The sequence below is a fragment of the Salvia splendens genome, chromosome 4, assembly GCF_004379255.2.
Source record: "Salvia splendens isolate huo1 chromosome 4, SspV2, whole genome shotgun sequence".
NCBI classification, from domain to species: Eukaryota; Viridiplantae; Streptophyta; class Magnoliopsida; order Lamiales; family Lamiaceae; genus Salvia; species Salvia splendens.
The window spans coordinates 19,521,826-19,593,914 of NC_056035.1; the positions used below are offsets into that span (position 1 = coordinate 19,521,826).

Below are 72,089 nucleotides of genomic sequence, written 5' to 3' on the forward strand. Positions count from 1 at the left end.
AGATGAACTTGCGGAAAATAAAGTACAATAAAAGATAAAGTAACGATAAAGGATAAACTGAATTGATATTTCTTGAATGATTGAACTAAAGAACAATGTCCACTATTTATAATAGTGGATACTAACTTAATGAGCAAGACAAAAGATATGCAAAAGATATGCAAATCTATAATTAATTAACTAACTCAACAAGATTCGTAGAAAATGATACTCCACTCCACTCCACTCCACATAGGTTTGAATTTGTGTGACAATTATAAACAGAAATGTATGAGAATCAGGCAGCTGTGAGTCTGATCATCAGCCAGTACACAAAGGCAGCTAAGAAGAAGCTAATGAACCAAGCATTGTTGTAATCAAGCGCAAAGGCTTGAGGAACCGATCTCACCATTCCAAGCTTATTCAAGAAACCAGGAACCACAGGCAAAACCCCAACCACCAGCGCCCCAATTGCCGCCACATTGAACCCACCAGAGTAGTAGTAAGCTATGCGGCACGGATACGGATACGCGTATCAGTATCCGAAGGATACGGATACGCGGATACGGCTCTTTCCCAAACAACCCGATACGCGGATACGTTTTAACTATTTTTTAATAAATAATAATAGTGCATAATAAATTACAAAATAGATATTCTAATGTTATTATACAAATAAAAATAATAAAATTACAAAATATTAAAAGCTAAAGTCAATTTCTTTTGTGGTCGATTACACCACATCGATTTTTTGGTTATACTTATCCATATTACCAATAATATTGATCAAAATATTTATTTATAGTTACAAAATTAGACAAAGTTAATGGAGTAATAAATTGGCCCAAAAAATGAGCCCCAAATATACTCCTTTTCCATCGTGACTACTTCTTGCCCAATTCATTCTCCCATTTCCAATTTTCTTCAATCCCTAGTTGAGGCAATAGCGGCGCCTCCCCTTTCTTCTTCTTCTTCTTCTTCTTCTTCTTCTTCTTCATATCCGATTAACTGTCAATTTTGTTCCCAAATCGGATTGAAGTTCGTAAATTGAAAGTTGCGAAGTTCTTCGACAGAGATGGACGTTGATTTCGAAGAGGAGAACCTCAGATCTTTGCAGATAGAGGAGGATGAAGGCCCAATACGGCCCAGCTCGCGGATACGCCGAAGGATACGTATCGAATCTGAGGTTTCCCGGCCCAATACGGCCAGCTCGCGGATACGCCCAGGATACGTATCGACGGTGTATCCGTCGCGTATCGGTATCGGATACGTATCCGATACGTGATACGGCAACAGGGTGGCGTATCGGTGTTATATAGGTAGTAAGCCCCCTCCGGGCTCATCGTGTACAGATCCCCCACGCTCAGCTCCGTACCCTTGATCAAGTAATAATCCACCAGAATCACCCCCCGCCAGAAAAGCCGAGTACCCCACCAGCCACGTGTACACGAAGCTCTCGCTGGACTGCAGCAGCCTCCACGGCTGGAACGCGATCCCCACCAGCGCCGTCAGCAGGGCCCCCCTCCGGAACGTGAAGGCGGATGGGCTCAGGTTGACGAGCGCGTTTGCGGGGGCGACCACGTTGGCTGCCACGTTGGTTGTGATGATGGCCAGGCTTATGCCTAGTATGGCTAAGATCTTGGTCCAAATCCCACCTATTTTACCCAGAAGCTGTGGATTGGGCTGGAAATGACTTCACCGAATATGACTGTGGTGGATGAAGTCACTGCCAGCCCCACAAATGTGAATGCTCCCATAAACAAGGGGAGACCGGCTTGGCCTATGTTTTGATCACTCTGGCTCTTGGCGTAGCTGAGTGAAGTCCGGGATGTTTAGCGCTACAGTAGCCCAGAAACTGGTGTTTGCTGTCAGAGAAGGGAATAACAGATCCCAGAATTCGGAATTCGAAAGCTTTGATGAGAGGGAGAGCATGTGGCCGAAGCCGCCAGTTCTAACATACGACCACGTGAGGAGGGAGAGCGTGAGCAGGCTCAGGACCGGAGCTGCGTATTTCTCAATCTGTTGGATTCCCTCGATCCCGTTCCAGAATGTTCCGAGCTGCAGCAGCCAGAACACGATGAAGCACGCGAACGCCAGGGGTGAAGTGCCAAGCCAGTTTGCTGACTCTGCAAGGGAAGACGCTCTCTGGATGGAGGAGGAGGATTGCTTCACCCCCGATCCATGACTCGATCCCGTACCAGCCGCACCCAACCAGGGCTCTCAGGAGAGTGGGGATATTGGCGCCGCGAATGCCGAAGGAGGATCTGGCTAGGACTGGGAAGGAGATTCCGTATTTCGTGCCCGGGTGGCCGGTTAGGAGGTGTGGGAATAGGAGGATTACGTTGGCTGCCACCAGGCCATGCCCAGGTCGACTAGGCTGCCGGCTAGGTAGTATGATGGCACCCCCACCACTATCCCTACCCACAGGCTGGCCATATCCACTCCAGACATAGTCCGGTGGGCAGGGGGCGTCGGCTTTAGGTCATCGTTGATGAGGGTGGGGTCCGGCTCTGCTTCTCCAAACTGGGAGATTAATTGAGATTGATTTGATGATGATGATGGTGTCATTGAGGGATTGGGGTAGCATTTTGTGGGGAGGGGGGAGGATTTTCTAGTTAAGTTGGTTGGGAATATTGATGATTTCTTCAAGAGGTAGTTGGGCTTGGGGTTTTGGTTTTGGTGGTGGGGGTGGAGATGGAGATTGAAGCTCAAAATTGTGGACACCATGGGATTCTTGGAGTTGGAGATGTGTGGTATCTCAGAGTTTGACGATGATTTGGTGATGAAATAGGAATGGTGGAATTAAAGTCGCACGTCGCATCAATAACAACTTATTTTATGAAATAGTACTAAGTTTGAATTATTTTTTACAATGTAGAAGCTGACCAGTGAGAGGGGTTTCTCGCTTTAGTATCCTATGTGTGTTACTTTTGACAGATCGGATGATAGCTGGACTAGAATCATATAAGTCTGGCTTAGATCTGATGACTATATTATGAGTGTTTGATTTCACATGCTCCACATGCAATACATATATATTCACATCATAATGAATCTTGGTATTTGGATTACTCAAAGGAAGTGGCAAACTGGCAAATGCAATCAATAACAGAATCTTTTCATTTTTTCTATTCTCCATTTAAAGATGAAAAATAAAAAGAAGAGGACTTAGTACAAGAAAAGCACTTTAAATGGATGATTTTCTATTTACTACTAGTATTATTAGTTTGCTACTTCCCTCCGTTTCATAATAATTGAGTCATTTTATCATTTTAATATGTTCCATAATAGTGAAGTCATTTATCTTTTTAGTAAAAGTCTTAACACATTTCTTTTCACTTATTTTACTCTCTCTTATTTTATTCTCTCTTCATCTCTCTATCTTTTTCATTTTCTACTCTATTCTTTTTTTATTTATCTCATCTTACATAATTTTTCTTAAATCGCATACTGAAAATAAACGCATCTACTATTAATAGCGGGAGTATATAAATAAGGTCATAAGGAGAAAGAGCAGACAATTTCTTCCTTGCATTGGGCTGCCGTAGTCTATTGGGTGTATCCATGTCGGCCTAATACTAAGAGTGTCCACAGTGGGAGAGCCACGGCCCGTGGCTCGGGTGCACGGCCCCCACTGCAGAGAGCCGAGAACAGTGGCTGAGGGCCGAGAGCCGAGAGGGGCTGAGCCGTGGGGTGCGCGGCCCACCACTGCAGCGGGCCGCGTTTCGTGGCTCAGCCACCGAATTTTAATTTTTTTTATTCTTTCTTTTATTAAATACACCACATTTTTCCTCTATTTTTCTACCCCAATTCAAACACCACTCTCTCCAATCTTTCCAGTCTATTTTAATTCAACTTCTGAAATATGGATTCTGACGATGAACGGTACCAAGAAGCGGTAGATCTGGAGTTCCAAAACTTGGTTGCAGCGGTGCAACAGGAAGCTGAAGAGGCGGAGGCAGTGGCGGCGGTAGCAGTCCCTCGGCCGTTCTATCATCGGCGGTATATCGACCGTGACCATGCCGGGGCTGACCGCCGGTTGATGGAAGACTACTTTAGCGAGAACGCCCGTTATCCGCCAGAGATTTTCCGTCGGCGTTTCAGAATGTCGCAACAACTCTTTGTCCATATAGCGACGTGTTTGGCGCAGCAGTTCAAGTGCTTCAACTTGCGATATGATGCTGACCCGGCTTGTCGACATATCAGAAGTGTACGGTGGCAATTAGGCAGCTTGCCTATGCCGGGCCCGCTGGCATGTTTGACGAATACTTACAGATGGGCGAAACGACTGTCGTACAGACGTCGAGACAGTTTTGTAGGGGCATTAAGGATATCTTCAAAGGAGTATCTACGGAAGCCAACGGCCGATGATTGCCAGAGTCTGATTGATATGCACGTGACTGTACATCATTTTCCAGGGATGTTGGGAAGCATCGATTGCATGCACTGGGAGTGGAGGAACTGCTCGGTGGCTTGGAAGGGGCAGTTCACTTCTGGTTTCAAAGGCCGACATCCCACGATGATCCTGGAAGCCATTGCTGACTACCGCTTGCGAATCTGGCATGTGTATTTTGGGGTCGCCTGGGTCGAACAACGACATCAACGTTCTACGATCATCCCACCTGTTCAATGACGAGAGCCGGGGTGAGGGTCCGCAAGTTAGATTCATGGCCAACGGCACGCAGTACAACATGGGATACTATTTGGCCGATGGGATATACCCTCGCTGGCCCGTGTTTGTGAAGTCGATCTGACAACCCGTTGGGCAGAAGCAAACCTACTTCGCGAAAAAATAAGAGGGTGCTAGGAAGGATGTAGAGCGAGCTTTTGGTGTCCTCCAAGCGCGATGGACCATTATACGGTGCCCGGTTCGACAATGGCACGAAAATGATGTCTTAGACATCATGACTGCATGTATCATATTGCACAATATGATAATAGCTGACGAAGGATTTGCTGCAGAGCGATGGACACCGGAAGATGGTACTAGTTCGAGCTCGGGTATTGCCATGGAGCCCCTGCAGATGGGTGTACCACGTACTAATGAATACTTGATCCAGCGGTACACCGATATACGGAGCCAAATATCGCATACATCACTGCAAGCTGATATGGTTGAAGAGGTCTGGAACAGTAGAAGGAGCGCCGTAGAGTGATATGGGTTTTCGGGTTGTTGTTTTTAAAGTATAAAACTTTCGTTGTATAATTTTTCTATTTTATTAATATAATACAACGAAGTTCTTGTAACACTTTTTTTTGGTTAGGTTGTGAAATTTTTTTTATTTACAATCCAAATTATTTTATTTTAATTAAAATTATAAATATCATAAATTATAGTCTAATAAAATTTATTGTACTTAAATTAAAAATATCATTAAAAAAGCAAACAAAATTAATTTTAATTTTGGAGAGGGCCACATTTCGTGGCCCTTGTTATTTTTGGGTTTTACCATTGTGGAGAGCCACATTTGGTGGCCGGGCCAACTTTGGTGACCTTCAAGGGCCACCATTGTGGACACTGAAAATCTTTTGAAAAAGGATATGATGATGATTAACCCAATTTTCAATTAACAGCTATTGAAATAGTGGCAGCCCATTTGTTTTGTATATTTCCACTGTCTGTCTCTAAAGATAAACTAAGTTCGAATTCGATGATCTGCAATCTATTTTAGAAAATAAACAAGTATAACCCATTGGTGCTTATGTATAAAGAACGTAAAATGGTATACCAATCCCATGTACTCGAATTAATTATTCCAAACAAAATTATTTTTAATCATTAATGATTTTTTAAGTTCCACAATGATTGAAGGAAAAATCTTCATTTATTTAGAATTCCGAAATGCCAACCATGCATGGCAGATTAGCACAAACCACTCCCCGTTAAATGTTCTTTTTTTCTTTTTACTCCCGTCCATTAATAAATATCTCATTTCACTTTTAATATCATTTTTAATATATTTAGTAAGTGGATCATACATTTCTCTAACTCATTTCACTCACATTTTATTATAAAACCAATATATAAAAATAGGTCTCACCTTCCATTAACTTTTTTACACACTTTACTGCATAAAGTCAAACAATTTTTTAAACACATGTGTCAATCAAGTATGGGAGGACGGAGTGAGTATTAGAGCATCCACAACCGTGCTCTTGTCAGCGGCACGGTTGTGGGTCCGGCCCCACTTTTTCTGCCTGCTCTCTGGCAAGAGCACAACACTCACAGTTGTGCTCTTCCGCAAGGACGAGCACAATTAATTTAAAATTCAATTAAACAAAAACATTTCCATAATACTAAAATTCATTAAAAAAACCTAAATAATATTACAAATGACAAATAAAATAAAACGACATAATTAAAATCCTAAAAATTAAAAATTACATAATTAAAATACTAAAAATTAAAAAAACCACTACTCGTTGCCGAATTTCGCCCACATGTGTTTGATTAGGTCTTCTTGTAGCTGAATGTGGGTTCGAGTATCGCGCATTGTGTGCCTTGTCTCGATCCTCTGGCCAACCGTCGTATGCTCACCTCGGCGTGGGGGAGACCTCGCTGTTGAGCTTCCGGCTTCATCCTCGTAGTAGAAGCTAGCCGTCCTCGGCCCTTCGTCAGCTATAATCATGTTGTGTAAGATAATACACGTGAACATGATGTCGGCGATATTATTCACGTACCACAGCCGAGCCGGGGCCTTCACAATGTTGAATCGGGCTTGAAGGACCCCGAAGGCTCTTTCGACGTCTTTCCGCGCGGACTCTTGACGCTGCGCAAAAAGAACCCGTCTCGGGTCGTGCGGGTTGCTGAGCGTCTTCACGAAAGTCGACCACCTTGGGTAGATACCATCGGCGAGATAGTAACCCATGTGGTATGTAGTTCCGTTGACGGTGAAGTCGATCGCCGGTGCTACACCATTCATCACATCATTGAAGAGGGGTGACGAATAGAGCACGTTCAAGTCATTGTTGGCTCAGGCAACGCCGAAATATGCATGTCAAATCCATAGACGGTGGTCGGCGACCGCCTCAAGGATAAGTGTTGGGCCGCCGCCTTTGTGACTGCTTAAGTGTTGCTCCCTCCAAGCAGTGGGGCAATTCTTCCACCTCTAATGCATGCAGTCAATGCTGCCAAGCAATCCGGGAAAGCCATGGACTGATTCGTGAAGACGAAGCAACCGTTGGCAATCATCGGTGGTGGGTACCAGAAGGAATTCATCCCCGAAGGCTGAACGAACGCCCTCGCAAAAATTCTTTAGACAAAGGATTCCAGTGGACTCACAGATATGCAAATACTCGTCGAAGATGTCGGTCGTTTGCCCAGTAGCGAGTTGTCGGATGACACACGTACACTTCTGCAACGGCGTGATACTTTGCCGGCCGGCTGCATCTGGACCTGTTTGGAAGAATTCAACACGTGAGGACAATGTGTTGACAATTCGCATAAACAAGCGCTTTGACATGCGAAAGCGGCGCCTGAAGTAATCTGCCGAAAACCGCGGCTGGTCGGCAAAGTAGTCGACAACGAGCCTTTCGTGGGCTCCCTCCCGGTCCCGATAAATGTAGCAGCGAGTTGATCTAGTTCGTTGAGGAGGAGGAGCGGGGGTATTCGCCGCGACATATGCTTTGTAAGCGGCACGATGTTGTTCGTAGTATTCTTGTTCTTCGCGCTCCGCTTCTGCCATGAGATGGGTGAAATCCATTTGAGGTTTTGAGTGATGGATGAATGTGTTGATAGTTTGAACTCATTTTCTTTAATTCATTATTTTTTATAGCGGTGGAGGCACTCCATAAGGATGGCAAAGTGACGTGGCCATTGGACGGTGCAGAATTGGGAGAATTGGAAAGAACTCATTCAAGTGATCATGATGAAAGTTAAATTTATCGTGCATTTGGTTTGGAATTTGAACTTTGAACTTTGAATTGGGAGGTTTTTTTTAATATTTGAACTTTGAATAGTTGTTGAATTGAATAGGTGCTAAACATTGATGGATTGACCTTTTAGTACTAAATGTCTTTGGGTAATACTACTATCTATATATTGTTCCAAGCATGTAGTTTTCTAATCAATAATAAATACAGTATCCATTTTACATAGGATTATGTCATGACTATTTCATTAGTGAGATCCCTTCTTGTTTTCCTATACAGTATAGGAGCATGTCGTTTCATTGGATTAAGCATTTATAAATAGGTTGTTTTTATTTTTGTAATTTCTAATACAAAAGTACCTACATAATATTTTCTACAAATTTAAACACTAAAACTGCAATGCAGTGCAAGTGGTTGCCAAGGTGGGAATTTCTCATGTGCAACATCCAAGGATCAATACCTGTGAACTACAAAAAAAAATTTATTCGGTTCCGGTTCGGTTAACCGGAACGAAACCGACCCTATTCGGTTAGGAACCGAACCGAACCGAGGCCAATTCGGTTTCGGTTCCGGTGCTTCAATTTCGGTTCTTTTTTATTTCGGTTAACCGGGTATTCGGTTCGGTTAGAACCGAACCGACCGAATACCCTGCACTAGAGCTCACTCTCCACCAACACTATTTACACTGTCATTTGTCACTTTCTCTTTTACTTTACCAATTATGCATTAAAACTCGTGTCAAACCAAATTTTCATACTTTTCAAATGCAGATGAGTATATATTTACTCATAAGATACTTATAATTTTACAAATCGAACAAGCCCTTTAAAAAAACCAAAATCAAAATTAGTGATTATTGTCTATTTACATTGATTTGTCGACCAATGACCTAGTACAATTGATCTACATTTGGATTTCTATCATATAGGGGCGAATAATTTTGAAATCATATACTCCCTCCACCTGCCGTTACATATCACTAGTTTCAATTTTTTATCTATCCACCAATACTTATTACACTTACATTTTAACATTTGAGTAATGGACCCAACATTTCACTAACTCGTTCTTCTCATATTTATTATAAAACTAATATTACCTCCGTCACTGAAAAATATGAACTATTTCATTATTAGTCTATCCCTGAAAAAAATGAACTTTCCAATTTTTGAATAGTTAAACAACACATTAACATATACATCATTTTATTTACAACGTATACCATTACACTACACACTAATGATGTGGAGCTCACTCTCCACTAACAGTATTTACACTACCATTTATCTCTATCTCTCTTTGTTTACCAATCAAATTGTGTCAAACCAAATGTTTATATTTTTTAGGGAAAAGGATATGAGTAATATATTGAAATAATTTTACATAAAGATATACATATATTTTCATGGGATGGAAAGAGTAGTTGAAAACACCATGGCTCCACATCATCAAGACTAATATACTATTCTGACTTTCCAAGTCAAGAGTCAATAAGTTGTATACTAAACCACTAGATTGACGGAGTTACAAGTCTTGACTCAGCCGTCGTCTGTTATACTCAACTTTGGCCATAAATTCCGGCGCCTTCAACGTTGATTTGCTGTCCAGACTTGAAATTAGTAAATTTGTTATTAGCTACTTTAATTAACTTGTCCATTCACCAACGTGTACTAAATAATTACACAAAATGCGTGCCCCTGCATTTTTTTGTCAACGTGTTTACTGTTTACAAACACTTTTATATTTTCTTTTAATTTTTCAATAAAATTATATTTTTTTGCCTTACTAATTTTGTATAACAACTATTAAATCATCCTATAAATTATTGAATTATTAATTTGTTCTGACTTTGCAATTAAACAATTGATTTACTTTGATTTTACAATCGTTCAAGATTTCAGCACAGATATATATAGTTCAATAACTTACTTACATGGCATGTTGGACATTAACTAAAACAACGTCTAAATATGACGTCACATTTTTTACTGTAAAAGATACCGTATTTTACCAAATCAAATAATTCCAAATTGTTTTTTTATGTTTATACTTTTTTCAACATTGTCGATTAACTATGCATTGTGCTTTTGTCGTATCATGTTGGTAGTTTACTATGACATGTCTTTGAAATGAGGAGTAAAATATTATGCCTAAAGGATTTAGTGCGTGAAGCTCCTTGAATCCACTTTAATATACTAACTAGAAGACACAAACGCATATAGAAGTACACATAGCATAAAATAGACTAATATGTGATGAACACATTTTGTATCTCATAATTACAGAATAAATACATGGGATACGTAGTCAAGCCTTGTAGTAATAATATTTGAATCGCGTCAACAATAGCGCGCATAAGAAACAATAATTTTTAGATATAATTATATAAATGATGCTACAAAAGTGAAAAGGCAAAGAAGGTGCATATCCTAGCTTAAAACAATGCTCCTGGTGTGAAGGAAATTCTTATTTTTGGAGTCAGAAGATTTGATATAGTCTAGGAAAGTAGCAAAATCGGTGTCTTTATAGCGCCTAGGATTGGTCGGAGTAATGAGGGCCACGGCCGGCCTCACCGTGGAGGTGAAGGGGAAACTCAGCAATGAAGCCACTGAAATCCTGCAGTTTGTCGAATTCACCAACACTCTATGCAACACGCTCTTGTACCGCCCGTTGCTAAATATCTGCATATATCATATCCAACAAATTTCTAAATGATTGTACGTGGATTCAATGGGGTCCTGTTAAGTTGCTAACCATCTTAAATTGGCTAACTATGTCAACAGTAGTCAGCAGTTAGCAATTAACAAATAGTTAGCAATTTATTACACATGTACAATTAAGCACCATATATACATTAACATACCTCGAGGTGGTCGCCGACGTTGACAACGAAGGATCCGGGGATGGGACGAACGGTGAGCCAACGATGCTTGTGTAGAATCTGCAAGCCCTCCACGTCATCCTGGAGTAGGAGGGTGAGGAACCCGTAGTCCGAGTGAGGTGGCATTCCGACTGTCAAATCGGGTTGCGGGCAAGGCGGGTAGCAGTTCACCACCATCAGTTGGCTTCCATCTTCCATCTCTTTCATAATTGTCTCCTCTCTCTTGTTCAGACCTAGGCTTTCCACAATCGCCTCCACGATCACCATATACAATGCTCTTGTTTCTTCCGCATAATTCGCTGCTGACTCCCTGTTTACATCATAGATACCCGAATTAGTAGAATATGGGGTCCACTTTTTATATTATTTTTATAATAGAATGTGAGTGAAGTAAGTTAGTAGAATGCGTGATACCTATTTATCATTTATGGTAAAACGTGAAATGTGACTCTTATTGTGAGACGACAGAAATGACAAAATGTGACTCTTATTATGGGAAGGGGGTAACATTCGAATCAATTACACAAAACAAATAACTAATGACATTCAATTAGAATTTAGATGTACCTCAAGTCGATTGGGGAAGATGGCCAATGAGGGAGGAGTTGGGGCAGCGGGTGGCAAATTAGCTTCAGAAAGTCCCTCCAGCAAAACACGCCGTCGCGATTCTGATTGAAGCTGGTGCCGTAACGCACCGGCGCGTTCATATCTGCCGTCATGTACTTCTCCCTCTCCGACAACGGCATCTCGAAGAATCTCTTGCCGACATTCACCATCTTTTCCGTCACCTCCTCCGCAATTCCATGATTCACAAGCTGATATAGATATATATGTTATGACATAATAGCGTAATCGTGTGATCGAAACAAACAGAACTTTAAAGAGACATAGATTTACGTGTTGTGTTGGCTTTAGATTGTGTTTTCTGATTAGTGAGTTATGTGCCCTACTTATATATAAATAGGCCCAATAAAATAATTACATAGCTTAGCGTGTTTGGCTAGCGGGAAACAGTACAGGCTGAAGTTTTCTCAATTTCCATTATTTAAAATAAAGGAACACACACATAGAGAAAGAGGGAGAATTTAACAAGGAACCTGAAAAAAGCCAAAGTGCTCGCAGGCGTGGGCGAGGGAGTGAAGGGCCTGGCGGCGGTTGGGGCCTTGCAAGTGAGCAAAATCGATAACGGGAAGGTGAAGATCGGGAAGCTCAGCCTCAGGGCTTGATACATTCGGACGCTCGGAAGGTGGAAGCACGTACTTGCTAGGAACATGCTCGATCCCGTTCTCGTACATGGTTTTGACTCCTTTCTGATACAAATTTTCCGATGAGTCGTCGTTCCCCGTCGATATTTCAATTGCTGGAGACATTAATTTACTGATTTTTCTGCTTGTCAACCAACACATTAATTAAAAGTGTTAATGAGAAGATTTGGAGAGTGATGGAGTGGAGATGAATATATATGTATATTCTCACCTGAATAAAAAAGTCTCACGTGAAGGATATGAAAAGGGAGAGTTGTAATGGCGGAAATCATGGAGAAGGGGGAAGGGTTTTTATATCACACCAGTGCAAAAATAAGATAAAATAATAAGCTGAAACGGTAGCTAGTTTTGGGAGCTACTGGTTTCCATGCAAATGCAATTATCAAAACAGTTGACAATTATTGTATGACCTACTTGTTCATATAAATATATACATCATCGGCCCCATTTGCTTCCACTCTATTTCTAGCCAATTCAACTCAATTTTATATTATTTGTTCCAATTTTAGGTAAATTTTAAAGGATAATTTCCATTTCAATCGTAATTTTTCCTTGGTTTTTTGTCAGTCTTTTAATCTTTAATTTTTTTTTTGCAATTATACTATGTTTGTCAAAATCAAAACTAATGCTGTAGTATGAAAATATATGCGGTTTCGATATATCACAACCCTCAAAATATAATGATATCGATTTGTCAAAAACGAACATTATTTTATTTTTATATCATATTTTTATTTTTTTTATAGTTGTTTCAGTTTGGCATTTGTATGGTAATTGAGAATAATTAAAAGGTTATAATTTTATATTTTGCTTTTAAAAATTTTTATATTGATAAGAAATCAACAAAAATAATGATTTAAATGATACTTATTCTAAATTTTAATTGTGAGATTTGTATATTCTAATTAAAGTGACTGCCAATATGATCAAAGGTATAAAAATGTATACTCCCCTCGTCCAATAAAAATAGACACCTTTTCTTTTTTAGTTCGTTCCATTAAACTAGTTCTTTTTTATTTTTGATTATTTTCTTTCGTTAATGAGATGATACTCATTATCCACTAATAATATTTAGTGAATGTGCATAACTTTAAGATTTTAAATTTGCATGTTTAAGATAATGCGCTTCTTTTCTTAATTGTGGCTTGTGGGAGAGTTTGCGTATGTGTATATATAAATATATAAATAGATGGAGTAGTATATTGTTTGATGAGAGGCTAGAATTGATACACAACATGAGACCTTCTAATCTACTATTTAATATGTTTCATTTTGTATTTGTTATTGAATTTATTAGTTGTTAATTTTTGCTTCGAAATACAGGGTTTTTAAAAATTACTAAAACCTCGATATGTATTAGCACTATATAGATTCGAATGATTTTGTCACGTAATACATATACTCGTAACCTTAGAGTTTTTATTAGATTAAATTAGCCCTAAGCACATCAATTAAATTTTGCAATTATAAAAAATGTTTTAGAACTTGATATTTTATATAGAATATTAGAATCAATCTTAGCAATATTTTTGTATGATAAAATACATCTTAATTAATCAAACTTATCATGATTTATCTCACGAGCGGTACATGATACATCTTAATTAATCAAACCTCATATTATATCTCACGTTACCAATATATATATTACATGCATATATCGTGGTATATTTAGAAACACAGTTAAGCATCCTTAACTACATTAAAAAATGTCCGTAATGATTTTTTTTATTGCATTGAAAATTAGGATCTTATTTTATTGAGTATTATTTTATTCTTTGTCACGTAAAAACAAAGACTTTGAAGAAGAGAGAGTCAATAGAAAAAATGATATAACATAACAGAAAGAAAGAGATAAAAATAGTAGACAGTAAAACTCACATAATTATAATTATAATGTTTGTAATAAAAACTCTCCAAAAATAGAAGTAGAATATTTTTTGTTGGATAGCTTAAAATGACAAAAAGAACTAATTTTGGGAGCGGAGAGAGTGCTTTTTATTATCTTAGTAGTATTAAACTAATAATGTAAATATTTGTGCTAATGTAAAATATGAAGAAGAAGACTTAAGAAAATATTTGGGAGAATTAATCATCGATCGCATGCAGCGGTCTGGGCAGGTTTGGTATTCCGTTATTTCGTAGGAAGGTCCATTTCAATTTGACGCAGTCGTCTCTTTACACAATACAATGTAAACCCATTATTTTATTGAAAGTCAATAATGGCGTGACAATTCTATCAACCAATCAGATCACTCATTTCTACATTAATATACTACTACTAAAATATATGAAAGTCCATTCCTAGATTAATGTTAAAAAAAGAATGAGAAAATGTCAAGAATATATTCAAATGTAATGACTCTTAATTAGATTGTTGATGAGAGACTAGCTAGAGGCAGTCCCAATTAAGAATTAAGTATAAGAAATCGATTTCAACAAATTAAAATCAGACATACACTAGTATTGTGTGTTTTTTACATTAAAAACATTGAATCGTGAGTTGCGTCTCGGTATCTGAAGGCGCTTGTTAGGATGGACCAGTTGGGATATCCTAACTTCCGCTTCCGACGCAAAGATGTGGACTAATTATGTTATTATAGGAGTTTTTGTTATTTCACTTTTATTTTTTCCTCTTGTCCATTGTAATTATAGTTCTAGTTTAGTTTTGAGAGCATGAAGTTCCGTGACTTGTGATCTCTAATTTATTTGTTTTTGTTTTAGTTCTTGTTCTTGAGTTGGATCCTAGTAACTTTTGGACTTGGATCATGTTTTGGACCGATATATTTTGATTCTATACACGGGTTGGGGGTCTACTCTAAACCCCGCCCACACTAGTGTTTTTTGATTAAAAAAATGAATCTGAGTTTTGGGCAAACAAACGTATACATTTTCATTAGTTTGTTTTTTCTCTATGTCATAGTCATCCCCACCCCATGTTTTGTTCTTTTTTGTTTGCTAAAATTGAAAATGAAACTTGCGATGCTAAATTTTCTTTGCGTGCTTGGATTTATGAATGTGTACACGCTGCCATAAATTTCATAAATTTCGTTTCATTATGTGTTTGTTTTGGGAATTACTTAGTCCGGCTTTCGACCTACACCAAATTTCCAAATTAGATATCAATTAATATGAAATGGAAAAACAACCTTGCATGTTTTTTTCCAAAATATACGTACAAACTACAAAGCATCATAAAACACTACAAAAAAACCGCTAGATAGTGACGGAAAGTAGTGATGGCGGCGGCTAGCTCAACAACTAGTGACGGAAAAAGCGTCAATCACGAAATAGTGACAGATTATTCCGTCACTAAAGCGAAGCAGCCATCTATATTTTCCGTCATTTGGTGTGATTGATAGCTTCACTAATATTTTTTATTGACAAATTTTTTAGTGACATAGTAAGTTTGGCGGATCCGTCATTAAAAATCTTGTCAATAAAAAATATTAGTGATGGATTTGTCCGTCACTATATCTATTAATCCCACCAAATAACCGAAAATATAGACGACTGCTTCGCTTTAGTGACAAAATATTCTGTCACTATTTAGCGACTGACACTTTTCAGTCATTTTCCGTCACTAATTGTTGAGCTAGCAGCCGTCGTCACTAATTTCCTTTACTATCCAGCACTTTTTTTGTAGTGAAATCAATCAATATATACATATACTGATGCCAGTTTTGTTATTGTGTCGAATCGTTACCTGCATGGTTTGACTACATCTCCAAAAGATATTTGAGAAAAGTTTATTATTCAAAACCCGGTTTGGATTTATTCCAAGAATAATAGGAAAACCTATAGTTTAAATATACATCTCAAACTAGAAAAAACTCTTGACAATAAAAACAAAGATATTAATTAATTTAAAAATTCATAAAAGACTATAAATCAATTAATGGATATAGTTGTCTTAGACATGGAAAATAATTTATTAAAGAGGTAACACAGAATGCTTGTAACCAAGGATTGGACGAGCGATCAATATTTCTTCTATAGGGATCCAAGAAATATTCCTTTGGCCTTGTATTAAATTATTGTTTATAATTTAATTAATAAAGAATGTCTAATAAAGGAAGCCCAATCCAAGCTCCATAGATTTCTAACCTAGCACATCAAAAACTCTATAAATAGAAGATGAAGGAGTGGACAAAATACACTTGATAAAAGTCTATCCTAGCCATCATACAGTAAATTTTTTGCCTTCTTTAATAAAGGTGATCGAAAACTACACCTTTGTGCAATTGGTCCTTTTTTATTTCTTCTTCAAGATTTCTACAATTTCTGACAAGTCCCTCTCAGTAAGAAGTTAGATTAGAGTTGAGACATAGATTAAAACATCTGTGGTCTAGAATCAAGACTCTACACGTAGAGACGTAGTGAGCCATTTTGTGTATTTATTTAATTTACTATTTCCAATGTGCAAACCCCAACAATAATATGGGTTGATACAACACGATAATAACATGAACCTGATATTACACGATTAAACCTGATTTACTAGTTTACACGATTTATCTAAAAGAAATAAAAGAAATTAAAGTAAGCATAACTTTTAAAAAAAATATAAATATAATAATAATAATTTTTTTTAATGGGTTATCTGTATCCAATCCGCATCTAATCCGAACCTAACCCAAAATTATCGGATTCTTAACAGGTCAACCCGATAAGGACATGAACCTAATTAGCGTTGACTCAAACCCATTAATTTCGTGGGGACATAAAACAAATCATACTCCCTACGTCCAAAAAAATAGGCTCTAAAATGGACGACACGGATTTTAGTGAGAAACTGATAAAGCTAGAAAGAAGGATAAAAAAAGTGAGTAAAATATGAGAGATAAATTTTCTATTTTTAGAATGAAACTATTGGATAATTAGTTATTAAACTAATCGACTCATAATTAATCCGATTCAACCAGTAATAGAATCGATTTGACATAATCATGAACTAAAATATTAACTAGAAGTAAAAGTAATCACTAGTGTAAGTCAACACTAACTAAAAACATAATCATATATTGATTCCCGCGTAATACCGTATTCTAATATAGTAGAGTATATTATTGTGGCCGCAAAAGTGATAAACAATTTAATTTCTTTTAACATGTGAGAGGAGTCTGGTGAGTGGTGACCTATAAAAACAAAATTACTAATGATGAAAATATATTAAGTATATATGGTTAGCCAAACATTTTTAGCATGGAAATTATAGCAAAGTCGTGAAACTAAACAAATTCAATTAGAGCAGAAATGACCTGAACGGAATGAGTTAATTAACAATGTCAACGGTTTCGGATAATATGAATAAATAGAAGATCCATATCTGCAAATTGCATAAAAATATTATATGCCTTCTCTTGTTCGCTGCAACTATCCTAGTGGATCAATAAGAAAATAATTTTAATATTTTAAATAAGAAAATAATTTTAATATTTTAAATTTTATCTTTTGGCCAAAACTTTACTTCCTTCCGTCCACTAAATGTTTGTCCACTTTTGACTCAGCACAGATCCAACTTTTATATATTAATTTTATGACTATGAGTATAATAAGTTTATGAAAAGTGAAGCCCACTAACCAAAAAAAGGAAAAAAAAAAAGGCAAAGTGGAGAATATTTTCTTGACGAACCGAAATTACAAAAGTGGACACTATTTGGTGGACGGAGGAAGTAATATCTACGCGATATTAAGAAGATGTTTCAAATTATTTATTAATCACTCCATAGAATATTAACTTTAAAAGGGCAAATTTGATATGGCTAAAGTGCATAATTTCAAAATTTGTTGAAATTTGGATAGCTGGGCGAGCCATTGGGTATGGCCATCTTCTTGAAAATGGTTAAATGCAAACAAAATGAAAATAAATTCATCTTTTAGAAATGAGTCACTCACCTCTTAAAAGGCCTTATAAGGGGGAGGGTTATCCACACTTATATAGATGGGGAGGGTTATCCACACTTATATAGATTAGAAGGGATCTTCACCAAGTCGATGTGGGACATAATTTAGAGAATTTAACACGCCCCCTCACATGTGGGCCGGAAAGGACATCGGTCTTCCATCACGTGGGTAGGCAATGCAAGAGAAACCATCATCGATGTGGGCCGGAAATGACATCGGTCTTTCACTCGTGAGGTAGATAAGAGATAAAGAGAAAACCATCATCGACTTGGCCCGACTCTGATACCATATTAGAAATGGGTCACTCACCCCTTAAAAAGCCTCATAAGGGGGAGGGTTATCCACACTTATATAGATTAGAAGGGATCTTCACTAAGTCGATGTGGGACAGAATTTAGAGAATTTAACATGCTTTTAACTTGAAAACAATAATAAAATTGATCAGTTCCACAAAATCACTTGAAAGTTGAAACCTCATTATATTTCATGTGATCAACTGGAACGACATACAGTTATGAGTTACGTATATATAATACACAATGATGACATATAATTTTAAAGTATATATATAGTTCAGGGCATGATAATATCCATGTATATATATGATACCCTGAAAAAAAAAAAGTCAACCTAGACCAATTTAATTTTGGTGGTTTAATACTGATCTAGCTCAACTAAATTAATAAGCTAAGTACTATAAACCTAACAAGTGATTCCCAACTAATATCCGAGTATTGATTGATATCCAATATATCGTTTATTTAAATAACTGTCTTTGTAATGTTGCAAGAAAATGGTTACATTCCATGAACTGAAAATAAAAAATCGTTTATAAGAGGCACGAGAAACAAATTAGATACCGCCACATTCAATTATTTTATTTGAAAAGAAAAGCTCAAAGTCAACCAATTAATAAGAGAGTAATGGAGATATCGCCCCATAGTGATTAAATTGAGAACTATGAAAACTAGATAATTTATTAATTGATAGTAGTATAAAATAGTATTTCCTTTGTATGTGATTTTGTACTAGTCTTATTTTTCTATTTTGATTTGTTTGTAAATAAGAGTCTCAATTTAATTTTACTATAAATATTAAGTAGGTTCCATTAATTTTTTCTATTTACATTTAATTATAAAATTAATGTATAAAAGTGATACACATATTGTACTATCTTTTTATCCTTGTTTTTCTTTATATTTATTAAAATCCGCATCGATCTCAAATGTGACTCTTATTCGTAGATGGAGGGGTATAAATTATTGATGCTCTACCTATATAGTAATACTCACTTAAGATGTCTACATTTTCTTTTTAGCTTGTCTCACTCAAGATTTTCACTTTTTATATTTGGATATAAATCCATCTTTCCTCTATTATCATTAAAATAATCAACTATTTTTTATTCTCTACTTATTCCACCTAACAACTCTTCCTTAAATCTCGTGCCACTAAAAAATGTGGATATCTTAAATGAAACGGATGAAGTAGTATATTTGTCAAGGTAATATTACAAAGTTATCTCACATGTCAACCATAAATAACCCTAATTAACAAGATATCTATCATGCCAACCAAAAATAGCCCTAATTAATTAATCAGTGGTCTTTTTGAAGTGTCTTAGATCACTATTCCCATTATTAAAGAAAGTGAGGGAAACCTCTCTTTGAACTATTACTATTACTATATCTATTTATTCCATATTCACACACATGAGTTCGTAAGCACGCAGCTAAGTCAAATCTAAAACTCGTAGAGCACAGATACCTAAATTAATTATATGAATGAAAGCCAATAAATTTAAAGAAATTTATGAGAGTGATGTGTAGCATGTGTTGATGGGGTAGAATAGGTGTTTGCTGATGCATTATTTTGTTTGTTCTTCTCAATACCTTGCATCTTTACTGCCTACCTCTTTTTCCTAATATTCAATTTTTAGCCTTAGGTAACCACCTATTTTGTTTCCAAGGATATTTCCAGGCTATCAAGATATAGAATTGATCAGATTCATTTTCCATATACTGTTAGAACTTAGAGCACTCAATGAGGACCATGAAAAGGGGTCGGACTGCAAGCAGCCAAGCACGGACCAAATAAGATGCAGTTGAAAATTTTAAATAATAATAATAATAGTAATAATACTAAAATTTGAAATAATAATTATAATTATAATAATAATAATAATTTAAAAGTATTCAAATTTTACATATAATCGAACAATATAGAATGGAATTAATTTGCATAAAACGAACATGAATTTCATTAACCGTAAAGAGCATAGAAAAGTATATAGAAAAGGTATATCGTCTATTTATCTTTTCAACAAGGGAAAAGACATGGAGAAAGGTAAATTATTTTTCTATTATAAAAAAATAGTACAAGATTAATTTCAAACATAAAGGTATAATACTTTCTCAAATATCTTCCAATTTGGAGAATGATTTTTCATGAAAAGAAGGTAAATATGGTAGTTATAAGATTTTACTTCTTCACTGTTGAAGAGTTAAAGATACCTCTTCAAAATGGGAAAACGTGTTAAAACTATTAAATCTTGTCCCACATTGACTTGATGATAATCCTAGCCTATCTATATAAGTATGGATAACCCTCCTATAAGGCCTTTTAAGGGGTGAGTGACCCATTTCTAATATGGTATCAGAGCAGGCCCAAGTCGATGATGAATTTTATCTCTTGATTTCTTCTCTAGCCAACCCACGTGATGGAAGTCTGATGTGCCATTCCGGCCCACACGTGAGGGGGCGTGTTAAAACTATTAAATCTTGTCTCACATCGACTTGATGATGATCCTAACCTATCTATATAAGTATGGATAACCCTCCCCTTTACAAGACATTTTAAGGGTGATTGACTCATTTCTAATAAAAATGTATAATACATTCTCAAATACCTTTCTTCTTGGAGAATGATTTCTCATAAAAGAGTAAACTACATAAATGGTATTTTATCTTTCACTTTCGCACATAAATGGTACCTGATCTTTATTTTATATAATTTTTAGTACCTATAAATCACATTTTTGGTACCTGATGTGATTTTCACCCCAAAATGCCCTCTAAACAAATACATTGTTCCATTTGTGTCATAGATGATATATTGGGCATACACAAAAATAGTACCAAAAGTGATATTATAATATCTTCTCTCATTGTCCTCACTCTTTATACTATTATTATTAATCAATATTAATATTATTATATTAATTTTATAAATTAGTAATTAATTTATTTTTTAATATCATTTAAATATACTTAATTATTATTATTATTATTATTATTATTATAATTATTTTATATTAAATTAATAACTAATCAATGTAGTCCTAATAAAAATTTAAAGTTGTGAATTGTATTCATAATGATATTAAGAGTTGAATATTTTTAGTTAGATGTTTCAACCCTAAAATGAGTATAAAATAATTTAATAAAAAATATTCAATTGATTTAATTACTTTAAATAATTGCTTTAATTAGGTGTTTTGTTCTTGATTTATATTATGAATGCAATTAGATATATGAATAAAACACTAAAAAGAAAGAAGAAAAAGAAGAGAAAAGAAAAAAGAGGAAACATAAACTAAGGAGAAAAAGAAAGAAGGAAGGAAGATAAAATACTAAAAAAAAGAAGAGAATGAAGAAAAAAGAAATAGAAAGGAAGAAAAAAAATTACATCTTTGGTACTATTTAATTAAACTTCCAAAAATATCCTCCATAACTAAAATATCACATGTTTGGTACCTAGGGTTATTTTTGTCATGATGTACCAAAAACGATATAAAATAAAGATCAAGTACTATTTATGTGCGAAAGTGAAAGATCAAGTACCATTTATGTAATTCACTCCTCATAAAAAGAAGGAAAATATGATAGTTATAAGACTTTACCTCTCCCTTGGAGATGCTCTAAGACGTTGTATTTGTAAAACCTACTATTACAAATTAGGAGTAGCCAACATGTCTAACATGACAACCTAAAAATAAAATACTCCACTTATTGTGGATGTTGAAAATGGAGAAACAAATTTAAGAAGAAACATTGGAGAAGATGAATTGAAAGAGAAAGAAGAAACTAGCATTGATATGTGAAAATTGAGAAAACCGTCGCATAAGAGAAAGATGGGAGTAAAAGGGGAAAAATCTTTATTGACTACATTTTGAAAATTGTTGACTGTAATTTACAATAAAATGCCTTATATATAAGCTGGAAAAATGCTAAACTAATTAATTAAAAGCCTCCCTAAGATGGAAGCATAACAAATGCAACCATCTTGACAAAAACATCAAACATTGACGCACTTTTTATTAACACTATAAATACCTGCAAGTATACAGAGTATGAATAGTATAGCTAAAGGTTAGTACCGGATATCGATCACAGGGAAAACAAACACAGACTGTCTATCTTGTACTAAAACTCAATTACTATGTGGAAGAACCGAAAGTTTTGGAGATTTTTTAAAACAAAGAACAATTAAAAGCAAAGAAACAACTAATTGTAAATAAATACGGAGATAAAAGTATAGAGATAAGAGAATTCCGGGGATGTGCGTTCACAGTTATGGTTATACAAATTCCAACTACAACACCCTAGCACAGTTCTTACTTTGATAGAACGAGTCACCTAGGTTATGCTCATGCGATGCAAACTTTGATTACAAACATTAGCGTTGTCAATCCTAAATACGTAACTCCTAAAAGCTCATAAGATCCTTGAAAAGTCTCCACTCTCAATTAACAGTGTCATTTTAAAGAAAGCTAATTATAGTATCTATTAAGTGGATCTAACTCGCCAACCTCCTCTCACGATTGTGTAGCAAGTTATATTAATTCATCACTGAATGTGTCACTCAAACGTGAAGCATTATCCATTAACTTAAGGAAGAAACAAAGTATGAACAAAACGGATGTTAAATAGAAAAAGGAATTGTATAATCAAAGTCGTTACTAACACATCCCTAGAGTCCTATGAGTTTAGTTACATATGATAGAATAAACTAAAAACATAGATTGAAGGGAAGACAATGAAAACATAAGACTAAAGCAAATAAAACCCAAAGGTAGAATCCTTGTAGTCTTGATGATCTTGAATCCTTCTCCAACCTCTTGCGCAATGAAGCACTCTAACTTTTAAGCTCTAGAAATATTTGACAAAGAGAAGATCTATCTTTGATGAAGCTTTGGGGGGTATTTATAGGGGAAAATTGCCCCATCTCAAATAAGGAAAAGGGTTGCTAAATATGGTAAATCTTGGAGAGAAAGTATGGCAAATTCTGCTCGCCGCTATTTCCCAGCGGTCGCTGTGGGTTGGTTTGAGGCTTCTATCTCTTGGCTGGCGGGCCGCTGCACTTGTTTCAGAGGTCGCTAGCCATCATCTCGTAACTCTCTGGACTCTAGGTAGTGGTTGCCACGCATCCTCCAGTGGTCGCTGGGCGTGTCTTGACCTTCATGAACAACTTTCCCGGAGCGGGCCGGTACTGCTTAGCGGTCGCTGGCAGTGTTGCAACGGATCGCTAGACATGCAGAATAGCTCCAGATTTCTAACATCGCATTTTGACTCCCTTTTTAGGCTCAAATATGCACATTTCTCACAAAACATGTCAAAATACCAAAATAGATAAAATATGCAAATAATGGACATGTAATGCAACTTTGACATTGAAAACGAACCAAAAGATGGCCTTAAAACAGTGCAAAATCCGAGCGTATCAAACATCAAGTTTTATTCTAACTTCCTCTTAGAATATCATCTTCAACACTTGTAAATCATCCACTTGCTGGAATTGGAGTTTTTGCCCTCAACAAATGCAACCTTTATCTCAAGCTAGTTTGATGTTCTTAGGCCAACAATTGCTTACAAGCTTTCAAATATTGATCTCAACTCCCCTTAGCAGAAGGAATCAGAGAGAGTTCAACTTCTTCCCAATGCAGATTGTTCATCACAATATCAATCCTTGAGTAGGCTCATCACTCTCTCCAAGTGACCAAATCAATCTCTACACAGAAAACCAATTCCCAATGCTAACTCTTGAAAAATTCACCTTGAACACAAACAAATATCCTTCCAAAACACCAATAGAGAGGCATCAAACAGAGCCTTTGAGTATCACTCCTTACAAGCACATAAACCCTACATCTCAATCTCATAGGCAAACAGTGACTCGATACACAAGGCGGCAACGGCGCCGTGAAATGATGACATTGCCGCCTACGAAAGTTCAATTGGTTGCGCCTAATTAAAACCTCTCCTGGGATGAGCTGTATATAGCGAGGGGGACAAACAAAACCAAAGAAAATTCATCCGATATAATCAGAAAACAACGATGGATTTGAAAACATATTCAGAAAATCAACAACAAATTTGAGAAACATATCTCAAACAGAAACATTCAAGCGATTAATCGGTGACTAAAACGAGAGAAACTTGGATCATACAAATCCAATAAACAAAGGATGCAAACTTGGATTATACAAATCCAAAAACAGGATACAAACTTGGATCATACAAATCCAGAAACAAATGATACAAATTTGGATTATACAATCCAATGAGCAAAGTTAAAAAAATGAGAGAGAAAACAGAGAATGAGATTGAGATTGAGGAACAAATTTGAGATTTCAAATCGACGGAAATTTCAAAGCCGAAGAGAGAGAATTGAAGAACCTGGAGCACCGGTGGAAAGACGGAATTCGGTGAGAGACTTGGCAGAAAATTCTCACGAATCAAAATCACAAACCCTAGCTATATGAAAAAAAAAACAAAAAAACAAGGATAGAAGAGATAGAGGTAATTAGAGGCGCGCAACGGATTTGTGCTCTAATACCATGTTGAAAATGGAGAAACAAATTGATGAAGAACCATTGGAGAAGATGAATTGAAAGAGAAAGAAGAAAGAGAAACTACCATTGATATGTGAAAATTGAGAAAACCATCGCATAAGAGAAAGATGGGAGTAAAAGGGAGAAAATCTTTATTGACTACCTTGTGAAAATTGTTGACTGCAATTTACAATAAAATGCCTTTTATATATAGGCTGGAAAAATGCTAGACTAACTAATTAAAAGTTACTAATTACATTTTACTTTTTTCTATTTCAATGGACAACTTTTTGGGTACAATTACAATTAATCCTGTTATTGCCGTGAAAATTGTTTATATTCTCATTAATTTCCTCGCATCTATTTCAATCAGTGGACAACTTTTTGGGTACAAATTACAATTAATCCTGTTATTGCCGTGAAAAATGTTTATATTCTCACTAATTTCCTCTCCAAGAGGCATGATGCCTTAAATATGAGACATGTCCTTTTGGCTTTTAATAGCTTAAGATTGATTAAACAAAAAAATTACCATAAAAACCCAACATCTCGCGACTGTCGCTACTGAATAGCTTATGAATAGACGAACATTTTCGCGTCAATAATCATCTATACACTTTCAATTTATCATGATTTTACCGCGAAACCTTACTTCTCCAAATTTGATGCTGACGTGGATGTCGGAGTTTACATAAATTCCTCAAATCCATTTGAGATTATAGATTTCATCACTAATTCATAACGAACTGAAATAGGCAGAAATAAGTGGGCTTTACAAATCACGATCCAAACTTGAAAGCCAGCAAAATTGGAGTTCTACAAGAGTTAGGCCCAATATATCTTAGACATTTGCTATCCCAATTCCCAACCATTTTACGAGCAATAACAGAATTTACTCAATAATAAAAAAACTCTTCTAATTATATTCTGCAAGCAGCATAAATTAAGTTTTACTATTGATTTTCCTGCACAATTATATGTATGCCATGATTTTTAAGTAAAACAATCACATTTTTCTTGTTATCTTTAAATAGATTCTTTATCAATTTTTAATAGTAGTATTGAAATAACTATAATTAGAAGCAGATTTGATACGAGGGTACTCGTATCGGTTCCGGCAGCGCGAAGTCGCCGGAGAAGGGTTAGGTTCGTTCGCGGGATCCTCCCGTCGAGCAGCCTAGGGTTCTCGGTCAATTAGGGTTTGACGAGATGAACTTGCGGAAAATAAAGTACAATAAAAGATAAAGTAACGATAAAGGATAAACTGAATTGATATTTCTTGAATGATTGAACTAAAGAACAATGTCCACTATTTATAATAGTGGATACTAACTTAATGAGCAAGACAAAAGATATGCAAAAGATATGCAAATCTATAATTAATTAACTAACTCAACAAGATTCGTAGAAAAATGATACTCCACTCCACTCCACTCCACATAGGTTTGAATTTGTGTGACAATTATAAACAGAAATGTATGAGAATCAGGCAGCTGTGAGTCTGATCATCAGCCAGTACACAAAGGCAGCTAAGAAGAAGCTAATGAACCAAGCATTGTTGTAATCAAGCGCAAAGGCTTGAGGAACCGATCTCACCATTCCAAGCTTATTCAAGAAACCAGGAACCACAGGCAAAACCCCAACCACCAGCGCCCCAATTGCCGCCACATTGAACCCACCAGAGTAGTAGTAAGCTATGCGGCACGGATACGGATACGCGTATCAGTATCCGAAGGATACGGATACGCGGATACGGCTCTTTCCCAAACAACCCGATACGCGGATACGTTTTAACTATTTTTTTAATAAATAATAATAGTGCATAATAAATTACAAAATAGATATTCTAATGTTATTATACAAATAAAAATAATAAAATTACAAAATATTAAAAGCTAAAGTCAATTTCTTTTGTGGTCGATTACACCACATCGATTTTTTGGTTATACTTATCCATATTACCAATAATATTGATCAAAATATTTATTTATAGTTACAAAATTAGACAAAGTTAATGGAGTAATAAATTGGCCCAAAAAATGAGCCCCAAATATACTCCTTTTCCATCGTGACTACTTCTTGCCCAATTCATTCTCCCATTTCCAATTTTCTTCAATCCCTAGTTGAGGCAATAGCGGCGCCTCCCCTTTCTTCTTCTTCTTCTTCTTCTTCTTCTTCTTCTTCATATCCGATTAACTGTCAATTTTGTTCCCAAATCGGATTGAAGTTCGTAAATTGAAAGTTGCGAAGTTCTTCGACAGAGATGGACGTTGATTTCGAAGAGGAGAACCTCAGATCTTTGCAGATAGAGGAGGATGAAGGCCCAATACGGCCCAGCTCGCGGATACGCCGAAGGATACGTATCGAATCTGAGGTTTCCCGGCCCAATACGGCCCAGCTCGCGGATACGCCCAGGATACGTATCGACGGTGTATCCGTCGCGTATCGGTATCGGATACGTATCCGATACGTGATACGGCAACAGGGTGGCGTATCGGTGTTATATAGGTAGTAAGCCCCCTCCGGGCTCATCGTGTACAGATCCCCCACGCTCAGCTCCGTACCCTTGATCAAGTAATAATCCACCAGAATCACCCCCCGCCAGAAAAGCCGAGTACCCCACCAGCCACGTGTACACGAAGCTCTCGCTGGACTGCAGCAGCCTCCACGGCTGGAACGCGATCCCCACCAGCGCCGTCAGCAGGGCCCCCCTCCGGAACGTGAAGGCGGATGGGCTCAGGTTGACGAGCGCGTTTGCGGGGGCGACCACGTTGGCTGCCACGTTGGTTGTGATGATGGCCAGGCTTATGCCTAGTATGGCTAAGATCTTGGTCCAAATCCCACCTATTTTACCCAGAAGCTGTGGATTGGGCTGGAAATGACTTCACCGAATATGACTGTGGTGGATGAAGTCACTGCCAGCCCCACAAATGTGAATGCTCCCATAAACAAGGGGAGACCGGCTTGGCCTATGTTTTGATCACTCTGGCTCTTGGCGTAGCTGAGTGAAGTCCGGGATGTTTAGCGCTACAGTAGCCCAGAAACTGGTGTTTGCTGTCAGAGAAGGGAATAACAGATCCCAGAATTCGGAATTCGAAAGCTTTGATGAGAGGGAGAGCATGTGGCCGAAGCCGCCAGTTCTAACATACGACCACGTGAGGAGGGAGAGCGTGAGCAGGCTCAGGACCGGAGCTGCGTATTTCTCAATCTGTTGGATTCCCTCGATCCCGTTCCAGAATGTTCCGAGCTGCAGCAGCCAGAACACGATGAAGCACGCGAACGCCAGGGGTGAAGTGCCAAGCCAGTTTGCTGACTCTGCAAGGGAAGACGCTCTCTGGATGGAGGAGGAGGATTGCTTCACCCCCGATCCATGACTCGATCCCGTACCAGCCGCACCCAACCAGGGCTCTCAGGAGAGTGGGGATATTGGCGCCGCGAATGCCGAAGGAGGATCTGGCTAGGACTGGGAAGGAGATTCCGTATTTCGTGCCCGGGTGGCCGGTTAGGAGGTGTGGGAATAGGAGGATTACGTTGGCTGCCACCAGGCCATGCCCAGGTCGACTAGGCTGCCGGCTAGGTAGTATGATGGCACCCCCACCACTATCCCTACCCACAGGCTGGCCATATCCACTCCAGACATAGTCCGGTGGGCAGGGGGCGTCGGCTTTAGGTCATCGTTGATGAGGGTGGGGTCCGGCTCTGCTTCTCCAAACTGGGAGATTAATTGAGATTGATTTGATGATGATGATGGTGTCATTGAGGGATTGGGGTAGCATTTTGTGGGGAGGGGGGAGGATTTTCTAGTTAAGTTGGTTGGGAATATTGATGATTTCTTCAAGAGGTAGTTGGGCTTGGGGTTTTGGTTTTGGTGGTGGGGGTGGAGATGGAGATTGAAGCTCAAAATTGTGGACACCATGGGATTCTTGGAGTTGGAGATGTGTGGTATCTCAGAGTTTGACGATGATTTGGTGATGAAATAGGAATGGTGGAATTAAAGTCGCACGTCGCATCAATAACAACTTATTTTATGAAATAGTACTAAGTTTGAATTATTTTTTACAATGTAGAAGCTGACCAGTGAGAGGGGTTTCTCGCTTTAGTATCCTATGTGTGTTACTTTTGACAGATCGGATGATAGCTGGACTAGAATCATATAAGTCTGGCTTAGATCTGATGACTATATTATGAGTGTTTGATTTCACATGCTCCACATGCAATACATATATATTCACATCATAATGAATCTTGGTATTTGGATTACTCAAAGGAAGTGGCAAACTGGCAAATGCAATCAATAACAGAATCTTTTCATTTTTTCTATTCTCCATTTAAAGATGAAAAATAAAAAGAAGAGGACTTAGTACAAGAAAAGCACTTTAAATGGATGATTTTCTATTTACTACTAGTATTATTAGTTTGCTACTTCCCTCCGTTTCATAATAATTGAGTCATTTTATCATTTTAATATGTTCCATAATAGTGAAGTCATTTATCTTTTTAGTAAAAGTCTTAACACATTTCTTTTCACTTATTTTACTCTCTCTTATTTTATTCTCTCTTCATCTCTCTATCTTTTTCATTTTCTACTCTATTCTTTTTTTATTTATCTCATCTTACATAATTTTTCTTAAATCGCATACTGAAAATAAACGCATCTACTATTAATAGCGGGAGTATATAAATAAGGTCATAAGGAGAAAGAGCAGACAATTTCTTCCTTGCATTGGGCTGCCGTAGTCTATTGGGTGTATCCATGTCGGCCTAATACTAAGAGTGTCCACAGTGGGAGAGCCACGGCCCGTGGCTCGGGTGCACGGCCCCCACTGCAGAGAGCCGAGAACAGTGGCTGAGGGCCGAGAGCCGAGAGGGGCTGAGCCGTGGGGTGCGCGGCCCACCACTGCAGCGGGCCGCGTTTCGTGGCTCAGCCACCGAATTTTAATTTTTTTTTATTCTTTCTTTTATTAAATACACCACATTTTTCCTCTATTTTTCTACCCCAATTCAAACACCACTCTCTCCAATCTTTCCAGTCTATTTTAATTCAACTTCTGAAATATGGATTCTGACGATGAACGGTACCAAGAAGCGGTAGATCTGGAGTTCCAAAACTTGGTTGCAGCGGTGCAACAGGAAGCTGAAGAGGCGGAGGCAGTGGCGGCGGTAGCAGTCCCTCGGCCGTTCTATCATCGGCGGTATATCGACCGTGACCATGCCGGGGCTGACCGCCGGTTGATGGAAGACTACTTTAGCGAGAACGCCCGTTATCCGCCAGAGATTTTCCGTCGGCGTTTCAGAATGTCGCAACAACTCTTTGTCCATATAGCGACGTGTTTGGCGCAGCAGTTCAAGTGCTTCAACTTGCGATATGATGCTGACCCGGCTTGTCGACATATCAGAAGTGTACGGTGGCAATTAGGCAGCTTGCCTATGCCGGGCCCGCTGGCATGTTTGACGAATACTTACAGATGGGCGAAACGACTGTCGTACAGACGTCGAGACAGTTTTGTAGGGGCATTAAGGATATCTTCAAAGGAGTATCTACGGAAGCCAACGGCCGATGATTGCCAGAGTCTGATTGATATGCACGTGACTGTACATCATTTTCCAGGGATGTTGGGAAGCATCGATTGCATGCACTGGGAGTGGAGGAACTGCTCGGTGGCTTGGAAGGGGCAGTTCACTTCTGGTTTCAAAGGCCGACATCCCACGATGATCCTGGAAGCCATTGCTGACTACCGCTTGCGAATCTGGCATGTGTATTTTGGGGTCGCTGGGTCGAACAACGACATCAACGTTCTACGATCATCCCACCTGTTCAATGACGAGAGCCGGGGTGAGGGTCCGCAAGTTAGATTCATGGCCAACGGCACGCAGTACAACATGGGATACTATTTGGCCGATGGGATATACCCTCGCTGGCCCGTGTTTGTGAAGTCGATCTGACAACCCGTTGGGCAGAAGCAAACCTACTTCGCGAAAAAATAAGAGGGTGCTAGGAAGGATGTAGAGCGAGCTTTTGGTGTCCTCCAAGCGCGATGGACCATTATACGGTGCCCGGTTCGACAATGGCACGAAAATGATGTCTTAGACATCATGACTGCATGTATCATATTGCACAATATGATAATAGCTGACGAAGGATTTGCTGCAGAGCGATGGACACCGGAAGATGGTACTAGTTCGAGCTCGGGTATTGCCATGGAGCCCCTGCAGATGGGTGTACCACGTACTAATGAATACTTGATCCAGCGGTACACCGATATACGGAGCCAAATATCGCATACATCACTGCAAGCTGATATGGTTGAAGAGGTCTGGAACAGTAGAAGGAGCGCCGTAGAGTGATATGGGTTTTCGGGTTGTTGTTTTTAAAGTATAAAACTTTCGTTGTATAATTTTTCTATTTTATTAATATAATACAACGAAGTTCTTGTAACACTTTTTTTTGGTTAGGTTGTGAAATTTTTTTTATTTACAATCCAAATTATTTTATTTTAATTAAAATTATAAATATCATAAATTATAGTCTAATAAAATTTATTGTACTTAAATTAAAAATATCATTAAAAAAAGCAAACAAAATTAATTTTAATTTTGGAGAGGGCCACATTTCGTGGCCCTTGTTATTTTTGGGTTTTACCATTGTGGAGAGCCACATTTGGTGGCCGGGCCAACTTTGGTGACCTTCAAGGGCCACCATTGTGGACACTGAAAATCTTTTGAAAAAGGATATGATGATGATTAACCCAATTTTCAATTAACAGCTATTGAAATAGTGGCAGCCCATTTGTTTTGTATATTTCCACTGTCTGTCTCTAAAGATAAACTAAGTTCGAATTCGATGATCTGCAATCTATTTTAGAAAATAAACAAGTATAACCCATTGGTGCTTATGTATAAAGAACGTAAAATGGTATACCAATCCCATGTACTCGAATTAATTATTCCAAACAAAATTATTTTTAATCATTAATGATTTTTTAAGTTCCACAATGATTGAAGGAAAAATCTTCATTTATTTAGAATTCCGAAATGCCAACCATGCATGGCAGATTAGCACAAACCACTCCCCGTTAAATGTTCTTTTTTTCTTTTTACTCCCGTCCATTAATAAATATCTCATTTCACTTTTAATATCATTTTTAATATATTTAGTAAGTGGATCATACATTTCTCTAACTCATTTCACTCACATTTTATTATAAAACCAATATATAAAAATAGGTCTCACCTTCCATTAACTTTTTTACACACTTTACTGCATAAAGTCAAACAATTTTTTAAACACATGTGTCAATCAAGTATGGGAGGACGGAGTGAGTATTAGAGCATCCACAACCGTGCTCTTGTCAGCGGCACGGTTGTGGGTCCGGCCCCACTTTTTCTGCCTGCTCTCTGGCAAGAGCACAACACTCACAGTTGTGCTCTTCCGCAAGGACGAGCACAATTAATTTAAAATTCAATTAAACAAAAACATTTCCATAATACTAAAATTCATTAAAAAAACCTAAATAATATTACAAATGACAAATAAAATAAAACGACATAATTAAAATCCTAAAAATTAAAAATTACATAATTAAAATACTAAAAATTAAAAAAACCACTACTCGTTGCCGAATTTCGCCCACATGTGTTTGATTAGGTCTTCTTGTAGCTGAATGTGGGTTCGAGTATCGCGCATTGTGTGCCTTGTCTCGATCCTCTGGCCAACCGTCGTATGCTCACCTCGGCGTGGGGGAGACCTCGCTGTTGAGCTTCCGGCTTCATCCTCGTAGTAGAAGCTAGCCGTCCTCGGCCCTTCGTCAGCTATAATCATGTTGTGTAAGATAATACACGTGAACATGATGTCGGCGATATTATTCACGTACCACAGCCGAGCCGGGGCCTTCACAATGTTGAATCGGGCTTGAAGGACCCCGAAGGCTCTTTCGACGTCTTTCCGCGCGGACTCTTGACGCTGCGCAAAAAGAACCCGTCTCGGGTCGTGCGGGTTGCTGAGCGTCTTCACGAAAGTCGACCACCTTGGGTAGATACCATCGGCGAGATAGTAACCCATGTGGTATGTAGTTCCGTTGACGGTGAAGTCGATCGCCGGTGCTACACCATTCATCACATCATTGAAGAGGGGTGACGAATAGAGCACGTTCAAGTCATTGTTGGCTCAGGCAACGCCGAAATATGCATGTCAAATCCATAGACGGTGGTCGGCGACCGCCTCAAGGATAAGTGTTGGGCCGCCGCCTTTGTGACTGCTTAAGTGTTGCTCCCTCCAAGCAGTGGGGCAATTCTTCCACCTCTAATGCATGCAGTCAATGCTGCCAAGCAATCCGGGAAAGCCATGGACTGATTCGTGAAGACGAAGCAACCGTTGGCAATCATCGGTGGTGGGTACCAGAAGGAATTCATCCCCGAAGGCTGAACGAACGCCCTCGCAAAAATTCTTTAGACAAAGGATTCCAGTGGACTCACAGATATGCAAATACTCGTCGAAGATGTCGGTCGTTTGCCCAGTAGCGAGTTGTCGGATGGCACACGTACACTTCTGCAACGGCGTGATACTTTGCCGGCCGGCTGCATCTGGACCTGTTTGGAAGAATTCAACACGTGAGGACAATGTGTTGACAATTCGCATAAACAAGCGCTTTGACATGCGAAAGCGGCGCCTGAAGTAATCTGCCGAAAACCGCGGCTGGTCGGCAAAGTAGTCGACAACGAGCCTTTCGTGGGCTCCCTCCCGGTCCCGATAAATGTAGCAGCGAGTTGATCTAGTTCGTTGAGGAGGAGGAGCGGGGGTATTCGCCGCGACATATGCTTTGTAAGCGGCACGATGTTGTTCGTAGTATTCTTGTTCTTCGCGCTCCGCTTCTGCCATGAGATGGGTGAAATCCATTTGAGGTTTTGAGTGATGGATGAATGTGTTGATAGTTTGTATGAGAATTATGAATGAGAGATGATTTGATGTGATAAATGGATGATGAATGTGTGTATTTATAGATGATTTTGGGGGGAAAAATAAAAAAAAATTCCAAAAAATTCAGAAAAATGGGCAAAAAAACGGCAATATTTTTGGATTTGGAAAATAAATTTTTTTTATCATTATTTATAATTAAATAACGAATTTTAAATAAAAAATATATATTCAAAGGCAACGGCTATGCTGTTGCCCAATCGCGTGCCGCCACGTCACCTGCTCGCTGGCACGGCGCTGCTCGATGCATCGAGCAGCGCCGTGACAGCGGCGCGAGCGCAGCGGCGGCGAGACACGTCCGTGCCAGCGGCGCGGACGGACGCGGGTTACGGCGCCATCGTTGCGGATGCTCGTCGTTCGGGACTAGTTCAAGTCTACGATATGTAACGAATAGTATAATCAACTATTCCCTCCGTATCTTGGCGCATGAGTTTTAAGAAATATTAAAAAAAGTAGGTGGAGAAAAGTTAGTGGAATAGAGGTCTCCTTGTATATATTAGTTTTAAGAGCATCCACAATGGCGACGAGCCCACCGGCTAGCCGATCCCTGGCGCTCGCTGGTCCGCTTGCCGAACCATTGCAGCCGGCGAGCGCCAAATCGGCGAAAAAAACGGCGAGCGCACGCCGATTCCCTAGCGCTGGCCGATGCGCTCGCCGATCGGCTGGCCGCCATTGCAGGCTCCCGATCAGCAAGCGGAAATTTTTTTATTTATTTAATTTTCGAAACACTATATATACGCGATTTGCACGTCATTTTCATTTGCACCACTTGTTTTAACGAGTATTCTCTCTATCTTAATTTCTGTACAAGAACAACAACGCGAAATGGAGCACAAACGAGCCTACTCTAGGGACGAGCGGGTCTCAAACTCCCACGGTACCCGTGGGAGGTGGATGGGGTCCGATGGCCGGGTACTACAACATGTACCCTTGGCAGCTGATGATGCCCGGGATGGCAGGGGATGCCAGGGGGGCGGCGATGCAGGGCGGGTCGACGATGCCAGGCGGGCAAGGGGTACCGGGGATGCAACCCGGGATGCAGATGATGCTGGGGTGGGCACCCGGGATGCAGATGATGCTGGGGTGGGCACCCGGGATGCAGATGATGCAGGGGTACCCGAGGATGCAGGGGACGCCGGGGGGGGGACAACGTCTATCGCTCCAGTTTTGATTTTGTGACTGCTTCTTCGCACACATCGACCCCAGCAGAGACACAGTTCACTGTGTGTGATACTTTCTCCTTAGAGGAGTTGGGGATAGATCTCGGGGATGCGGACACTCCCGTTCTAACGGGGGGAGTAGGGCGGGGGCGCGCCAAAGAAGAAGAAGGGGAAGAGGGTGGTCGGTGAGTCGTCGCAGCCGGCTGGTGATGACAGCCCGGCACGGATGAAGTAGACGGACGCGGAGAACGTCGCGCTGTCCAAGGCGTAGGTCAGTGTTTGCGATGATCCCATCGCCTCGAACAATCAGAGGATCGTCAACTTGTGGGCTAAATAGCAGCAGCCTACAAGGCATTTTGCCCGGAGGGGAGGCCATGCAGCGGGGAGGAGTGCCGGAAGGGGTGGGACCGAATCCGGGCTGGGGTCTCCCGATTTTCGGGCTTGTACACCAACACCCTCCGAATGCAGACCAGTGGCCAAACTGACGAGGACTACAGGAGGATAGCGGAGAAAGCCTTCCCCGTGCCCGGGCTTTACAAGGAGTTCACCTACTGGAACTGCTATGAGGTGCTGATGGACTCCGAGAAGTTTCGGGCAAGTGTCGATGCTGGCTGGCCGAAGAAGCAGCGCCTGAACTATACCGGTGATTACAGCGGCGGCAGCAGCGGCGGTTCCCACGACCTCCCCGAGGATGTACAGGAGTTCCCGTCCCCTCCCACGTTTGCTCGCAGCACTAGCCCGATTGGTTAAAGGCGGGCGCAACAGGCTCGCCAGGCCTCCCAGGAGGTCCAGTCGGCATCTCCCCTGTTGGCCAGTCGACAGCCGACCTCGCCTTCTTCGCGCGTCAACAAACGCGCTCTCAGATGTGGAAGGTCTTAGCTGAATGGAGGGCGGCAACCGACCCCGAGGAGAAGAGTTTTCTCCACGCGATGCTCGTGAGTATGCGGGCCGATTTAATCTCCGCCGCGGCACAGGTGGGGGCCTCAGACGCGGGCTCAGATGCCTCAGATTTGGGGGTCCCGGATAGCGGCGACAACGGCGATGACGGCGAGGAGTGAGGCGGGGGGCTCGTGTGTGGATGAGGAATTTTTTTATTTATGTTATTTTTTTAAAATTAATGTACTTTTTTTAATTAATGTACTTTTTAAATTTTTAATATTATTATTGAGTATTCCCGTATCTGTGTCGAAAATTTAATTCCGTATTTTGTGTGATTGTTAATTATTTGTTTTTATAATTTTGTTTATTGTGGCTAGGCTATGGTTGGGGTATTGTTTGTCTAGTTGCTTGTCCTGATAATGTTGCATGAGGAGTTTTTAGGGTTGCTGATGTGGCAGGAGGAGTTTATGGCTAGGCTATGGCTGGACTATTGTTTGTCCAAAACCATTGTGGATGCTCTAAATGAAATGTGAGTTGAATGAGTTAGTAGAAGGTTGGACCCTATTACCATTTATGGTAAAAATGAACCGAGCTCTTATTTATGGACGAACTAAAATGGAAAAACAAGGACTGCTATTCGCGAACGGAGGGAGTAATTTAGAGCAGCAAGCAACATCACATGACAAATCATCCCTCCACGATCATAAATTGCACCAAATTCTCAACAACTTAATCGCCTAATCACCCGACATATTCAACTTTTTAAACATACTTTTTCGATTAAATTAGTGAATCAACGCCGTAGCCCAATTTCTCCTCCCACTTGTCGCACTCCCACCCTTCCTCTCTGGCCCTTCCTCTATTCTTCTAACACGTGCGCACAAACATTTGCCCCTTTCAAAGATCTCTAAAATTCCCAAAATGTAGGTGATCGAAGATACATTATTTTTTCATTTGGATAATATTACTAGCACATTATATATACACATTGATTAATTGATTGAGTAGCTAGTAGTAGACTAGCAGCATCTGCTTCTTCCAAATACACAAATCCTGTTAATCCACAGAAGAGAAAAGCATACCAGGACTGGAAATTTCCGTACAGTACATGTGATGAACGATGGATGGTTTGAGCTCACCGCCGACGGTACAAAGCGGCACTAACGCTTCCTTCTTCAGTCCGTTACTCATATCGATGCTCGGCATAGTTGCCACAGTCATCGCTATAATGGCCTACCACCTCTTACTCGCCAACTACTGCATAAAGCGCCGCGCCGCAAATGCCGACGCGGCACAACCGCCGCCTTCGACCGGCGTCGACGAGAAATTCGTCAAATCGATTCCGATCCTCGCCTTCTCCGTATGGAAGCGCCGCCGCGGCGTGGATCAGGGAGGAGAATGCGCGGTGTGCTTGGGGGAATTCGAGGACGAGGACTCTGTGCGTCTGCTGCCTAATTGCACTCACGCCTTCCACGTTTCCTGCATCGACCAGTGGTTCGCGGCGCACACCAGCTGTCCGCTCTGCCGGATGCCGGTGCTCAGCCGGAAAACAGATTCCGCAGCGGCATCTCCAGATCTAGCCGTGGATCCAATTAATCATGGCGAGAGCAGTAGCGTTGAGCCTTCATCGATGGGGCAATCGGTTGGATTGCTCCGTAATTGCGCGTCGTTGATGACACCGATGGAGGGGAGGTCGGCGGCGGCGCGGCTGAAGCGGTCGCTGTCGATGGATCCGTCGGTGTTGGTGATTGATCTGCAGAGGACTAATTGTCCAGGTGCGACGTCGTTTTCGTCTTCTTCCTCCAGAGATATTACTATAAGGAGGAGTGGGTCGTTGAGCCACTTCGATCACAAGTGGCTCAGGTCCATCTCGTGGTTGCGGACTTCTAATCACTCAAATTCAATTCTGCCTTTCTAAATTAATTATTTATTAATAGTAATCATTAGTATGAGGAAAGCATAGGATGATGTTCATTATCTTCGAATTCACGTTTATGATCCAAACTTTAGTAAGTCTGTTGGATTTTTAAGAAAAAAAAACACTACTGTATTTCAAATTTGGACCATAAATAATTGCATTTTGCACCTTTTTAGATCTTCGAATTCGAAAGAATATCAATATAGATATCTGAAAAAATATTGAATATTATTTGAACTCATTTATTCGATAATAATGAGAAAAGTGAATCACTAAAAATGGAAGTTTGAACTTTCAAGATTGATAGTCAATAAGTATTGTTAATTTTATAACTCAGTATAGTGACCATAATATAATTTAGAGGGAAGATCTTTTTTTGTCCACGAACTTTACCAAAGTATCATTTTAGGTCCGTGAACTTTAAAAATATCATTTAAGGTCCACCAACTATGAGTTAATATCATTTGAAGTACTTTTTACTATTTCCAAGTTTTTTTGGACGAAAATACCCTCAATACCTTGTGATCAAATTTGGAATTAATATAACACACTTCTCTGGGCCTCAAAAATTGAAAAATAAATTTGACATTATCATTAAGCCTGCTAACAATGGGCCTACATTTGATATGTCTTACTATAGACTGGCGAATTGATCCAAAATTGGGCCTATATAACCAATTTATCACTACCCTTCTTCACAATTCAAATATTATGACAGCAAATTAACTAACCTTTCAATTTTCCAGTCAAATCAGCTGTTTGAAAAATATATAAAATGATTGATGGCGCTATGCAGCTACAAAATCTATACCTATATAAAAGATGAGTTTTGGCCTTAATTTGAATATTTATAAATTTTGGGCATGAATTTAAATATTTATAAATTTTGGGGAAGATTTTCAATAATTTAGATATTATGTTGATTTGTAATGGGTATCATTAAGCGATTTTTGGTTGGACATTAAATTTCAAATGTTAAATGTGGCCATTAAATTTTCAAATACTGAATAAGGCCATGCACAAAGCTGTACTTTTTCACTCCATCTCTTAATTAAGGGACGAAACCTGCAACCATCCGTCCCTTAACCGTCCCTTAAATTACTATTAATTCAATTTTATTTTTTTCCAACAAATTCAATTAATAAAAACACACTTCATTAGCAATAAAATAACATTACAGCATAAAATTCGTAAAAAATTTAAAAAAATATAAATAAAAATCCTAAAAAAATTAAAACTACATAATTTAATTTCCTCCGCCAAAGTTTTCCCAAATATGCTCAATTAGATCCTCTTGGAGTTGGACGTGAGTGCTAGAGTCACGTGTCCTTCCCCGAATAGATAACCGTTCTTGTATAGACGGATGCACTCCATTTCGCGGCGGACTACTTGCGGTTGAGCTTCCGGGGGATTCGGGGTCGAACCAATTTCCCGCCTCGGGTCCTTCATCTTGGACATTCATGTTGTGCAAGATTATGCACGTATACATGATGTCGAGCATGCTCTTCATCAACCACGTACGAGCAGGGGCTTTGATGATGTTGAAGCGCGCTTGGAGAACCCCGAACGCCCTCTCCACATCCTTGAGAGCATCCTCCTGCTTCTGCACAAAAAGAGCCTGCTTTGGGTTCACAGGCCTGCTGCACGTCTTCACGAAGGTTGGCCACTTCGGGTAGATGCTGTCAGCTAGATAGTACCCCATTTTGTAAAGGCGGTTGTTGGCGACGAAGTTGATGGCCAGCGCTTTACCATCCAAAACTTCGGTGAAGAGGTCAGATTGGTGGAGCACGTTTACGTCGTTGTTCGACCCGGGGACCCTGAAGTACGCGTACCAGATCCATAGCCGGTAGTCGGCAACGGCCTCGAGTATAACGGTTGGGTGGGTGCCTTTGTGGCCGCTCGTGTAGGACCCCCTCCACGCCGCCGGACAATTCTTCCATTGCCAGTGCATGCAATCGACGCTGCCAAGCATCCCAGGGAACCCGTGCACTTGTTCGTGCAGGTCGAGCAGGAACTGGCAATCTGTCGTGCTTGCCTTCCGGAGAAATTCGTCGGTGAAGACTACTCGGACGCTTTTGCAGAATTGGAGCAAGCACATTCACCCAGTGTTGTCTCCAATGTGGAGGTATTCGTCGAACATGTCGACCGTCTGTCCAGTTGCAAGCTGACGGATTGCTGCAGTACATTTCTACAGCGTCGTGTGACTGGGATGGCCGACCGCATCGAACCCTTCCCGGAAGAACTCTTCCCGAGTTGCCAAAGTATTCGCGATGTGGAGAAATAGCGGTTTCCCCATGCGGAAACGGCGACGAAAGTAGGTATCTCCCCAAATCGGGTTATCGCAGAAGTAGTCGCGTACTAACCTTGCGGCGACTTCCTCCCAGTTACGATGGATGTACGTCCGGGAGAGTCATTTGGGCGGCGCGGCTTCCTCCGCCGTCGATCTTCTTCAAGTGATTGTTCCATTATTTGACGCATTTGCTCAAAAGGATCTATTAGTTTGATTAAATTTGGGAGAAGAAAAACAGAGTTGGTTTGAGATGAAAATTGGAGTGGAAATAGAGAGGATTTGAGAGGAATAAATGTGTGTTTGTGTGTGAAATGAGTATGAAATAGGAGTATTTATAGAGTAAAAAAATAAAAAATAAATAAATAAAATTGAAAAACGGCTATAAAACGGTAACATTACCGTTTGGATTAAAAAAATTTTTATATTTAAATTCGAATTAAAAAAATAAATTATTGCATCAGCATGACGAATCCCACTCGCGGGCCAGCGAGTGGGCGTCACGCATGGCCTGGGAGCTCGCCACGTCGCCTCGGCGCGTGGCGAGACGTCGAGGCGATGTGGCGAGACGTCGCGTTATGCGTCTCGGAGGGACGGAACGCGGGACGGGATAGCGACGGGCTGGGGACGGGACGGAGCGCTGCAACGCGTCTCGCCGCCGTCCCGTTCCTCCCTGACGGAACGCGGGACACCCGCGTGACGCGTTGTGGGTGCCCTAACGTTAATTTTGACTGGACATTAAAGATATAAATAAATTATGCACCTGCCATTAGGCCACATTACATTAATGTGATTAAGGGTGCATACGGGAGAATGTTTAACGACTTTTAAATATTCTCTTACTAAGGGATGTTGTATGATTGTATCAACAAATTAGAAGAGCGTTATATTATCAATTAAGAAATTAATGCCCATCATTCTTTTACAGTTGCTTTTTTCCTATCATGAATACTTTACGAGAATAGAGAAAAAAATTAAAATATTAAATTCATCTTATAACGAAAAAATGTGTCCCCCTGTATAGTTTCCACCCTCCAATCAATTTTTAAATTATTTATTCAGTTTTTTAAGCTTAGTATTCATATTTTGATTTGGAGAAGATGGTTATTTTTTTACCTATAAATATGACATTTGATCCCCGCATTCCTACTTAACTTACAAAAAGTCAAGTTTGATATTTTTGTTCATACCTTAGGAAGAAAGGTTAACATCATGGAACTATTTCACACATTGCTCATTGATCTGGAGCCTTCCACAATTTATTCGGTTATCAAAGTTCGTTGCATTCAAGTTTTTGAAGCTACCGATCATGTAGCCAAAACCAATGTCATCAGTTAATAGTGTAGTTTTTCGTTGCTGTGTGGTATGTTTAATGTGTTGTTTTATGTTTGTATGCAAATTATATAAAATTATTAATTATAGACTTTTTTTTCTCAGGGCGTAAATAATCAAGCAACTTTTCTGTGAAGTTTACACGAGAGGTTTGATGCAATACTTAAAAGTGAGGATTTTTTGTACAATTTCTCTTCAAATGTATATCGGACATAGTTAGGAAAATAGAGGAGAATAGGAGTGTTTATTGAGTATTCCTTGATGATTTTGTCCCAACATAGACTGCCCCCTTTTATAGGTATTACACAAGGTACATGCATGGAATATTATCAATAGTATCAATCTAATTTAATGCTATCAATCTATCCCTCTAATTGTGTTCAACTATTTCTGGAGTATCATTGTGATTGATCCTCTTCAATCTTCCTTTGTTTAATACTCCCCCTCAAGTTGAGTGGTGGGATCTCCTAAACCCAACTTGCACAACACATTCATGAGACTTCTCGAGTTAACAGCCTTAGTGAGAATATCAGCCAGTTGTTCTTCAGATCGAACAAAGGGTAGCTCTACTACTCCACTTTCAATGTTTTCCTTGATGAAGTGTCTATCGACTTCGACATGTTTCGTCCTATCCTGCTGTATTGGATTTTCGGATATGCTGATGGCTGCTTTGTTTTTTTTTTTTTTTTTTTTCTGCTTTGTTATCACAGAAGAGTTGACTCTTTTCTAAAATGAGTCCAATCTCCTTCATTAGTCTTCTTAGCCACAATATTTCCATTAGCCCACTTTTGATCCCTCTGAATTCTGCTTCGGCCCTGGATAATGCTACTACTTTTTGTTTCTTGCTTCTCCAAGTGACTAAATTACCTTCAACAAAGGTAAAATAGCCCGCTGTAGATCTTCTATCAATCGGGTTGCTTGCCCAATCAACATCCGTGTATCCATGCACTCCTCGGAGTTCATTCTTCTTGAACATTATTCCATGTCCAACTGTTCCCTTGAGGTACTTAACTATTCTCAATGCGGCTTCATAGTGATCCTTCTGTGGTCGATGCATGAACTGACTCACGACTCCGACGGCGTAGGCAATGTCAGGTCTAGTGTGGGATAGATAGATGAGCTTCCCAACCAGACGTTGATATTGGCCTTGGTGTGCTAGCTCCGCCCCCTCAGAGATTCGCAGTCCATGATTAACTAGGATTGGTGTATCCGCAGGTTTGCAATCTAGAAGTCCTGTCTCAGCCAGGATGTCCAGTATATATTTCTTCTGCCTCAGAAAGATCCCTCCTTTAGATCTTAGTACCTCTATTCCCAAGAAGTACTTAAGATTTCCTAAGTCCTTCATCTCGAATTCTTGAGACAGACTTCCCTTGAGTCTTTCGATTTCCTCTGCATCGTCTCCAGTTATGATCATATCATCTACATAGATGATCAAGCATGTAATCCGGCCTTCTCACTTCTTCAGGAATAATGTATGATCAGAGTGGCTTTGTTTGTACCCATACTTTGTCATTGCCTCAGTGAATCTTCCGAACCAAATTCTGGGGGACTGCTTAAGTCCATACAAAGTTTTCTTCAGTCTACATCCTTCTCCTTTCTTGTACCCCTGTGAGAATCCTGGTGGTGCTTCCATGTATACTTCTCTCTTTAGTTCCCCATGTAGGAAAGCATTTGTGACGTCAAATTGATGTAGCGGCCAGTCTCTGTTCGCAGCAACGGATAATAGCACTCGAATCGTGTTCATCTTCGCTACTGGAGAGAATGTCTCATCATAGTCTACTCCATAGGTTTGGGTATACCCCTTTGCTACTAACCGCGCCTTGTACCTTTCTATGGAACCGTCTGGTCGACGTTTGATAGTGAACACCCATTTACACCCGACTGCCTTCTTCCCGTCTGGTATCATGCACTTTTCCCAAGTGTTGTTCCTTTCTAGTGCACCCATTTCCTTTAGCATTGCCTCTCTCCAATGTCTGTGTCTCCAAGCCTCTTCCACCGTGTAGGGAATTTCTTCTTCCTCATAAAGTGCTGCTTCAAATGCATGCGCCATTTCAGAGAGTTGCCCTTTAGCCATGTTGGCAATTGAGTACTTAGCCTTCTTGCCTAAGGTTTCAGGGCTGTATCTTTTTGGTGGAATTCCTCGGTTAGATCTCGGTGGAAGTAGTTTATATCCTCCGACTCCTTCATTCATCTGTTCTTCCAATAGGTCGCAGATTTCTGGTTCAGTTCCGTTGTCTGGTTCAGACTCAATATCTGTTTCAGGGTCAGTCTCACACAATGTAGGAACATTATCACCAATAGTCTGAGTATTCTCACATACACCAGGAGTATCGGGAGTACTTACATCGTATATCAGTAAAGGGTTCTCCTGGGCGATGTCACTGATCGGTGGTGCGGGCTGTATTTCAGGGGACTGTGTTGTTCTGTTGATGACTTCCTTTGGTGGGTCTGCTGCTGCCGCCTCTGGATTTAACCGCCTAAGTAGGTCATGGTCACTCTCCCCCTGAACGCTAAGGTGGTTAAAGAAGTAGTCTGTTTCAAGGAAATCACAGTTCATGGTGGTGAACATGCATCTAGATTTAGGATCAAAGCATCGGTATCCTTTCTGGGAAGCCCCATATCCCACAAAAACACACTTTACGGCACAAGGCGATAGTTTGGTACGTTCATGCTTAGGGATGTGGACAAAAACTGAGCATCCAAACACTCGAGGCTGAAGAGTTAAGGGTAAAGGGATTTGGGCTTGTGTGGAAAGGACTTCTAGTGGTGTTTTTAGATTTAGCGTGCTAGAGGGAAGTCGGTTTGTGAGATAGACAGATGAGGCAATAGCTTCGGGCCAGAAATTTCTGGGGGTGTTGGATTCGATTAGCATAGCACGCGCCATTTCTAGAAGGGTACGGTTCTTTCTCTCAGACACACCGTTTTGTTCCGGGGTGTATGGGCATGTAGTTTGGTGGACTAGACCTTTATCGTGACAAAAGGTCTTCATGCTCAAGTTTACAAATTCTCCCCCGTTGTCGGATCTAAGTGTCTGTATGGCTTTCTGAAATTGGGTTTGTACCAGGGTGTGAAAGTGTTTAAAATGTTCAAAGACTTCATTTTTGCGTTTCATAAAGTAGACCCATGTCATGCGAGTGCAATCATCTATAAAGAGAAGAAAGTATTTAAACCCTTGTCCCCTATAACCGGAGATGGACCCCACACATCAGGGTGAACTAGAGAAAACAACGAATCAACTCGGGTATTATTGGGTTTATAAGAGTGTCTATGGCTTTTGGCCAGCACACAAGTCTCACAATACATTTCTTGACTAAATTTAGGAAAGAGAATTTTTAAATAACCCGAGGATGGATGTCCTAAACGACGATGCCAGAGCTAAGCTTCCCTTTCGGACGATCCACGAGTTAGCAAGACAGTTCCCTGTTGATCTATTTCGTCCACATAATACAGCCCGTTCCTCTCAGTGCCACGTCCGATGATTACCCCTGTTCTGATATCCTGCAAAAGGCAAAAGTTGGGTAACGTCAGGAGAGTACAGTTTAACTCTTTTGTCACATGGCTGATTGATAATAGTTTGTGTGACATGGAAGGAACATATAAGCAGTTGGATAAAGTCACAGCGGATGAAATTCTGACAGTTCCTGCTCCTTCCACAGAGGTACACTCTCCACTGGCCGTTTGGATATGAGTTTTTGGTGCCCTATGCACGTTAGAAATATCATAAGTAATCGTGTCGGTGGCTCCACAGTCAAAAATCCATTTGTCATTTTTATTTCCAGAGGAAGCTGATAGGGCGTAAGATGTGGGCAATTGTTCAAGGATCTGAAATCTATTTTCACAAGGTATATGGGCTGTTTGGGAATATCTGGAAGTTTTAGGATCAGATTTGGCAATTCCCAAATTCTAGACTCGATTTGGGGTCTTTTAAGAGTCTGAGGTCTCTTTTGCAATTTTCCAGGATCATGGGGGGGGGGGGGGGGGGGGGGGGGTTTCGCAATATTTTGTGTGTGGGGCTCCTGGTGTAGGAAATTAGAAGGTTGAGGGCTTGGGAATAAATTCCCACCCCTAGAATTACCTCCGTCTAGGTTTGGCGCCTCCACTTCTGGATCGGTCTCTCCTCTGGCGATCGACGCCGTCCCGACCGCCGCTCCCTCCGTTCCGTTTCGGTTGGTAGTAGCGGCGGCGGCTGGGACCCCTTCTCCTCCGGCCACTGCTGCAGCCGCCCGACCCCCTTTGAACGGTGTCGGAGACGAGTTACTCTTTGATTTCCTCTCCTGCCACCATTCTGGGTAGCCGTGTAGCTCGAAACACGTCTCTCGTGTGTGCTTTCACTTCCCACAGTGAGACCATAGCATCTTCGATTTGTCTTCCTCCGGTCGTCTGTTCCAATTTCCGCTATTCTCGCCGCTTCGTTGTGGGGGGTTGCGGTGTGCTACCGGGATTTTCCACGGCTGGGTTACTGCCAATCCGGCCCCAATTCCTTGTGCGCCGGAGTCTCCAATTTGTAGGACGGCGGATCTGGTGTCTTCTCGCCGGAGTGCTGCGTATGCGGCCTCCACCGAGGGAAGTGGTTCTTGCCTCAATATCTCCCTTTTTATGCCCTAATACTTGTTGTTTATGGCTACGAGTAATTGGAACAACCTTTGTTCTTGTTTCTCTTGTTGGTATATTTCAATATCTTCGGTATACTTCATTCGATTCGGTTGTCTCCGGTCAATGGAGATCCATAGATCATTCAACGTCGTCCATATGTCCTCCAGAGATTCTTCTTTCTATTTTAACGTTATTGCCTTTGCGTACAGGTCGTACACTTGAATCTTGTCTCCTCCGCTTGCATATGTGATCTCCAAACTAGTCCATATGTCCTTGGCCGTTGGATACTGAGTCAGACGGCTGACTAGCTTTTGTTCGACATTTTGAATCAACCACGTAAACACACAGTGGTCTGCCTAATGCCATCTCTCGAAGGCTTGGTCGGTCCTTGCGGGGGCAATTGGGACTCCCGTAAGGTGAGATATCAATCCCCTTCCGCTGACTGCCGCCTTCATGACGACGGCCCAAGTGGAGTAGTTTTCGCCGTTTAGTTTCTCTCCGATAACTAACGGTGATGAATCGATTCTGTGAGGTTCAATCTTTTGGTTTGGTGAGGCATCTGTGGTAACTATTTCTTTCTGGCTATGCGCAATACTTGTGCGCATGAATTCGGCAAACATTCGAGCAAATTGCTCTGTTTCCGATGGTTTTGGTGGTTCATTGTTTTCTGACATGTTTTATGGTTTTGGCGGGATCTGCCGGATTTTAGTCAAGGGGTTCGGGATTGGTCCGAGACAGTGATGAGACTACTCTGAGTCTCACCCCTGCTCTGATACCATCTTCAAATGTATATCGGACATAGTTAGGAAAATAGAGGAGAATAGGAGTGTTTATTGAGTATTCCTTGATGATTTTGTTCTACATAGACTGCCCCCTTTATAGGTATTACACAAGGTACATGTATGGAATATTATCAATAGTATCAATCTAATTTAATGCAATCAATCTATCCCTCTAATTGTGTTCAACTATTTCTGGTGTATCATTGTGATTGATCCTCTTCAATCTTCTTTTGTTTAACAATTTCAAGTTTATCATTTGTTGTATTTTCGTTGCGATTGTGTGTTTTTTTTCCTCTAGATGACAAATTGTATTAAAGAATGAGGTAGATGGGCATGATATGTGGACGAAGACCGATGATGTGGTCATATTTCTGTGTAGCAACACTACTGGCATACTCTTGTCCAATTTGCATATCTAGGTTTAGTCTTTTCAATATTAATGTTGTTATTAGTTCGATTAGTCGTATATTAGATTTATTTGGGATGAACTATTAGACTATTTTCAAGTTTAGGCTTCCCTCTATTATTGGCCCTGTATATTTTTGGTCTAATCTTCGTTAATATTTATATTATTATTAGTTTGATTAATTTTAGTTTATTCTTTTAGTTATAAGAATGAGCTATTAGGCTATTCAACATGTTTAAGCTTGTCTATATTGGCCCGTTATATATTTGGTTATGTGATAGCCCTCACTAATTTATTACGTTTTGGATCACTTAAACAAGAAATTACTACTATATTCTACTATATTAGCTATCTCACTAATTTATATTACTTTCATTTTGGATCACTTAAATATGACATTACTACTATATTCTACTATATTACTCTAATATATTACCAGTAATTTTCTTTATTTTATACTCCCTCCGTCCCGGACTACTTGCACTTATTTCCTTTCTGGGCGTCCCAAGTTATTTGCACTATTTCAATTTTTAGTAAAAATTATCACCTACAGCCGCAATTGTTGACTTTGCTATACACTCATTCCTTAATCTCTGTGCCGAAAAGGAAATGTGCGAGTAGTCCGGGACGGAGGGAGTATAATCATAATTATAACTTTTCTTTCGAATACAAATCATTAAAATCTTTTAGTCTTTTTATTAGAACAATGACCATTAGTAATTTTTCTACATGTCATTTAGCTATTATTTTTATTGTTTCTTACTCCCTCCATCTGCCATTAGAAGTCTTATTTTTGGGCGGCACGAGTTTTAATAAATGCTTAAAAAAAGAGTTGATACATAATAAATAGGATCACGATGGGCACATGGGCATCATTGCCAAAATAACTGGTTCTAATTAAATACGATAACATGATATTGATAAAAAGAAATTTACACTAACATGATTCAAACAGTTATGGAAAAACCAAACTACCATCATGCATCACAAACCTTAATTATTCACCTAATTCAATCAAATTTGGTATATATTCTAGTCAAAACACATTTTCCCCTTTAAGGTGTCTCTCTCAAAATCAAATATTTCTAAAACAATTCTAATTTTAGACAAGGTTGTATAAAATCTTGTAAAATGTTTTTGTTTTGAGTGAAATTGAATAGATCATATAGTTTATAAATTAATAAAATGGGTTGTTAGATGAATAATGTATTCTTATATATACTAGCAAGCAAATGCGCCAGAAGTGATTGCCTCCTAAAATTAGTAAATTCGATTTCAGCACAAATGAGTTGTAAAATCAAAAGTTATAGTAAATGATAGTTTTAATTAAGTACCATTCAATTGACAACTAAAGCCAAGAGAAGTGCATTTGGCCATTAAATACTATACTACTCTCTACGCATGTCTAATAAACGCACTATTTACGGCCTATTTTGCACAAATTCATTATCAAATTAACCGTAAAAATTCAACCACCTATTCCAATTTAGGACCATACATGTTGCTGGCCTATGTATATAGTATTTATATTCATAGAGTGGCCCTAGTGAGATTAATACGTTTGAATTTTTCAATGCTACTTAAAGGATTAATTAGTTAGCTTAATCATAATTGCTACTAATTGATTGGTTGAAGGGTGTATCCATTGCTTCAAACCACGATAAAACGAACCTTCTCCCTACCTGTTAAATTAATAATTTAATCCTTCAAAACTCTTTTTAAATTAACAATAATCTGTCGGATGAATAAAACAATTGCTCTCTTCGTCTAAAAAGACTAAACATCAAATTAAACCTCGATTTCTTCGAATAGAACTTTCCTTACTTCAGATTGTTGAAATATAAAGACTAAAATTTTGCTTAGATTTATAGATAAAATTAGAGATTAAGTAAAGGGGAGCATTAAACAAAGGAGGGAAAATATCCAAATCGAGTAACAATAAAAAAAAGGCGATTTGCCTCATTGCATGTTATAATGTTAATAAGCAGAAAATAAAAAGGTGTTTTTCTTTATGTAAATGAAGCATGTGGGTTGATGGCCCCATGAAAACTATAGTATATGAATTTTAAGTGGGCAGCTTTACTTTTATAAATAAATTTCTTTGTTAATTACAATAATGTACATACACAACAAATTTCAATAACAATTCTTTTCTTCAATATCATCAACCGATTTTGTTTTTTATTTTGTGTGAAGAAAGAAAGGATGGAAAGAATCCCTGGATTTGAATTAAATATTGGTACCTACAATTGCTTTTTTATGGAGGGGGACAGTGACCCCAAAATGTGAGTTGTATAAAGTAGTTTCGGAGTAATTTTCTTAATTAAATTTAATTAGGAAAAAAAAGAAAGAATTATGACCTAAAAGGTGCCCTTTGAGGAATGCCTTTTCTTCTTGATCTTGGAGGTGGAGGGGGCGTGGGCGGGTATATGTCTTGTTGTGACCCCTCACGCAACTCCTCTTCCTCTTGATTTGATGATGATGATGCCGATATTCCTTGGATGATAAAGCTTCCATCCCCATTTCCCTTTATTCCTACAAGCTAACATTCATATAACATAATATTATTCCAATGCCAATTTTGAATTAGGAAAACAATAAATTAATTAGTTGAAATTGCGAATTAATTGAGTAATTAAGTAGAGAGAGGGGGAGAAGATGGTGACCTTGCATCCGAGGGAACAGAAGCGGAATGTATCCAAGAGGCTTCTCCCGCAGATTTCGCAGAGATGAGAGACGGCTTTCCCTCCTTTAGGCTGAGGCCGCTCGTTGAGGAACAAAACCCTTGCGCTGTTAATCACATACGTCTGGACTCCGGTTATGTCCAGAACCTTCTGAATCTCCGAAACCCTCACCACATCGTGATACGAAGATCTCCGTATCTGCAACTCGAAATTCGCAATGCCGTCGCGATTAATCGGTGGAGGAAACAAGGAGCCTCTCAATCGAGGTAACGCCCAATCTCAATTGACGTAACGTACGCTGCAATCAACCAATCGAATTGAAAAAATTGAAAAACCTGAATAACTTGATGATCCTTGTGTTTGGAGGAGCGGCAGTAGAAGCAGAAGGCGTCGGCATTGCAATCCAGGCAGAACATGTTGCATTCGCTCCGGGCGGCGTCGCCGTGGCTGCGGCAGATGTTGAAGAAAGAGGTGCTCAGAAGCCTCTCCAGCCATGGCGGAACCAGCATTATTCACTGTATCTAATTTAGAGAGAGAGAATACACATTTACCATTCTCGAATTTGGATTCAGAGAGAGAGAGAGAGAGGGGAGAGGCCTAACCTAAACAACCAGCAACTTAAAAATCAACAACAAAGCTACACCGAAGCGAAGGAAGGGACAAAAGCCTAATGTTATGAAGAATCAAGGGCCAGGATTGAAATAGGTGGCTCAGGATTTCCGTGGGCCGTTGGATGTGAGGAGGGATGGGTTTGGCGCTTACGCTAACAATATTTTGGATCTTCTTTGCGTTTGTACGTACGAGTTCGGCCACCGCGCCACGCTACAGCTTACGACGTCGTTTCGTTCGCTTGAGTTAACTACTCTAAATCACGATTTGTCCAAAATACCCTCGAGATTTCACATTATTCAAGCGTGAGATTTAGGCAGGATGTCACGTCCGGAATAATCAAACATAAGCTACGGAATTCTTTTTTTATTATTATTATTTTTATTTCACGATGTCACGATTTTGATATCTGACTCCTTTTTTATGGATAAATTTCGTTAAAGATAACCACTTCAATATTATAATATCTTATATTTAAACAGTACGAATTTTAATAAAATTATTAAACTTTGTAAAGAATCAATTATGAGATCAATATGGAGCAGTCCAAATAAGGAAATATGTTCGATTATGTACAGTGATTCTTGATTTACAAAAAAAATATTTCAATTATTCGGATAATGATCACATCCTCTTACGAAATACTGTAAATTTAATTAATGTTGACAACTGAGATATGGACGTAATTTCGCCATAGTATTTTAAAAAATACAACATCAATATTTTAACGAATATGATACCGAATTTTTGAGTTGTTACTAGACTACATCAAAATTTATGAAGAGCTGCATATGTATGTGGTAGAGTTTGGATACAATTATTCTCCATAATAAATTAATTTAGAAAATATGATTATTGTTTTTAATTTATCAAGTGGTTAGGCCTACCGTTTCTGGCCTGTCACCAAACGCCCAAAACTCACTTCGTCTCTCCAAAATAGGAGAAAAGCACTCGTGCTCCAGAGATAATCAGTTAGGATTAGTCAATATCTTTTTGATTAAACGTATGCCTAGAATACTTTAGTTGACTCTACTTGTCTCTTTAAAGATAAGAACCGGTATAGTTTATATAACAACTACGATAAATCCAAATTAAATTCGCAATTAAATAATATATCATGTGAATGTAATTTCTACCATATCCAACGATTGTTTCAATGCTCTAAATTTGTTCCAATGTTCGTTCTCTTACGTGTGAAAGACAACGTAAATCTACACGATTTACATATTTTTGTGTTTTTTTTTCATTTGATGAGAAACGATTAGTATCCACACGAAGTTTGTGAATCTCAAACAATTTGTATTAAATACTATGCATTAGATATTTGAAATTGAACTAATCTTAATGAAAAGAAGATACTCACTCAGTCCCAAAAGAATACGCACTTTGAATTCGACGCAAATTTTAATATGAAATTTGTAAAGTAAAATAGATGTAGAGAGAAAAAGTAATTAAAATATTATTAGTGAAAAATGAATTGCACCTTATTAGAGATAAAAGAATATCTAAAATTAGATAGTGCATATTCTTGTGGGACGAATGAAGTATTAATTATTTCACACTAAAGATTTGAGGATGAAAAGAAAAAGGATAAAAGGAATCTATTAGGTTAAATTCAAGAAACAAGGAGTATGAAGAAATGAACAGGAAAGAATACATCTTTATTGCTGGCGGAACAATCAAGTTTGGCACAAAACTAAGACAATCGGGATTAACAATCAATAAACAAGTAGAGAATATTAATAATCGCACTCTTCAATCTTCATCTATAGCGATCTTCACTCATCACTATGCCTTATGCGTTAATTAATTACTGGAAGATTATGTCTTATTATGACATATACTTAATAGCTTTGTATTTTGTTTTCAATGGTAGAGCATCCGCAATAGCGGATGTCGCGACGAACTTGCGGCTCATCATACCTGTTACGATTTCTCAGAGATGAAACTGACGAGTGATTGAAAGCCGCGAATGGAAATTTTGGGACTCTTTATTTCTCAAGAACAAAGCTTACAATTTGAATTTGGGAAAATCACTCTCTAAACTAATTCCCTTTCTTTCCTTTTATAAAACGCTATACAACTAACTAACAACTTATTAAATCCTACGGCTAGGATTTAATCTTCACTACTCCTTCATCCAACGGCCCCATGAGCCTTCTCGGCCCATTGCTAAATTTCTTTACTTCTGACTTGATTGTGAGATATTGCAACTGAGCAATTAACTCCCACAAATCTCCACCTTCATTGCTTAGTTGAATTTCTGGACATCATCGTTTACACAAACTCACTAGCCTCAAACGCAATTCAAACTTCTCCTTAGGCAGTGGTTTGGTCAGCATGTCCGCCGGGTACTCAGCTGTATCAACTTTGAACAGCTTCACCCTTCCATTCTCTACTTCTTCTCTAACAAAATGTAGCCGCACATCAATGTGCTTACTACGTTCATGAAACACCTGATGCTTTGCTAAACTCACAGCATCATTGTTGTCACAACCAATGGAGATTGCAGCCTGCTCCACTCCAAAATCAGCAACAATGCCTCTTAACCATGTACTTTCTTTTACTGCAGATGTCAATGCAATATATTCAGCTTCAGTCGTGGAGAGAGCCACCACATTTTGCAGGCTTGACTTCCAACTCACAGTCGTACCATACGTTGTGAAAATATAACCAGATTGAGATTTCCTAGTGTCCACACTTCCTGCAAAGTCACTGTCACAAAACTCAATCAGTGCATCTTCCTCATTGTAGTTGTTGCTTTTGAATAGGATCCCTACATCTCCAGCTCCCTTCAGATACCTAAGTATCCATTTTAATGCCTACCAGTGTTCTCTCCCATGATTGCTCATATACCTGCTTGTGCAGCTTATAGCATGTGCCGCATGCAATCATGGCATACATCACACTTCCTACCACATTTGCATATGGGATAGCCTGCATTTCAAGCTTCTCCTCATCACTCTTTGGTGACTGCTCCACAGTCAGTCTGAAATGCTGTGCAAGGGGAGTTGCTGTCATTTTTGAAACATCCATTCTGAACCTCTTCAACACTCTTGATATATAATCAGTTTGGTCCAGCCAAATTTCCCTTTTATCTTTGTTTCTCACAATATTCATGCCATGTATCCTCCTAGCTCCACCTAGATCCTTCATATCAAAGGCTAGACTCAAATCCTTCTTGATTTTCTGGATCTCAAGACTTGATGCACCTGCTACTAGCATGTCATCAACATATAGGAGTAGATAGGCCACTGCAACTTTGTCTCTCTTCTTGATGTACACACACTCATCATAGCTGGACCTCTCAAACCCATTGCTCAACACATAATCATCAAACTTCTTGTGCCACTGCCTACTTGCTTGTTTCAGGCCATATATGCTCTTTTTGAGCAGGCACACCTTGTTCTCCATCACAAGTTTGATAAACCCCTCTGGTTGGCACATGTAAATGGTTTCCTCTAGATCCCCATGTTGAAAAGTTGTCTTGACATCCAATTGCTCAAGCTCCCAATCAAGCCTTGCAACCAATGCCAACAGAATTCTTATTGAAGTGTGCTTGACTATGAGTGAGAATACTTCAGTGTAATCAATACCCTGCTCTTGTGTGAATCCACGGGCCACTAATCTTGCCTTGAATCTGATTTATTGATTATCTGCAGATTCTATCTTCCTTTTGAACAGCCACTTACAAGTTACTAGCCTTCTACCCTCCACCTTATCAACTAGGATCCAAGTACCATTCTTGATGAGAGAATCAATTTCATCAACCATGGCCTTTAGCCACTTGTCTCTATCTTTACAATTCATAGCTTCCTTATAGGACCTTGGCTCAGAAAACTCAATCTCCTCTGCCATGCACAGTGCAAAGTATAGCAATTCAGTGTCTGCAAATCTGACCGGAGGCTTAACATTCCTTCTGGTTCTATCTCGAGCCAACTGATAAGTTGAGATGTCTGGCTGAGCTTCCCTACTCTTTGGTTCTTCATCAACATTAGATTGCACAGCAGCTTCCTCACCAGAGGGTCCCTGGCTCTCCACCTCAAACTGAGTTACCTGCTGAGGCTTTTCAATCAAATTATCTGTTTTCTTGAAAGGCATCTCTGACTCCACAAAAGTCACATCCCTACTGATCAAGACTTTGTGATTTCCAGGCTCCACACACCAAAGTCTATAGCCCTTCACCCCTTGTTGATACCCCAACATTACACACCTTAAGGCCCTAGCATCTAACTTGGTTTGCTTCACATACACAAAAGCCTTACAACCAAATGTCTTGAGGTGAGAGTAGTCCCCATAGCTGTCATACCATCTAATATCTGGAGTGTCCCCGTCAATGCTAGAGGATGGACACTTGTTAATCAACTTCACAGCAGTAGCCACAACCTCTGCCCAAAATCTCTTCTCCATGCCTGAGGCCAGCAGCATACACCTTACTCTCTCCATAATTGTCATGTTGCCCCTTTCTGCAACATCATTTTGCTGAGGATTTAAGGGAACAGTACGGTGTCTCTTTAACCCCTTGGTTTGACAGAACAATCCAAATTCTTTTGACACAAATTCTAAGCCATTATCAGTCCTAAGGCACTTCACCACACACCCCTTCTCCTCTAAACAACAGTACACCTTTCTTTAAATTTTGAGAGAGCCTCAAATTTTTCTTTAAGTATATACACCCAAAACATTCTAGAATAGTCATCAATAACAGTCATATAGTACTTGCCTCCACCAATAGATGGCACAGGGGATGGTCCCCATAAATCACTATGAACATAGTCTAATGGGGCTGTGGATGTGTGATTACCTTTCTGGAATGGCAGCTTCTTGGCCTTCCCCATGATACATTCCTCACAAGGTTTAGCAGCCTTCTCATCAGTGCCAGATACGACTTCCTTGCTCATTAGTTCTCTGATACTACCCATGGCCGGATGCCCCAGCCTTTTATGCCAAGTCTCAATTGATTCGGTCTTGACATTATTTATCTGATCACTCAACTTGATAGCAGATCCACACAGATAGTATAAGCTTCCATTCCTCCGGCGGCCCTTCATGACTAGAACTCCATTCCTCCTGATCTCCATGACCCCATCAGCTGAATGGAATGAACAACCTTTTCTTTCTAACATTCCCAAAGATATGAGGTTTCTCTTTTTACTTCCAGGATGTACCTCACATCACTCAGAATGGTCGAGGACTTGTCATCGAGCCTGAAGCGAATCTTGCCGACCCCCTCAATCTGGCATATCTGATTATTCCCTAGGACCACCGAGCCATGAGCCTTTGCTATATCCTCAAATAACTCCAGCATTGGACACATGTGTAGGCTGCAGCCAGAGTCCAAGATCCAAGGCTCCCCACATACAATTTCCATAACATTCAACGCATGGGGAACCTCTTGTTCTTGCACACAATCGGAGCTCAGCTTAGGATGGCCATGTTCTTGCGCTGTTTTCTTTTCCACGCAAAACAGTCCTTCTTCAAATGACCCGGCTTCTTGCACCAATGGCAAGAGCGCGTCTCTTTCTGATCAAGGCCACCAGATTTCGGAACCTCATTCTCCTTCTTGAACGGTTTCTTGCTCTTGAATCTCTTTATATTCAAACTTTCTGGGTTACCTCATTTGATTTATCCCCACACCGCTGGATCTCCTTGGATCTTATAGTCGATTGGACCTGCAACAATGTAACAGTCCCCTCTCTCCCGAATAAAATTGCATCCCTCATCTGGTCATATGACTTGGGCAGGGCGTTCAAGAGGAGAATGGCTTTATCTTCTTCCCCGAGCTTCACATCAATATTTTTGAGGTCATCAATCGTCTTGTTGAAATCCTGCATTTGTTCCAATATATCCTTCTCTTCCATGAAGCGATACGAATAGAGTCTTTGCTTCATGAAGAGTCGGTTGGCCAATGATTTCGTCATGTACAATTCTTCGCACCTCTCAAGGATTCCAATCGCCGTTGTGTCCTTTGACACTTCGCGCAAGACCTTTTCGCCAAGACTCAAGATCACCACGCTATGCGCCTTAGCGAGTACCTCCGCCCGCTTGATCTTAGCCTTTTCATCGAGCACCACATCTGGACCGTCTTTGTTCAACGCATCTGCCAGCCCCTGCTGTATAAGCAACGCTCGGATCTTCATTCGCCAAAGACCGAAATCGTTCATACCCGTGAACTTCTCCGCCTCGAATCTTGAAGCCATCGTCGTCGATCCAGAGCTCTGCACAGTGTCCGCTACTCGTCATCACCTCCGTCGTTCCCACAGAAGGCGCCACTTGTTACGATTTCTTGGAGATGAAACTGACGAGTGATTGAAAGCCGCGAATGGAAATTTTGGGATTGTTTATTTAAGAACAAAGCTTACAATTTGAATTTGGGAAAATCACTCTCTAAACTAATTCCCTCTCTTTCCTTTTATAAAACGCTATACAACTAACTAACAACTTATTAAATCCTACGGCTAGGATTTAATCTTCACTACTCCTCCATCCAACGGCCCCATGAGCCTTCTCGGCCCATTGCTAAATTTATTTACTTCTGACTTGATTGTGAGATATTGCAACTGAGCAATTAACTCCCACACTACCCGACGTCCGCTATTGGAGTCGGCGAGCAAGTGGCGGACGTCCCAGGCGGATGAGAGGTTGTTCGTCGGACTAACGGCTCGTCCTACCTCTTGTCTGCTATTGCGCGGACAAGAGGTAGGACGTCTCATTTTTTATTTTATTTTTTATTTTATTTTACTTTTTTTATTTATACTCAATATTTACAACTCATTGCACTTCATTTTTTTATTTGATAAACACCAACAATTAAAATGAATTAATCGTATTTTTCAATTTATTTTATTGGCTAGGGCGTCGGCTAGTACTAGTGCTTGTCCACTATTATGCAGTGGGATGTCCTAGTGATGTAGCAGTGTAGTGGGATGTCCTAGTGACATGACAGGAGATGTTTTTGGGATGCCCTAGTGCTAGTCTGTTAGGATGTCCACACTATTGTGGATGTTGTACTTAGTAGTATCTCATCCGTGCGATTTATGATTCATTTACTACTTTTACAATTAAAAATTATATTAACAAAATAAATAAATTTAATATATCAAATAAAACTACTTGTGAAAATCATATCATAGTTAGTAAATATGATTAAGATATTTGTACATAAATATACTAATACAGGTTAGTTTAATCAGGTACACCTCTCCATTGTTCTATTCGACAGTAAACAAAGAAGTAGGGATACGTAAATGCAATTTTCATAAATTGAAAAAGCATAATTGGATTGCTACAGGTCAGCACCACAAATCATAGATACTAAGCAAATTGCAATAAAATGATGAAACTGAATGTGTTTGCAATATAGTTGTTGCTATTTCAACTCTAAAAATGAGTTTTGCTGTTGAAATTACGCTATGACGCCCGCCATTTTCTACCCTTTTATGTTAAAATTTTGTTTTGCACATGAGTGACTATCAGAACTTGAATAGTATACCGATCTGGTTTTGTTTTGGAGCGCCAATGGATATGAATATCGTAAAAATACGGCAATTGTTTCCGGAGGGGCGGAGCTACGGTGGGGCCGGGGGCCCTTGGCCCCTCACCCATTTGCATAATTCTTATATATATATGGAAATGATCCAAACAAAAATGCACTTAAACAAAAAAATACAGGCCGATTTTGGACCATAGGATTAGACAATCTGATGGCTCCATTTATTTCATAAGTATTCTTTTTTTAATCATTAAAAATTTTATAAGGTTAGTAATGTCCTTATGTGATGTCGATTGTTATGGAAATCCCTACATTCGTGCCTATTTCTCTTTCAACTAACAAATCAAATCATGTGCGTGATTTATAAGTTAACAGATTCTTCAACTTCAACTCCTTCGCCACTCCTTCATCTTCTTCATCGGCAATCCCTACAATCTTCCATTATACTTCTTTCCGTGAAGATTTATTCTTCGTGAATAATTATCTTCCAGATTGTTCGTGTGTTTATGGATTCCTTTAACACTCTATCGTCTCATACGCCTCCTTCGTCTGTAATTTTTTCTCCAAATCCAATCTAAGTTTTACTGAGTACTCCATAATCCATATCAATGTTTTCTCATCTCCTTCTTCACTCCATCAGTTGGTTATGCTTGTAATCTATAATTTTTTCATTTAATTTTTTTCATGGTTTGATAACTTCCATCAGTCGGTTTTTTATGGCAGATTTTTTTATATCTACATTCCACAAATGGAAATCAGAGCACATCCTATTTCTCATAGGGACAATCAATCGTCTGCTGATGACAGTGTAGATAATACGTGTTCATTCCTCCTCATTTTCTCATTTCACTGGTACGACTCATTTATGGTCTTATTCACTTGCAGTGAATTTTATGTTTTTCATACTACACAACAACACTGTCTCTTTCATTTGTCTGTTATGCTTCGATTTCGCCTTTAGTATGACCAATTGTCATTGTCAGTTGTAGGCCTTATTTTATTGAGTTGTATGACTCATTTATGCTCTTATTATGATATGTTAACTGCTATTATGCTTCGATTTTACCTTTAGTATGACCAATGATCATTGTCAGTTATAGGCATTATTTCATTGAACTTGTATGACTCATTTTTGCTCTTGTTCTGATATGTTCTCTACATGATTAGTCTACATGTCTTTAATCATCATTTTAAACTATTATGACTTGTTTATGCATGTTACATGCTCTGTAATAAGCATGTCGTACATGTTATCTTATATGACCTGATGTTTGTTAATCCGACGTAGTTCCGACCCTCGACCTAAATGGATGTTTTTCCTCCCGTCGGCGACATTAACACGACCATCCTGAAGTGCATTTGTAAGTATATAATGACATGTTTGGAATATAGAGTGACATGTTTTACATTATAGAATGACATGTTTTTTTATGCCAGTATACAGGCCTCAACAAATTATTACTAAAACGGAGAAGATACTCGCACAGATGAGGCAAAAAGTTGAGATATGTCAAGAGTTCATCTTGCAACAGAAGAAACTGTCTTTATCTTACTTAAGCTGCATGATGTATATTAGAGCACATAGAATGACGTGTTTAGATAAATGTAACGACCATAAAGCAGATTTATTTGTAATTATTGATCTTAATTTTTACAGTTGAATTTTTTTTTCTTTCTAATTCTTGCTCGTGTTTTTTCGATTTTGCAATATTTGGTGCATACTGCTACCATCAATGTCGTTGTATTCGGTTTTGACCCTCGATCTAAATGGATGTTCATTTTTGTAATATGCATTACTACATAATGACCTAGTTTATATAATTGAAGAAATGTCAATTTTAGTTTTTTTAGAGTCCATTTTATTTGCAATGTCACGTTGTTTGAAATTACCCAGTTCGTTCAGATTTGTATTAGGCATTCTGGTACTCAGTAGTTTTTTGTCATGACTCGAATATTGGATTATTATGACTCAATTTACCCATAAGTTTCCATGACCCAAATATTCATCTAGTATGACCCAAAAGAATAGATGAGGTTTTTGGCATTATAAAGGTATTCTTGTACTCAGTAGTTTTATGTCATGTCTTGAATATTCGATTATTATGACCCAATTTACTCATATGTTTCCATGACTCAAATATTCGTTTAGTATGACCCAAAAGCATAGATGATGTTTTTGGTTATTGTTTGTGTATTCTTCTGTCGTAATAATATTTGGTTTTTAATATGTTTAAAACATGAGAATAATCGTGTATGTGTTTTTTTTAATATGTTCAAAACATGAGAATATTCTTCGGTCATACTAATATTCAGTTTGTTTGATGCGAATATTTCGATCAAATTGTATGAGACATTTTGGTATTCAGTAGTTATATTCCATGCCTCGAATGTGGGTATATTATGACACAAATTAACCTAACAATGCTATGACACAAATATTCATTTACTAAGACCCAATGTATCGAGTAATGCTCATCATATGGGCTATCTTCTACAAGAAACAAGAGGAAAGCATTCCAAGGTCATTGTAATGGAAGTTTATCTCATCTTACAGATGAAATAATATATAGTAACAATGACATCCAACCGACATATAAACATGGCTTAAAAAATGAGAATTACAAGCTCTAAACATCGTTTCATTAAAATTGTGGTAATCTAAACATCCTTTCGGTGCTTTTGGGATCGGCGATATCTTCGTCTTCACCGTCGTTCTCTGATACACTACGTGACATCCAACAAATTGAAGTGAAAATTTTGCCAGATTTTGTCAATTTTAAGTCAATCGTTGTACGAAATATTACTAACCTTTTCCGTCATACCTCGCCGATCCAGAAGCTCGAGTGTCGACCATTGTTGAAGTAGGCTTTTGGTTCACCCTCCTTGTCGATTTCAGAATCGTAAATTAGGATGAGGGTTTTTGTGGAGTATCCGATTTTGTGGAGTAGCCGCTTTGTGTGGAGGCTTTTTGGTAGGCTTTTTCTTGATTTTGTGGAAGAAGAAGAAGATTTGAGGGAAAGTGGAAGAGTTTAGCGTGTGGAGTAATGACTCCCAATTAATTCTCACTTAAAAAACGGAACGACGGTTCCTAATTTTTTTGATTCCTAATTTACCCATCATATATATATATATATACATATATATATGTATATATATATATGTATATATATATAGGGTTGCGTTAAAGATAGAACCATTCTTAATTGTAGAACCTAGAACTCTACATATTTTATTCATTGGATGAGGAAAAAATGACGGTCAAGATTAAAAATCATACATATTAGACTATGTTTTCACGACATTCCGGACTCAACATGTGAAAAAACTCACATGTTGATGGAAGAATGAATGAAACGAAGAAGAGTCCATGCATGCTTTATTTTTTCACTTATCTGAATTCACCCATTAATAATAGTTTTGGTTGTAATGGGAAGTTGTTGTGCAAATCAACACCATTGGATTAAAAGATCTAACGACCTCCGTTTGGCATTTGTTCTACGTTTAAGAATGGTTCTACGTTTAAGAATGGTTCTATCTTGATCACAATCCTATATATATATATATATATATATAGGGTCTTCATCCACCAAAATAAGTCTTTAACTATAGAAATACAGACTATATCTATACCGTCGGATCTAGAGATTAATGGCTAAGATTTGGAGTGACTCCTTGTTTTTTATGGGTCATAATAAGACCGATCTGTGTCATGTGCGGGGTAATTTAGGAATCGAAAATATTAGGAACCGTCGTTCTGTTTTTTAGGCGCTGATTAATTGGGATTTGGGAGTAATTACTGTTAGGGTTTTACATACTAGAAATCACCTTTCGAGTGATTGCATACTGTAAAACTCTAATGGTTATTTTACAATAAATACAACAGATTATTTTTGTCATAATGTTGTTATGTTTTACATTTAATGGTTGTTTATTGCATATTTAAATGTATAAGCAAACGTAACAAAGTCTAAGTCTTTGTTTTAGTAGACCGGTTATGGGCGTCGTCCAATTTAAGGTAACACGGTCAGTTCTAAACAAATAAAAATAAGAATTTCACAACCTAGATAGGCCTAGACTACCTATCGCGAAAGGTTGCAATGTCAGTCCGATTATTTCTAAGCCTTATTGAAATAAGATGACATTGGTGTGGTATAGCACTGAATGGATCTAACAGCAAGACGAGTCTTTATGCTATCTACTGAAAGTCGAGGTCTTGATAATTAATTTCTTAATCAATGTACGTTAGCATTGAGCATACGATATTGAGTATCCACTTCTTTGACTTACCACATGTGCGGGTTTTTCGTAACCCAACGATACAGGTATATTGGGTAGTGGTGATCATTATCTAGAGGTGCTAGGATTGATATTATGTTGAAACGTGCGCGAAGAGAGTCTCGTTTGATAACATCCACAAGAGGAGCTCGAAACAAGGTTTTATTATTCGGAACCTAGCTAGTTAGAGTTTAATTACTCTATGAATAATAAATAAGAGTTTCTTGCTAAGTCCACTCTTGGAATTCGAAATATGTTAATTAATTAAGTCTATAGCAGACATTAATTAATTAATGGATGTTTGTATCTTAAGCGCGGGAAATAAATTAAATGTAATTAAAGGAAACCCGGAATACTTGTAATTTCGGATTTGGAAGGCATTCCAATATAAGCTTATATTAAATTGTGGGTTCAATTTAATTAGTAAAAAGCTAATTGGGTGAAGCCTGTTCCAAATTCTTCCTTAGATCCCTGACTGGGCCCAATGTGTGACTTAATATAAATAGGAGAATAAAGGAGACATAAATCACTTTTTGAATACATAAAATTTTCGTCCCCCTCTAGAAAGAGAGAGCTCGAAATTTGTGCTACCTCCGTGAGCAGTTTCTGTCTTCCATTATTCGAGTCCTAGTACGTTGGTGAGATTTGCCCACACAAATATCAGCGTATAGTCCGGGACACCAGTCAGAAGATCCGAGGTCTTGTATTGAAGATCATCACGTGGAGACGGAGCAAGCCATCATCGATTCTTAATTGAATCTACGAGATAAATTGGCTAATTCCGTAGTCAGCATGTTTTAGGGATTTTGTGTGCTAAAGCATGTTTTTAATTCAAGTTATGAGCATGATACATGTGACAATTACGCGAATATAATTTGTCTAAATAATCTGCTAAATAGATCAAATTCATATGATCGGTAAATTCATGCACGCTTCCGCTGCCAACCCCCTTCAATTGGTATCAGAGCCAGTCTTTGGCTCTGATTATTTGGATTTAAATTTCGCGAAATTCATGTATGCATGTGTTATTTGATTGCGAAGCATGTTCTTGGTGTTTTTGTTTAATTTTATGCATGATGAACTCAAGAACTATCGAATCAAAGAACTTGAATTGCTCGAACGCACCACGTGCGATCGAGGTAGGGATGTCGAGACAGTGGGAGCCTGGAGCCGTGATCATGGGGCGACGCGCAGACGAGTGGGGGCTCGTGCGCGCCGCCGGCCGAGACCACACGCACCAGACGGAACCCGGGTCAAGGTCGACGCGGCGGTGACTGGCGCGGAGTGGTGGTTCGTCCGAGAACCACCGAGACACCGCGAGACACCAGGCCAACCCTAGGCGGAAGGCTTCCCGAGACGAAGCTCCAGTCGTGACCGAGACGTGTGCGCCATAAGGCGCGACGTGTGCGGAGACGAGAGGAGAATCCAGGCTCGGGAGGGACGAGTCGGGCGATAGCAACTGGCCGAGAGCAGCGCCGCAGTCGTGCGCGCTGCTGGCCGAGAGTCACGACACCCGACGAGCCACGACACCGAGACGGACTTAGCGGCTGGCCGAGAGTTGAGGCGCCTGTGAGCGTCTCGCTGGCTGAGAGCTGCCGAGACACCGACGAGCCGGTGGTCTAGCCAGGCGGCCGAGAGCATGTGCGCACTCGTGCGCTGCTGGCCGAGACGCTTCATGAGTCGTGATCCGACGACGAATTCGTCGGATCTTCGTCGTTCATCGTTCGTTCGAACCTCGTACGATGAGATAACGATGAATGATTATTTTAATGATTATTTAATTATTTTATTAAAAGATATCATTAAAATATTATTATTTAATGGAAATAAAATCTTTTTGGAAGATTTGTCTAGATTTTAGGAATATTTTTATTATTATCTATATCTATGGAAATAAATAATATTATTTTATTCCAAGATGATATAGATGAGAATAATTTAATAGTTTCCTAATATTTATCTAGATTTAAGAAATATTTTTATTATTTTCTATATCTATGGAAATAAATAATATTATTTCGATTCCTAGATGATATGGATAAGAATAATTTAATAGTTTCCTAATATTTATATATCTAAGATCCTAAAAAGGATAGATATGTATGAATACATTAAATAATGAAATATCTCTTCCTAATCTTGAACATGTTGGAATTTAATTTTTCATGTCTTATTAAGAATTAAATAATTTATTTATTTTAGACAAATCTTATAGTAGACATGAATAAGAATTAAATTATAGATCAACAATTTCCTAAAGATTTAATTATCCAGTAGATTAAATACCAACAGAATTTAATTAAGCCTTAAACTGCCTCAAGGCTAAGGATAATTAAGTTAAAACCATAACCCAAAATATCTAAGCTATAATTACGAACACAACGTTTGTATATGGTCTCCATCAATTGGTCTGCAATTTATGAAGCCTTTTTCTAATATTATTGCCACCTGCTCTGTGGGGACAATAATCCTAAGAAAATAGCAAGTTCATGAGGGCGGACTTCTCAAATATAAATAGTATGAACTAGAATGTGGTTTCCAATATTATCGCCACCTGCTCTGTGGGGACAATAATCCTAAGAAACTACGAGATTCAGAAGTTCACACAGAATTTATGAGATAGCTTGATCTTGTTAGCAGCACATAAGCATTGTTATGGGAGTGTGTTGTAGAAACGAGACTCTGTAATGCTAAAGAGATGGTCTTGCTTAGGCAACATTTGGTGACCATGCCACTCTGTGGTCTCTGGACTATTCGTCGGTGTTGTGACCAGTAAAATTGTAAGATTTTAATGCGTATTGACTTCCTCTGGAGGGTACAAAATTTTAATTTACAGTTGTAAGATTTTGAAAAGTTTTATGGTTAATCTAATCAAACTTCTTACATAAGTTTATAACAATAGTAAAATACTCTGTTTTGCAGTGCAAATCAAATTGTCAATATGTCGTTCAATTCTCTTTCTGCAATTCTCAAAGAAAATAAACTCGAGGGCCAAAATTACATAGAATGAAAACAAAATTTGGACATCGTTCTCACAGCAGATGAGTACATCTTTGTGCTCACCACCCCGCGACCTCCAGTGCCGCCGGCTAACGCTGCGGCAGGAGTCAGAGATGCACACAGACGGTGGCATATGGCGAATGAGATGGATAAGTGCTACATGTTGGCTTCTATGTCTTCGGTACTCAAGCATCAGCATTCAGCCATGGAAACATCCGCCGAGATTATGCAGAATCTCAAAAATCTTTTTGGTACTCAGAATCGAACGGCTAAGTCTCAAGTCTTTCGGAGTATCATGTCGAAGACAATGAAGGAAGGCTCGTCTGTGAGGGACCACGTCCTCGAGATGATGGGCCACCTCAACCAAATTGAAGTCTTGGGAGGGACGATCGATCCCGAGTCCCAGGTGACTATCATCCTTCAAAGTCTTCCCCCTAGCTTCCAACAGTTCAAGCTCAACTTCGAGATGAACAAAAGGAATTACACCTTGGCAGAGCTGTTGACTGAACTTCAGTCGGCAGAGGACCTTATGGTCCAGGCTAAGGCGGCCATGATGATTTCGGCGCCTCGTTCCTCTGGCATAAAGCCTAGCAAAGGAAAAAGGCAGGCACCGAACTCAGGACCGGCCAAGATAGCTAAGGGAAAGAAGAAGAGGGCTAACAAGAAGCCCACGGGGAAGTGTTTCAAGTGTGGAGAAAAGGGGCATTGGAAGCCAGACTGTCCTAAACCGGGCAAGGCTACAGGTATGCACCAGGCTCTAGTTGTCGAGTCTTGTTTGACTTTGACATCAATTTGCACTTGGGTTATTGACACAGGAGCCACTGATCATATTTGTTTTGATCCTGACTTAATGCAGGTGACAAGACGGCTACATGATCGTGAGATCGAAGTCCAGCTGGGCGACGCTACCAAAGTGGCAGCCGTTGCAGTGAGAGACATTTATTTGCGTTTTACTAGTGATAGATTTTTGATTTTGAAGAATGTTTTGTTGATACATTCTTTCAGAAGAAATTTAATTTCAGTTTCTAAATTGGTTTATGATGGATATTCGATTTCTTTTAATGACAACTGCGTTATTAAGAAAGATGGTTCTTATATATGTCGTGGTATCATGGAAAACAATCTGTACACAATCACTTCTACACAGTTTAATAATCGCAAATCAGAACTCAATACAACATCGAAAATTTCAAAGAAACGAAAGGAACCTTCAAGTTCAATGAACGAAACGTACTTATAGCACCTTAGACTTGGTCATGCAAATGAAAGGAGGATCCATTCTCTTGTTCAACAAGATCTTATTAAAAGTCTAGAGGAGGAACCTTTTCATAAGTGTGAGTCATGCTTAAAAGGCAAGATGACCAAGAGGCCTTTTAAGGCTAAGGGCAATAGGGCCAAGGAAGTACTTGAGCTCGTTCATTCCGATGTATGTGGACCAATGTCAACGGAGGCAAGAGGTGGTTTTCGATACTTCATCACATTTATAGATGACTTCTTGAAAATTGGATATGTCTATTTGATGCGTCACAAGTCAGAGTCTTTTGAAAAGTTTAAAGACTTTAAGACTCTTGTGGAGAAGTATCATGGAAAGAATATCAAAAGCCTACGATCTGATCGTGGAGGCGAATACCTCAGTGCCGAATTTTTGGACTACTTATCGGAGTCGGGTATTGAATCCCAACTGACTGCGCCGGGCACGCCCCAGTAGAACGGCGTGGCTGAAAGAAGGAACATGACCTTGTTAAATATGGTTCGATCGATGATGAGTTATGCACGTCTGCCTATTTCGTTTTGGGGACATGCCTTGCTTTCTGCAAGTCACATTTTAGACAATTTACCATCAAAATCCGTACCTAAAACTCCATATGAGTTGTGGACTGGGCGTAAGCCTAATCTAGCACATCTCAAGGTTTGGGGTTGCCCGGCTCATGTATTGGAAAATGATCCAACTAAGCTAGGATCTTGGACGGAGGTATGTTTGTTTATAGGATACCCCAAAGGGACGAAAGGTTATGAATTCTTTAGTCTCCGAGATAAGAAAGTCATTGTGAGCACTCACGCGACATTCTTAGAGGAAGACTATGTAATGAATCATAAACCCAGCAGTGAAGTGGCTCTTGATGAGCTAACTTCTGTCACAAGTTCCATTAACCAAGAACAAGTACCAAGTGTACAAACAATTCCCAAAACTTCAACTTCTACTCAAAATATTGTAGTGCCGCGCCGCAGTGGGAGGGTCTCACATAAGCCCGACAGATACATTGGTTTGGGGGAATCTATGGATCACTCCTCGGACAGGAATGTATTAGATCCCTGGAACTTTGCGGAAGCGCTGGCAGATGTCGATCATTGCGAATGGGTGAACGCAATTGATTCAGAACTACAATCTATGATAGACAAAGACGTCTACGATTTGTCCGTCCTACCCGAAGGCTGTACTGCCATTGGGAGCAAGTGGATATATAAACGTAAACGTGGACCCGATGGATGAGTTAAAGTCTTCAAAGCAAGACTAGTGGCCAAGGGGTATACCCAAAAGGAAGACATCGATTATGATGAGACCTTCTCCCCAGTGGCCATGCTCAAATCGATCCGGATACTGTTATCTATTGCAGCTTATATGGATTGGGATGTATGGCAGATGGACGTTAAGACTGCGTTTCTAAACGACAGTCTTGAGGAGACCATCTACATGGAACAACCCGAAGGATATGCCATAAAGGGCAAAGAACACATGGTTTGGAAGCTTAAGAAGGCCATTTATGGCCTTAAACAAGCATCTAGATCATGGAACCAATGTTTCGATCAAACTGTTTGCAAGTTTGGATTCGAAAAGTGCCCAAGTGAAAGCTGCGTGTATAAGAAAGTTGATAAGGGGAATGTAGTGTTCTTAGTTTTATATGTAGATGACATTCTTCTAATTGGAACAATAAAAAGATGTTGTCATCAGTTCGAACATGGTTATCAAAACCAGTTCGAGATGAAGGATATGGGAGACGCGGGACACATCCTCGGGATCAAGGTTCTTCGGAATCGAGAGAAGAAGATGTTGTTCTTATCTCAAGAATCTTACATCAAAACAGTACTTAGTCATTTTAGCATACAGGATGCCAAGAAAGGTTTCTTACCTTTTAGACATGACATCCATTTATCTCAAGAGATGTGCCCTAAAACGTCGTCTGAGATACAGGAAATGAGAAGGATTCCATATGCTTCGGCAGTTGGAAGTCTCATGTATGCTATGATTTGTACTAGACCTGATATTTGCTTTGCTGTTGGCATGGTGGCAAGATATCAGTCGAATCCAGGCTAAGGACATTGGACTGCCGTAAAGAACATACTCAAGTACCTTAAACGGACTAAGGATTATGCTCTAGTTTACAATGCAGTCGAGCTATGCCCTTTGGGATATACTAACTCAGACTTTCAAGCTGATCAGGACTCGAGAAAATCTACTTCAGGATATGTGTTCACCTTAGGAGGTGGAGCCATAATTTGGAAGAGTGTGAAGCAGAAATGCATCGCAGACTCGACCATGGAAGCCGAGTATGTGGCCGCTTCGGAGGCTGCAAAAGAGGCTGTATGGTTCAAGAACTTCCTTATGGATTTAGGTGTGGTTTCGAATCTGCCCAAGAGCATCACCATTTATTGTGACAATTCTGGTGCTGTGGCAAACTCGAAAGAACCAAGAGCTCACAAAGCGAGCAAACACATAGAGCGGAAGTATCATATCATTAGAGATATAGTGCAAAGAGGAGACATAAAAGTGGTCAAGATTGCGTCAGAGAACAACCTGGAAGATCCTTTTACAAAGGCTTTGGCGGTGAAAACGTTCGAGTGCCACGTTGAAGGGATGGGAGTTCGACTCATTCAAGACCTCAACTCGCTTTCAGTATAAGTGGGAGAAATTTAGACGTGTGCACTACCATTTTGTATACTCGAAAGCTGTTTTGAGTATAAGTGGGAGATTGTTAGGGTTTTGTATACTAGAAATCACCTTTCGAGTGATTGCATACTGTAAAAATCTAATGGTTATTTTCCAATAAATACAACAGATTATTTTTGTCATAATGTTGTTATGTTTTACATTTAATGGTTGTTTATTGCATATTTAAATGTATAAGCAAACGTAACAAAGTCTAAGTCTTTGTTTTAGTAGACCGGTTGTGGGCGTTGTCCAATTTCAGGTAACACGGTCAGTTCTAAACAAAGAAAAATAAGAATTTCACAACCTAGATAGGCCTAGACTACCTATCGCGAAAGGTTGCAATGTCAGTCCGATTATTTCTAAGCCTTATTGAAATAAGATGACGTTGGTGTGGTATAGCACTGAATGGATCTAACAGCAAGACGAGTATTTATGCTATCTACTGAAAGACGAGGACTTGATAATTAATTTCTTAATCAATGTACGTTAGCATTGAGCATACAATATTGAGTATCCACTACTTTGACTTACCACAGGTGCGGATTTTCGTAACCCAACGATCCAGGTATATTGGGTAGTGGTGATCATTATCTAGAGGTGCTAGGATTGCTATTATGTTGAAACGTGCGTTAGGAGAGTCTCGTTTGATAACATCCACAAGATGAGCTCGAAACAAGGTTTTATTATTCAGAACCTAGCTAGTTGGAGTTTAATTACTCTATGAATAATAAATAAGAGTTTATTGCTAAGTCCATTCTTGGAATTCGAAATATGTTAATTAATTAAGTCTATAGCAGACATTAATTAATTAATGGATGTTTGTATCTTAAGCGCGGGAAATAAATCAAATGCAATTAAAGGAAACCCGAAATACTTGTAATTTCGGATTTGGAAGGCAGTGCAATATTACTTCTGTAGTGGCTGCTCGTAATATTCCAATATAAGCTTATATTAAATTGTTGGTTCAATTTAATTAGTAAAAAGCTAATTGGGTGAGGCCTGTTCCAAATTCTTCCTAAGATCCCTGACTAGGCCCAATGTGTGACTTAATATAAATAGGAGAATAAAGGAGACATAAATCACTTTTTGAATACACAAAATTTTCGTCCCCCTCTAGAAAGAGAGAGCTCGAAATTTGTGCTTCCTCCGTGAGCAGTTTCTGTCTTCCATTATTCGAGTCCTAGTACGTTGGTGAGATTTGCCCACACAAATATCAGCGTATAGTCCGGGACGCCAGTCAGAAGATCTGAGGTCTTGTATTGAAGATCTTCACGTGGAGACGGAGCAAGTCATTATCGATTCTTAATTGAATCTACGAGGTAAATTGGCTAATTTCGTAGTAAGCATGTTTTAGGGATTTTATGTGCTAAAGCATGTTTTTAATTCAAGTTATGAGCATGATACATGTGACAATTACGCGAATAGAATTTGTCTAAATAATCTGCTAAATAGATCAAATTCATATGATCGGTAAATTCATGCACGCTTCCGCTGCCAACCCCCTTCAATTACTGCACACGCTTAAGTTGGTGCTTAGATTCCCACGCCATTCAATTTCACTTTTATTAAACAAAAACTCTCCAATTTCCCTCAAATCTTCTTCTTCTACCGCCAAATCAACAAAAAATCCTCCAACAAAAAATCATCGCGGCTCAAAATCGACGTCTCGTCCACAAATTCGTCGTCTCCTCCACAAATTCGTCGTCTCCTCCACAAAAACGTCGCCTCTTCCAGAAAATCGTTTCCTCTCCAAAAACCCTATTCCTACACCAGAAAATCTACGAAGAAGGGGAACTAAATACCTAATTCAACAATGGTCAACACTCGAGCAACTAGATCTGCTAGTCATGACGGAAATGGTTAGTAAGTTTTTGGTACCCTTGACTTAAATTTGACAAAATCAGGCCAAACTTTAACTTCAGTTCGTTGTTCGACACGTAGTGTATCAGAGAACAAACGCGAAGAAGAAGATACCGCGGATCCCAAAAGCACCGAAAGGTAAGTCGATTTCACATTCTGGGATTTGGATGCATGTAGTTTTGTTTCGATTTTGGAACTTTGGTATTTAATTGTGGTTTTTTGTTTCATAAGCAAAAGGCCAAACTTCCACAAAACCCTCAACTGAAGTGATTCCTGCTAGCCATGACATAAATCAATGTTAAAGTTATATATTTGAGCACTGTTGTGTATTAGAATTATGTAATTTGTTATGGTGCAGTGACAATGTGGAACCCAGGGCAAACTTATTTTGCACGATGTGTAACCATATATTTCCATGATCCAAATATTCGTTTAGTATGACCCAAAAGCATAGCTGATGGTTTTTGGTTATTGTTAGTGTATTCTCCGGTCGTATGACCTAGGGGCCTGCTTGTTATGGCCTAAGTTAACCATATGTTTCATGACTCGAATATTCGTTTAGTATGACCCAAAAGTCGTTGTTGATATTTTTCGTTATTGTTAGTGTATGCTTTGGTCGTATGACCCAGTTCTAGCTTGTTATGACCCGATTTAACCATATGTTTCCATGACTCAAATATTCGATTAGTATGACCCAATACCATATTTTATGTTTGTGGTTATTGTTAGTGTATTCTTCGGTCGTACTAATATTTGGAACCCATGACCAGCTTATCTGATATATTTCATATAATTGTTCTTTTAGTTTCATGTTTGATACCATTATCCAAAGTATTCGGTTCAACAAACATAGTGAATTGCAGGGTGGTCTCGCAAGAAGAATCGGTGTGAAACAAGGAAACAGAACTAACATAAATGAATTACAAAATTGTGTTGTTACACCACAGGCTGGAGTAAACAAGGTAATTCTTGTGTAATAATTCTTTACGTTTATTGATTAATGCTATAAATAGGGTTCTATAATGGTATTATCGTACGATATGTAGAAATTATTATTGCAGATCTATGATCATAGCACGTTACTGAATAAAGAGGCGACATCTAAACATTATGCAAAGGAGAACAAGAAAAAAAAGATCAACGTAGAAAATATGATAGCTAACTATGGATCTCGCCA

At 39.3% G+C, this 72,089-nt stretch overlaps 3 protein-coding genes and 2 pseudogenes across 5 annotated transcripts; 1 reads left to right on the forward strand and 4 right to left on the reverse strand.

The window, feature by feature from the left end:
- Nucleotides 1-260: 260 nt before the first annotated feature.
- LOC121800529 lies at nt 261-2,724 on the reverse strand (annotated as a pseudogene).
- A 7,380-nt stretch (nt 2,725-10,104) lies between these two features.
- Nucleotides 10,105-12,387, reverse strand: LOC121799385 (probable 2-oxoglutarate-dependent dioxygenase SLC1). Of its 2 annotated transcripts, XM_042198746.1 has the most exons (5): nt 12,209-12,387; nt 11,830-12,118; nt 11,300-11,547; nt 10,715-11,042; nt 10,105-10,532 (listed from the first exon to the last, which is right to left on the reverse strand). In XM_042198746.1, the coding sequence occupies exons 2-5, from the start codon at nt 12,100-12,102 to the stop codon at nt 10,281-10,283; spliced, it is 1,101 nt and encodes a 366-aa protein (XP_042054680.1). In that variant the 5' UTR covers nt 12,103-12,118; nt 12,209-12,387; the 3' UTR covers nt 10,105-10,280. The 2 variants fall into 2 exon arrangements, with proteins under 2 accessions (XP_042054680.1, XP_042054679.1); XM_042198745.1 differs by lacking the exon at nt 12,209-12,387 and having other exon boundaries at nt 11,830-12,188.
- A 13,791-nt stretch (nt 12,388-26,178) lies between these two features.
- LOC121800503 lies at nt 26,179-28,670 on the reverse strand (annotated as a pseudogene).
- A 7,672-nt stretch (nt 28,671-36,342) lies between these two features.
- Nucleotides 36,343-37,769, forward strand: LOC121798498 (RING-H2 finger protein ATL52-like). Its single transcript, XM_042197535.1, has one exon. The coding sequence runs from the start codon at nt 36,867-36,869 to the stop codon at nt 37,662-37,664; it is 798 nt and encodes a 265-aa protein (XP_042053469.1). The 5' UTR covers nt 36,343-36,866; the 3' UTR covers nt 37,665-37,769.
- An 11,378-nt stretch (nt 37,770-49,147) lies between these two features.
- On the reverse strand, nt 49,148-50,613 carry LOC121798612 (protein RGF1 INDUCIBLE TRANSCRIPTION FACTOR 1). Of its 2 annotated transcripts, XM_042197689.1 has the most exons (4): nt 50,351-50,593; nt 50,084-50,269; nt 49,731-49,946; nt 49,148-49,606 (listed from the first exon to the last, which is right to left on the reverse strand). In XM_042197689.1, the coding sequence occupies exons 2-4, from the start codon at nt 50,255-50,257 to the stop codon at nt 49,418-49,420; spliced, it is 579 nt and encodes a 192-aa protein (XP_042053623.1). In that variant the 5' UTR covers nt 50,258-50,269; nt 50,351-50,593; the 3' UTR covers nt 49,148-49,417. The 2 variants fall into 2 exon arrangements, with proteins under 2 accessions (XP_042053623.1, XP_042053624.1); XM_042197690.1 differs by having other exon boundaries at nt 49,466-49,599; nt 50,084-50,613.
- Nucleotides 50,614-72,089: the final 21,476 nt, after the last annotated feature.

Excerpts from the sequence above, each read along its gene's own strand:
- LOC121799385 (XM_042198745.1), bottom strand. The coding sequence starts at position 12,138 with ATGTGTTGGTTGACAAGCAGAAAAATCAGTAAATTAATGTCTCCAGCA. Across the intron at positions 11,548-11,829 it reads AGCACTTTGGCTTTTTTCAG|CTTGTGAATCATGGAATTGC; the intron begins GTTCCTTGTTAA and ends TATCTATATCAG. Across the intron at positions 10,533-10,714 it reads ACGTCGGCGACCACCTCGAG|ATATTTAGCAACGGGCGGTA; the intron begins GTATGTTAATGT and ends TGATATATGCAG.
- LOC121798498 (XM_042197535.1), top strand. The coding sequence starts at position 36,867 with ATGGATGGTTTGAGCTCACCGCCGACGGTACAAAGCGGCACTAACGCT.
- LOC121798612 (XM_042197689.1), bottom strand. The coding sequence starts at position 50,257 with ATGCTGGTTCCGCCATGGCTGGAGAGGCTTCTGAGCACCTCTTTCTTC. Across the intron at positions 49,947-50,083 it reads AGGATCATCAAGTTATTCAG|ATACGGAGATCTTCGTATCA; the intron begins GTTTTTCAATTT and ends TTCGAGTTGCAG. Across the intron at positions 49,607-49,730 it reads TCTGTTCCCTCGGATGCAAG|CTTGTAGGAATAAAGGGAAA; the intron begins GTCACCATCTTC and ends TATGAATGTTAG.